At 48.9% G+C, this 56,663-nt stretch overlaps 1 protein-coding gene and 1 pseudogene across 1 annotated transcript; one reads left to right on the top strand and one right to left on the bottom strand.

The window, feature by feature from the left end:
• Window positions 1-137, bottom strand: part of LOC102122147 (cytochrome c oxidase assembly protein COX20, mitochondrial pseudogene) — a 1,196-nt pseudogene extending 1,059 nt beyond the window's left edge.
• Window positions 138-23,456: 23,319 nt separating this feature from the next.
• On the top strand, window positions 23,457-41,619 carry GPR55 (G protein-coupled receptor 55). The gene is made up of 2 exons (XM_015432939.4): window positions 23,457-23,552; window positions 37,851-41,619. Exon 2 carries the CDS (start codon window positions 37,985-37,987, stop codon window positions 38,942-38,944), a length of 960 nt encoding a protein of 319 aa, XP_015288425.1. The 5' UTR covers window positions 23,457-23,552; window positions 37,851-37,984; the 3' UTR covers window positions 38,945-41,619.
• The last annotated feature ends 15,044 nt before the right edge of the window (window positions 41,620-56,663 follow it).

Genomic DNA, 56,663 nt, shown 5'->3' with positions numbered 1-56,663 from the left:
TGAACAGAAACTTCTTGTGATTGGCGACAGTCAGGCTTGGTACTCTCTGCAGTTTCAGGCATCCACAGGGGATCTTAGAACCGAAAAAAAAAAAGAAAAAAGTTTTCATTTGAATTACATCATGAGGCAGTAATTAGGCAAATAGAGATTGCAGAATAGTCCATTAGGCTCTGCAAGAATGTCAATGACATGAAAGACAAAAAAAGGTGGGAAGACAGCTCTAGATGAAAAGGTATTAAACAGTCAAATACAATGTGTGAACCCTGATTAGATGCAAGACAAAGATTTTTTTAAAATACAGATTATTAGATAATATTGTATCCACGTTAAACGTTAAATTTCTTCATTGTGACCATGGTATTGGGTTATGTAAGAGAATGTTCTTCTTTTAGGAGCTGCAGGTGAAGTATTTAGGGGTGAAGTGAGCATATGTCTGCAACTTACTCCAAATGCTTCAGCAAAAAAAAAAAAAATATATATATATATTTATATATATATTATATATATATATATATAGTGAAGGGTAAATGGGTGTTTAACTGCTTCTCAACTTTTCTGCAAGTCTGATATTTAAAAAAATTAACAGATGGCCAGGAGTTCACGCCTATAATCCCAACACTTTGAGAGGCCGAGGCAGGTGGATTACTTGAGGTCAGGAGTTCAAGACCAGCCTGGCCAACATGGTGAAACTTCCATCTCTACTAAAAATACAAAAAATTAGCCGGGTGTGGTGGTGCGTGTCTATAGTCCCAGGTACTTGGGAGGCTGAGGCAGGAAAATCATTTGAACCCAAGAGGTGGAGGTTGCAGTGAGCTGAGATTTTACCACTGCACTGCAACAGAGCGAGGGTCTATCTCAATAAATCAATAAATAAAGTAAATAAAATAAATGTGGTAATAAAATCTTGCTTTCAGGTGAACGTTAGAACAGGACCTCCCACTGTCCTCGCTATTGGGATTCTCCGAAGGAGAAGTAGGAATCCTCTAGTTTAAAGACACCGGTGTAGTTGGGTGTGGCGACTCATGCCTATAATCTCAGCGTTTTGGAAGGCTGAGGAGGGAGGATCACTTGAGGCCAGGAGCCTGAGACCAAACTTGGCAACATAGTGAGACCCTGATTCTACAGAAAAATTTAAAATTAGCCAGATGTGGTGTCACACGCCTGTAGCCCCAGCTACTTAGAGGGCTGAGGTGGGAGGATTGCTTGAGCCCGGGAGGTCAAGGCTGCAGTGAGCCGTGATCACACCACTGCAGGCACACTCCAGCCTGGGCGATGCAACAAGACCCTGTCAAACAAAACAAAACAAAACAAAACAAGACAAAAAGACATTAGTATAATATTTTCTGGCTGCATTTTCCGATGTGAGTCTCCTTTACGGTCTACCATGTTAAGTGTAATCATTCTCTACACTTGAATTGCATTTGGTTTTGCTTTACAATTCTAAGAAGTTGCCATTGAGCGGATGTTTAATCGGCCCTTGAGTAGTGATACTGCTAATGTGGGACTAAATTCCATCACTGCAACTGTCTTAACAGGCTGAAGAAAATGTGAGGTGAGAAAAGCCTGTGTTTGGGTTGTGGGAATTATGTACAATTATATAAGTTGAGCAAGGAATCTGTGTGAAAGCCACTTTCTTTCCTAAGAGCATCTGATCCACTGTCACGTGTGCCCGTAACAAGGCCTCAGATATGCTGTCACATCAAGGAGACATGGAAAATAGGAAGTCAAGACCTTTCTACTGGATAAAAATGAGGAGAAATTTCCTTAAGGAAATAACACAAAATCATTAGACAGCTAACAACATTTGTTGTTTGCATTATCTGACAAAATTTCAACAGTGGATTGTGAATTATTCTTTTCTTTACCACTCAAAGTAGATGGAGATTATAATTTCACAGAAATGGTGTATTGAGTTGGGATGCTAGCTCTTGGTGACAGAATTACCGTCACATAGTAAAGGGATAAACATAGTGGGAGGAATTAAAAAGATGACTCTGTCCTTAACTGTAATTGCATCAAGGGATGACATGTTAGTTTCTTTTCACTTGCCATTTCCAATTGTTAGGTGAGGACTGCTTAGAAGACTATATTAAGGATTCCTGGGGCACTCCAGGCCCAGGGAGGAAGAGTACAGTAATTGATTAGTGATGTCTGTCATGATTTTTTTTGAAAGAGTGCAAGTGGCATGGAAGTCATTTGTGCTAACTTTGAATTCCAAACACAAACTAAATTGAATGCTTAAAAAACACTAACACCTTCAAGAAAGGATTTATTAAAGTAATGATTAGTGGCCATGGTTAGTGGGTACAAAAAAACAGAAAGAATAAACAAGACCTAGTATTTGATAGCACAACAGGGTGACTATAGTCAATAACATTTAATTGTACATTTAAAAATAACTAAAAGAGTATAACTGAATTATTTGTAATACAAAGGATGAATGCTTTAGTTGATGGATACCTCATTTACCCAGATGTGATTATTACACATTGTATGCCTATATTAAAATCTCATGTATCCCATAAATATATATATCTACTATTACCCACAAAAAATAAAAATAAAAAGTTTAAGGCCAGGAGGCTTCTGCCAGTGGCATGGAAAGGAGGGAACTAAGACTGAAGTCTGAAAGCCAAGCTTTAAATCCAACAGGAAATGAACTAGAAGAGAGTTAAGCCAAGTCCTCTTCAGGACACAGAATGACAGCCAGCCCAGAGCAGGGGCTTGGCTCTGTCACTGTGGAAACACAGAGAAAGCTCTGGCTTGGACGGGGTTTTGGCAGTGCCATCTACACTGTGTCAGGGGAGTGGGCAAGAAGACCAGGTGCAAGGATGCATGCGGCCCACCTGATGCCAGGGGCAGCTGTTGTGGGCACGATTACGGAGCTGCATAGCCAGGGCTGTGAAACCTTTGCATCTCGGAACTTGCTCAGAAGCCCTCTGTTATGATTTGGCTTCCTGGGTGTTTTGACTTGAGCAAGACAAGGTCCTGTTGATCAGAAGCCAGTGGGAAGCTGTGGTTTCCAGAATGAGCTCAGCTAACATAAGCTTGCTCCACAGGCCTGCTCATCAGACCTTGGAGCCTCCCAGGCTGAGGACTCTCCTTGGGAATCCCCCACTAGGAAGGTGGTTCCAGGAGACTGGGGTGGTGGAGGGTACTGCCAGCCTTCTTCTCCTGGCCATGTGCAGACTCACACCTACTCACATTCCTGGTTTTTAAGAAGATCCAGACTGGACAGACGTGTATCCTGGATGCTTCCAGCCTCTCCAGCTTCCTAGGAGATTCTGCTCTTCAGTGCCCTCATTATGGTCAACTGAGGGACACAGGATGTGCAGGTTTTTGCCAGGTTCTTGTCCCCTGATAGTGTCTGGGAAGATGTGTTTATTTCCCCTTCCTGCTGTAGCACATTGCCGTATATTAAGTGGCTTAAAATAACACAAATTTATTATCTTACAGTTCTGTAGATTAGAAGCCCAACACAAGTCTCACTGGGCTAAAATCAGGGTGCTGGCAGCACTGTGTTCTCCTGGAGGCTCTAGGGGAGAACCTGTTTCTCTGCCTTTCCAGCTTCCAGAGCCGGTTCTGCCTGCAGCCCTTGGCTCATCGCCCCTTCTTCCGTCTTCAAGTCCAGTAACAGTGGATTGAGTCCTTCTCACATCCTATCCCTCTGTCTCTTCTGCCCCACTCTCTACCTTCAAGAACTCTTGTGATTACATTGGGCCTACCAGGATAATCCAGGATAATTGGCAACCTTAATTCCATTGACAACCTTAATTTGCCATGTAACTGAACATACTCACCGGTTCTTGAGATTTGTACCTGGACATATTGGGATGGGGGAGATTATTTTGCCCACCTCAGAAACCCCGAACGATGCTCCAGGATGCACACAACCACTGCCCCTACCTGGTTGCTGGTCACTTTAGCCAGCCACCTCTCCTTCCTTCCTTCTGGCCACCAGGGAACTCACTTTTCTGGGATGCACATGCTTCCTGAGCCACTGCATCCAAGGATGGACCCAAGCATCACTCTAATTCCCCAAGGCCCAGCTGAAACAGAGGAAACCATTTTCATTGTGACAACTGGCAGCAAAGGTCCTCATAGCTGGGAAACACCTTGGCAACTATTAGGACAGATGGTGGAGCAGAGGCAGTGGACATCGGCAGGCACCTGGGCCACCACGCAGAGGCTTCAGCTGCTGTGAGGGAGGAAAGAGGAGGGGTAGAGAGAAGGGCCAGGAAGGCAGAAGGTGAAAGAAGCCTGCCTGCAAGAGGCTGGCTCCTGTGGGGGCCGGCCTTGGGATGTTCCGCGGGGACAGGGCAGCCGTGGGCCATTTCAGCTGTGCAGATGCCCGATGGAAGCTTGTGCTTCTGTGATGTGAAATCTCCCTGTCTCTCTGCAGTCCCTGAGCTTCTGAAATGCCCATGACACCTTGAGGGCAGGGGGGTCTCTATAGGACTCCCGGAAGAGGAGACAAGTGACTGACAAGCAGCACCATGGGAAAAGCAGAGGCCGTGGAGGTGTCAGCAGTCCTGCCCTGGGAATGTGTGGAAAACTTGGGAGGGCATTGGCCATCCCCAGACCACACAACGGGACATCCTACGGAGGGCTGTGGCCTTCCTTAGCCCTCTGGGCTCACAATGAGCCAACCTCATGTAGAGTTCAAGGCATGGCCAGGCTCCAGCTGACTTCTGGATCACACCTGCTAAGACCAGGCAGTACCTCTTAATCCAATATTATTACTGAAGGCTTGGGCATAAGAGGAGAGGATCTTAGTACGGAGGGAGTATTCCAAAGTACTCACCTGGATTGTGGTTCCTGGCACACAAGCTGCACCTGCCCTCAGGCTTTTTTCTCCCTATAGGCCTTGGCCTGCTACCTGCAGGAGAGTTTGCCCACGTGTCCTGATGAGAGTTCAGGTGACCATGTCATCTCTATCTTTGAAGTCCAGTAACCCCCCTCCCTTCCCAAATGTACCTTCTCTTGCCAGGTGTGGTGGCTCACATCTGTAATCCCAGTACTTGGGAGGTCGAGGCAGGAAGATAGTTTGAGTCAGGAGTTTGAGATCAGCCTGGGCAGCACAGCAAGATCCCCGTCTCTATAAAAATTTGTTTAAAAAAATTAGCTGGGCATGGTGGTATGTATCTGTAGTCCTGGCTGCTCAGGAGGCTGAGGTAAGAGGATCGCCTGAGCCCAGGAGGTTAAAGTTGCAGGGAGCCATGATTGTGCCATTGCCCTCCAGCTTGGGCAACAGAGCAAGACCCTGTCTCACAAAAAAACAAAACAAAAACAAACAAACAAACAAAAAACCAAAAAACCCAAACAACAATAACAACAAAAACCCACAGATGTACCTTCTCTGGGCCTAATGAAAGGGAAAAAAAATCCCTGCTTACACTCAGTTGTCAAGATCCCAGGCAACTTCAAGTTGTTAATAGCACAAAGTGGAGCTGTCAGCCTTTTGCACTCCTCTGGGTCAAAGGGTAGGCTATTTTTAAGGCCCCTGGTGCGCGTTGCCAAGTTGCCTTCTAGAAACCACATGAGGCTGCCCTCCTCCCTAGACATCTGCCAGCACTAAGCGTTGCCATCTAATAAATCTCTGCCAAGTTGGTATGAAAATATCTCATTTTCATTTTTAGTCCTTTGATTACGTGTGTATATTTTTAAAATATGCATATTGTTTCAGGGAAACACTCTCAAACCATGTTTTTCCTCTGTTCTCACACACCACAACAACAGTCAGCAACACAGAAGGAGACTTCGGGGACCAGATGTGTGGGCGGTTGTCCCACCAAGCCGCGGACAGCAGTGGGGTGTCCTCCAGTTCAATTCCAACACTGTCTACCTGGAGATAGTCTTACAGCCCACAGGTTGAGGGCTCAGTCCCAAGACTATCCCCGACCCGGACGCAAGTCTGGACTTCGGAACTTCTGACCGACCAGCTTCAAGTTGGGGTTCCCACAACCCCCTCTTTGGGTTTGATCAATTTGCTGGAGTGGCTCACAGAACTCACGGAAATACTTAACATTCGCCAGTTGATTCTAAAGGATATTACAAAGGATACAGGTGAAGAGATGCACAGGGCAAGGTATAGGGGAAGGGGCATGGAGCTTCCAGGAACCTCCGTGAGCTCAGCTCTCCGGAAGCTCTCTGAACCCTGTCCTCTTGGGGTTTTTACGGAAGCTTCATGGTGTCAGCGTTCCTTCGCTCAGGGCGTAGGACAGAACCCTCTGGGGAGAGTCTTAAGACCCACAATCAGAAAGGCGGGGAGAGACACGAGTCCTGCCCAGTGGCAGATGAAAGGAGAGCAGGAGAAGGCCAGAGAGCTTCTGTTTCCTGAGGCCCAACACAGCCACTGTCATAACACGAGACTGTAACAAGGGCTATGGGGGTTCCGAGCCAGGAACTGTGGGCAAAAGCCAACACGTGTGTACTTATCATAACACCACACATGTCACTTCTTGTGAATGATATTAGTAATAATGAAAAACCTGTTTCAAATGTCACTAATCTCTATTTAGATGTGAGAAAAAATGTTTGATTTAGGTGAAGCAGAGAAGGTTTCATTATCAGTGCAGCTCTTGTTATGAGGTCTGAGGCTGGAGTAGGGGAAAGAAGAGCAAAACAAGAGAAAAACAAAGAGGGGAAAGAGAAGAAGAGAAGAAAATAAAAGTGGCAAGAAGAGATAAAAAGACAAAAAAGCCAATTGCTCTGTGCCTTGTCCTGGGTGCCATGCCTGGGAGACAGGCAGGTAGGCGATGGGCTGAACAAGGCCTGCTCAGCACACCCTGCATTCTGCCACATCATGTACAGGCCAGTGGTTCCCAAACCATGTGGCTTCAGGACCCCTTTACACTCTTAAAAAGTGTTAAGGATCTCAAAAAGCTCTTGTCTGTGTAGATATCTATCAGGGTTTCCCATGTTAGAAATTAAAACAAAGAAACTGGCTGGGCATGGTGGCTCACGCCGGTAATCCCAGCACCTGGGGAGGCTGAGGCGGGTGGATCACGATGTTAGGCATTCGAGAACAGCCTGGCCAACATGGTGAAACCCTGTCTCTACTAAAAATACAAAAAAAATTAGCTGGGCGTGGTGGTGGGTGCCTGTAGTCCCAGCTACTCAGGAGGCTGAGGCAGGAGAATGGTGTGAACTTGGGACACGGAGGTTGCAGTGAGCTGAGATCGCGCCACTGCACTCCAGCCTGGGTGACAGAGCAAGACTCTGTCTCAAAAAAAAAAAAAAAAAAAAAAAGAAACTATATTATTTACATAAATAACATTTTTAATTAAAAGTTATATTTTTCAAAGCAAAATAAATTTAGTGAGAAGAGAAGCATTATTTCTACATTTCCACAAATCTCTGTGATGCTGGGCTTCGTGAAAGATGGTTGGCCTCTCCTATCTCTATTCAATCTACTGCGGCATCACACAGCATAGAGCCTCCGGAAAACTCCACTGTACACTCACTAAAGGGAGAGAGTGGAAAAGGAAGTACTAACAACATTTTATTATTATTATGAAAATAGTTTTGACCTTGTGGATCCCCAGAAAGCGTACCAAGACCACCCTTCCCCCAAGAGTGCCTGAGCCACACTTTGAGAAGCGCTGATCTAGGCCGGGGAATTGATGGAATCCACCCCATTCTTCCCAGGAAGGCAATCTTACAATAGCTATCAAGAGCCATAAAAGCAGGCTCACGCCTGTAATCCCAGCACATTGGGAGGCCAAGGCGGGTGGATCACAAGGTCAGGAATTTGAGACCAGCCTGGTCAACATGGTGAAAACCCCGTATCTACTAAAAATGCAAAAATTATCCATGCGTGGTGGTGGGTGCCTGTAATCCCAGCTACTTGAGAGGCTGAGGCAGGAAAATCGCTTGAACCCGGGTGGCAGAGGTTGCAGTGAGCCAAGATTGTGCCATTGCACTCCAGCCTGGGTGGAAGAGTGAAACTGCGTCTCAAAGAAAACAAACAAAACAAACAAACAAAGACAAGAGCCATAAAAGCATTAGGCCTGTTGATGTAGTGATTCCCCTTCGGGGACTATATTTTATATTTATTAATTTTATTTTTTGAGACAGGGTCTCAGTCTGTCACTCAGGCTGGAGTGCAGTGGCACCGTCCCAACTCACTGCAGCCTTGACCTCCCTGACTCAGATGATCCTCCCACCTCAGCCTCCCGAGGAGCTAGGACTACAGGCACATGCCACCAAACCTGACTATTTTTTGTAAAGATAGGGTCTCCCTATGTTTCCCGGGCTGGTCTCGAGCTCCTGAGCTCAAGCAACCCTCCTGCCTCTGCTTCCCAAAGTGCTGGGATTACAGGCGTGAGCCATCTCGCCCAACCCTCAGGGAATATATTTTAAAACAATAATTCCCAAAAGAAGGAAAAACTACCTAAATGACCTATAATTGGGGAATGATTAAATAAATGCTGGCATGTACATTTAATAGAATATTATGTGGCTTAAAAGGATAATGATGAAGACTCTGCACTGGCGTGGAAGGAATATCTACAGCTCTAAGTGAAAAAATCCGAATTATGTAACTGACTCTTCACCATGCCTGCCAGTCTCATGCTGGTTCTGCCTGTAAACAAAGCCTCAAAGGCGATGAGAGAGAGTAGGTTCCATATATAGGGTAGGGACTATGGGAGAATTTTTCCTTCTCTTTTTGGTTTATTTTGATTTATTTAGTATTTTTTTTTTTGCAATTAGTGAAAACAAAAATCAAGACTCTCGAATCTGTCTTGCTTCCCCAGGTCAATGTGGTTGGGAGGTGTGTGGAGAGCAGCCACCCAGACCCAGAGGTCGGGAGGCGGGGAGGGAGGAAGGAGTGGGGGAGGCTCTGAGTGGGGAAGTCAGGCCTGGAGGGGCTGATAGCTCACTTGGTTCTAAGTTCCCTTTCAGTGCTGACTGAGAAAGCTCTGCTAAGCAACTGTTGTGAGAGGCCTGCGGGAGACACAGACCAAGCATAGGGGCTGTGCTTTGCCTCACCAAGGGAGGAAGCTGGGGGTGGCGCACGGGTGGGCGGTGGTGGCAACTGTAGCACCCAAGACTTCTTGGAGAGAACTGAAGTCAGGGGCCACACTCATGTTACAGAGGAGCCGGGCGGCATTGCAGGCTTCATCCGCTGATGGGGAGCTTGACAGACACCAAAGCCTCCGGGGCCTGCTGAGGCGGGATGCAGTTTCTGCTTAGGTAGGACAGGGCCAGATTTGTATTTTAGGAAGCCTCGCTGTAGCTGGGTGCAGGCTATGTTAGGAGTTGGAGTGAGGGACCAGTTGAAGTTGAACACAAGGTACTTAAAAAAAATAGCACTAAAAATCTGGGTGTGGTGGTCGACACTTGTAATTCCAGCACTTTGGGAGGCTGAGGTGGGAAGATTGCTTGAGCGCAGGAGTTCAAGACCATCCTGGGCAATATAGTAAGACCTAGTCTCTACAAAAGTTAAAAATTAGCCTGGCATGGTGGTGTGCCCCTGTGGTCCCAGCTACTTGGGAGGTTGAGGCAGGAGGATTGCTTGAGCCTGGGAGGTAGAGGCTGCCGTAAGCTATGATTGGGCTACTGCACTCTAGCCTGAGAGACAGAGTGAGACCCTGTCTCAAAAAAAAAAAAAAAAAAAGAGGTCACATAGTTGACCAACAGACACTCCCTCCTGGGGTAGGGAGGATGGGATGAGCTTTATTCCCTTGAGCTAAAAATGTAACCAGGGTCCCAATTACACCTTGCAACTTAGATGCAGTCTTCTAGAATTGCAAATGTGCTCTTTCATCGTGCTCTTGCCCTTTGCATTGGAGCCCAGTTGGTTGGTGCAAGTCCAAGGTGCAGAAGGCAGGCTCCAGCTTCACTGCTGCAGCACACCTAACTAACCTCAGTAAGATCTCCCCATAACCAACAAAACTCCGGTGGTGCTGACCAAGGGGAGACTGCTACATAAACTGGGTTGTTGGCAGCCAGGCAGTTTCCCCCATCTATAGTGGAAAGCAGCGATTTGCCAGCTAGTGGCTCTTGCTGGCTTGGGCATGAGGAAGGGATGGAAGGCGTGGGTCTGTGGTGTGGCCAGTGTAATGGGGCTGTCAGAAAGTTGAATATGCTAAAGTCAAACATAGGAAATGAGCAATAGGGTTAGTTCATCATGAACCTATCTCAATTCTTATTTACTTTTCGGGGTTCACTAAAATATGATGTGATTAAGATGTTCTGCTCTCTAGTTTGGGGTGTGTCTCAAAGAACCCCAGTAGACTCCTAAAGGGCCACATGAGCACCCCCAGCCACAGCTGCCTTGCCCTGGCCCCTGCCCCCGATAGGCCCTGGAGGTCCCTAAAAGGTCTGATGGGCTAGGCCTGCTTTCTTCTAGCTCTGCCAGAGAGGAAGCTTGGCCCCAACTATGGCCTGGTTCAGGTGTGGGCTGCAATGGGAACTTGTCCCGTGCTACTGGGACATCCCGCTCAGCTTCCACAACCATCAGCTTCTGCCAGTCTCATTTCACTGATCTCTAGTTCATTGATCTCTACCCTCCACCACTTACACTGACCTCATGGCATCTTAGCTTAATACTACAGGGTGCATCTCTTCGGATGAGGACACTTTTTTCTCCACACTTTCTGGTCCCCAGTTTTGTTAAGGTACAAATGACAGAAATTGGATATGCGAATGATGCAGAGGGTGATGTTTTGATATATGTATACACTGGGAAATGATTAAATCAAGCTAATGAACACATCCATCAATCACATAATTATCCTTTTGCGTGCGTGGTAAGAACATTTCAAATCTACTCTTGTAGCAATTTCCAAGTTTACAATACAGAACTATTAACTACAGTCACCATGCTACTATATACAATAGATCTCCAGAACGTATTCCTGTTAACTGAAACACCTTTGACCAATATCTCCCGGTTCCACATCCTCCCCAGCCCTCCAGCCCCTGGCAGCCCCCATCCTATTCCCTGCTTCTGGGAGTTTGACTTCTTTAAATTCCACATATAAGTGAGGTCATGTAGTATGTGTCTTTCTTAGTCTGGCTTATTTCACTGAGCAGAATGTCCTCTGGGTTCATTTATGTTGTCACGAATGACAAGATTCCCTTTTTTAATGGCTAAATAATATTTCTTTGTGTATATGTTTTTAATCCATTAATCCACTGATGGACACTTAGGCTGATTCCCTATCTTGGTTATTGTGAATACAAAAGACACTTTTTAATGCAACTACCATGCCATCATCTTAGCTAACACAATTAAAAGTCAATCTGTAGACTGGGCACGGTGGCTCACCCCTGTAATCCCAGCACTTTGGGAGGCCAAGGTGGGCAGATCAAGAGGTTAGGAGATTGAGACCATCCTGGCTAACATGGTGAAACCCCGTCTCTACTAAAAATACAAAAAATTAACCAGGTGTGGTGGCGGGCGCCTGTAGTCCCAGCTACTCGGGAGGCTGAGACAGGAGAATGGCGTGAACCCGGGAGGCAGAGCTTGCAGTGAGCCGAGATCGCACCACTGCACTCCAGCCTGGGCAACAGAGCAAGATTCCATCTCCAAAAAAAAATAAATAAATAAAAAGTAAATCTGTAATATTGTCTACCACAAAATCCATATTCAGATTCCTCCACTGTGTCAAAACTGTCTTTTTATGACTGGTTTGTTCAAATGAGGGCTCAAATGAGGGCGTGGATTGCATTCTTTCAGAGTCACCCCTTTTCTTCTCCTTTCCTTTTCATGTCATTGATTTGTTGGAGAAACTGGATCATTGTCTGGGAGCGATTCTCAATGTCCAGCACTTGCCCTTGGAAAGTCCTCCACGCAGGAGGCAGCTGCCTCCTGGAACTCAGTCCTCTCTCAGCCTCTTTCCACCTCAAATCCCAGCCACACACTCGCCACCCACGTCCGCGCTTCATTCTGTGAATTTGACTTTCCTCTCCCCTGCCGCCATCTTTTTGCACAGATTGCCTTAGCCTGTCTGTCTTCTGTAGTCTTCTATCTGCTTTGTCCACGACCAGAATTTGTTACTACCAAGGAGGGCCAGCAGACACAAATCCTTCCCTTAGAGGCTGGTGGGAGGAAGGCAGGCAGCTCCCAGCCCCGCGGTGAGACTCCTGCTCCTGCTTCATGGAGGGCAATGCGCTGGAACCTTACCTGGTTCTTCCCTGGGCAGCGAGTGCCAGTGGCTGGGACAGCATCTATGTCCATTGTCGCATCTGCAGGGCCTAGCTCAGCGCCTGGCACTTGCAGGGCATCAAGAATGATTCTTGGACGGCTGAACTATGAGCAAGAAGGCAGGCAATGGGGCCTTCCTTGTTGTCTTTGATGCAGTAAGAATCAGGATGAACAAGCGGAATGTGAATTTGTTATCTTTATTTTTAATTTTCGCGGTACATAGTGAGTGTCTGTATTTATGGGGTACATGAGATCAAAGTAAATTTGTGACAAAGCATTCAGTTATATTCTTTCCACTCCTGAATGATTGTCTTCACCTGCAGTTAAAGCAAATCATGCTGTAGGACGCCACTGTTGAGTCATTCTCCCGGGGCTCCCACAGACACGGCATTCTCGTTTTCACTCTGAGAATTAAATCTTGTGCCGGGTGTCATAGTCATCTCTGCTGTGGACATTTCCCTCTGAACTAATCCGCGAAGGTTACTGGAATCCACGGCTCCTCCAACTCCCTCCGCAGGCTTTCTCCCCTTCCCTTCCACACTTCCAGGGTTTGCCTGGGCATCCGAGTCTCTACACTGGTGAAGCAGGCACAGCTGTCAGGTCACAGACTCACGTGTGCAGAACCATAGCTTCTGGCTCATCAAGCTCATGGAAGTCCCGGGGACAATCATGTGGGTACACGTGGGAGGGAGGTGGATTTGCCCCTTTCCACACCACAGCTTTGCCCCGTCCAATGTCCAGTGGTGGGTAATTTCCACTGCTGACCTGGGAAGTCTCCTCGAGGTCCTCTCTGGGACCCCGCGTCTGGGACCAAGATGCTGTTGTGTGTGTAATGAATAGCAGAAGGATCTTCATGGAGAGGCTTCTCACCTGACTGATCTCGCTGGTCCTCCTCCTGGGCTAGGGCCAGGGAGAAGAGGGACAGCCCGAGGGCCCCTTCCTAAGACAGACCCCGTGTTAGGCCATTCTTATGATGCTATAAAGAAATACCTGAGGCTGGATAATTTATAAAGAAAAGAGGTTTAATTGGTTCCCAGTTCTGTAGACTTTACACGAAGTGTGGTGCCGGCACCTGCCCTGTTTCGAATGAGACCTTGCTTGCAATTTTGGCAGAAGGCGAAGAGGGAGCCGGCATCTCACCTGACCAGAGTGGGAGCAAGAGGAGGGGCGGGGAAGTGCCGCACACTTTCAAACAGCCAGATCTCGCAAGAAGGAACTCGCTACTGAGAGGACAGCACCAAGGGGAGGGCGCAAGATCATTCATGAGAAATCCACCCCCATAATCTAACCCCCTCCACCACGCCCCGCCTCCAGCACTGGGGATGACAGTTCAACATGAGATCTAGAGGGGACAACACCCAAACTCCGTCAGAACCCTGAACAGGGATAGCTCTTAGCTCTCCAGGCTCTTGCTCTGTGACCTACTCTGGCATTGTTGCCTCTCTTACTTGGCCCCCCCCGGGGCTGGGGATGCCCGGAGACAAACATGGGTACTGCTGCTCCTGCCAGGAAATTCCTGAGCCCAGACATCTCTTAGCACCCATGCCCAGGGCTGGCTGGGCTTCTTGGCCCTCCATGGAGGGGCTAGGGGGAGAGGGGAGGAGGTGCACAGGAAGGAGGGGCTGCTCTGGAAGGCAATAGCCAACCAAGCTCTCGAGCAGTCTCTGGGCGGGGAGCCAGCCAGCCAGGATGCTGTCCTGCTGGCTCCGGGTATAAATGGGCCTTGACCTGGCTCTAGCCCAAGCACTGCCCGGGAAGGCCTCTGCTGGGGCCTCAGTTTCCACCTCTCTACAATGGGTACAGTTCTGCTACAGAGAGCGCTCTCTCTCTCCTCTCTCTCTTTTCTCTTGTTTTTTGGTGGAGTTAAGCCAAATGAGCACCTGGGATCTTTATTTACTCTCTGATCCCAGCATCCCCAGCCCCAGTCAAACTGCTCCAGTCTTTCCTTCAAGTGAAAAGCCATCAGGAAATACCAATATTTTTCTAAGCAATATAAAATATTTGTTAAAACTGTCTCACAGAAACACACGGTAAGAGACCAGGTTCTGTAGGGCTGGCTCAACCTTTTTTTTTTGTTTGTTTTTTGTCATCTGGTTACAGAAAGAGAACTTTGATTGTATTTCTTACAAAGTTTAGAAGGAGTAAAAGGTATTACATGGTCTTTCAAAAAAAATTGATTCCATATAAAGCCCACCCTGATGGCCTCACTTCCTCAAATGGCATTTAAGGGGGCCCTTGCCTGGCTGGCTTCTTTTTATGTGATGTTTCACACAAACCCCCAATTATTAGTATGAGAATGAGTCTAACCATTTTTTTTTTGAGACAGAATCTTGCTCTGTCTCCCAGGCTGGAGTACAGTGGTGTGATCATGCCTCACTGCACCCTCAATCTCCTGTGCTTAAGTGATCCACCCAAGTAGGTGGGACCACAAGTGCACACCACCATGTCCAGCTCGTTTTTTTTTTTTTTTTTTTTTGGTAGAGATGATGGTCCCAATATATTGTCTAGGCTGGTCTCAAACTCCTGAGCTCAAGTAATCCTCCTTCCTCTGCCTCCCAAATTGCAGGGATTATAGGCGTGAGCCACTGTGCCCCAAATTTTAAAATAGTTAAATATCTTGTTTTACTGAGCAGATTTTCTCTATTCTGTTTGGTGGTTGTGGCAGCATCTGTGTTTTGTAGTTGACAGAAATTAGCATGAACATTCTCCTAGATGAGGTCTCTACTGCTTGTCTTTTTGAATGAGCCAGGGCAAGACTTTTTTCAATGGTTTACATTTTTACCCCAAATCTACAAAACAAATAATCACAATTTATCATAGAAAACTTTTTTTGGTGACTGTTGGAAATAAATGCTCAGTGCCACAAAGAAGAATCAGCACTCCAGCAAAAAGCTCTCTCAGCAAGGCAATTTACTTCTGCAGAAGCGTGTAACTTGAGCCAATCTCGATCACAAGAGCACACCCATTAGCTGGGATTGGACCGCACAATCTAAGCTAACCCGATTGGCTAAGGTTTAAAATTGAATAGAGTCAATTAGGCAGGAAGGTAGAGGCTGCCCGTTACTGGGAGGGAAGGCATGTCTGGAGTGGTCTGGGTGCGGCAAAGGCAGGAGGGTTATTTATAGAACAGGTAGCTAGGAGACAAGGAAGTACAAGGAAGTTGGTCTTAAGAAACAAAGAATAGGGACCTGAAGCTTTTTGTAAAGGAATTTATCATCTCTGACAGTGACAATGCCTCACTCTCTTGTGCAGACTGGAGTGCACTGGCACAATCACGACTCACCATAGCCTCTAACTCCTGGATTCAAGTGATCCTTCCATCTCAGCCTCCCAAGTAGCTAGGACCAGAAGTGTGCACCACCACACCCGGCTAATTAAAAAAAATTTTGTAGAGACGGGGTCTTACTATGTTGTTGCCCAGGCTGGTCTCAAACTCCTGGCCTCAAGCAATCCTCCCACCTCAGCCTCCCAAAATGCTGGGATTACAGGTGTGAGCCACTGTGCCTGGCCTAGAATACATTTTTTTACTTGATGTTTCCAGTCGTACAGCCCAGCTGAAAATCAGAATCATTTTATTCAAGGAAACCTATTATGTTTTAAAGTGTATTAATAAACTTAGGAGACTAGGGAGGTAAGAGGAAGACTAGAGAAACAGTATTTGACGTAGGAAATCTGACTCAGGTTAGATCAAGAGTCCTGACTTCTATTCCTTTGTATACAAGCATAAAAAGAAGAATCATAAATATAAACTACTTTCCCCTTAGCCTCCAACCAAACAACTTAGTCAGCTTTTGACAACTTGAGTAATAACTCAAGAGAAATTCTAATAATTCATTTTTGTATTAAGACAACTGTCACCAGACTTATCTCTGGGGATCATCCCGGCCCCAAGGGTTTTTATAGACAACTACCTTTCATGAGCCTAAATCTACATATTGGACACTCTCCTTGGTCCCCTTTGAGCCACTCCTGCAGGAGGAACCTCTATAGACATTGCTGCTGTCCAACAGGATGTTTGTATCAGTCCATTCCCATGCTGCTAATAAACACATACCCAAGATTGGGTAATTTATAAAGAAAACAGGTTTAATTGACTCACAGTTCAGCATGGCTGGGGAGGCCTTAGGAAACTTATAATCAGGTGGAAGGGGAAGCAAACATGTCCTTCTTCACATGGCATCATAAGAAAAGTGCCGAGCAAAGTGGGGAAAGCCCCTTAAAAACCATCAAACCATCAGATCTCGTGAGAACTCACTATCATGAGAACAGGATGAGAGTAACAGCCCCCATGATTCAATTACCTCCCACCAGGTCCCTCCCACGACATGTTGTGATTATGAGAACTACAATTCAAGATGAGATTTGGGTGGGGACACAGCCAAACCATATCATTGTTCTTGGTTTCCTCTGCCAAGATTCAGTACTGGCCACTGGCTTACCTTCAAGGCTCCTTCACATACTGGCCAGCCTTTGTCTGGAATCTTCCTTTGGCTTTTGCAATTCTCCAACCTCTGACTAACTCTTTTCCACCTTTGTGGGTTCCAGTCTCTCTGCCAACCTCTTTAATATTCTCTTCCCCAGAGTTCACTCTTTATTTTCTCACACTGCATGTTATTTCACAAGCTTCCTCCATCATCCTGATACTGTTGACTCCCCAGTATATACAAGGTGGGCATCCAAAGTCCAAAAATCCAAAATCGAAAATGCTCCAAATCTAAAACTTTTTGTGCACCAACATGCACTCAAGGAAAATGCTCATTGGAGCACTTCAGATTTTGGTTTTAGGATGCTCAGCCAGTAAGTATCATGCAAATCCCAACTCTCAAAAAATCCAAAATCCAAAACACTTCTTTTTCCAAGCGTTTCTGACAAAGGATACTGAACCTGTATCTCCATTCCCCTGTGTTCGTATTCCATACCCTCCGGTCCAAAATGGAAACCCTGTCCTCCCAGCCCAATCCCAGAGCCCAGGGCTGCATCTCCTTTCGAATTGCCCCATGATCCATCTAGAGCATGCCTATGCGAGTCTCTGGGGGTGTGTGCGTGTTGATATCTGGATGAGTGCGCACAGTTCCAGCTGTGAGCCTGTGAAGGCCTGAGGGAAGACCACAACACACAGCACAATTGTGCAAAACCCTGGGACTCAAGCAGTTGGGCAAAACCCCTTTTACAGCCAAAGCAAGTCACTCACTCAAGGCCCCCTAGGAGCTTCAGAAGGAAAGACTTCCTGATGGAGAAAATAATAAACAGGTCCATGGAGCCCGTCAGCCTTCGCTCCCTCGACCCCTCATCCAGGGGTCTGCACTGGGGCTGGGAGTGGCTGCCGGGCTGGGACCACACACTCTAGTTCCTGAGACGCGCCTGCCTCTGTGTAAACTGGGGCCCCTTTTCTGATGTGTTCCAGGCAGCCTGAACTAACACACAGCCCCTTTGTCTGACTGCAGCGCCAGGAGCCTCTTCTTGGAAATGTGGTCACGATAGTGCTGAGGCCGGGGGTCCTGCCAGCCATCTCTGAGGGAGAGGAAAAGTGCCCCTCACCCCAGGCGTTTCCTCTGAGACCCGTGTGTCTCTGGCATGAAGGGGCTTGTGTGTCACTTGTCCGGGTGGTAGGAAGGGGTTAATTCTTGTGTCTCCTGGCAGTCAGAGAGGCTCTGGGCACCCTAGGCACAGTCAGCAGAATGCAGGGGTCCTGGGTGGGGTGAGGGAAGCTCAACCCAAAAGGACAATGCCCTTCCTCGGTGGCTGGAGCCAGGGCAGGAGCCCCTGACTGAAGAGAGGGCTCAATTCCCAAAGCTCCCTTGCCGACCTGCAGTGACCGGCTCTTCACTCTTAGGGACTATCCGGGTTTAACACTGAAGGTCCGGAGCCCCCCAGGAGCCCCGTTCGTCCTGGGCAAACCAGAACAGATGGTGATCCTCACCCCACCCCGTATAACAGACAGGGCCACCTCCAGGCGCCCGGATGCTAACCTTCCCGAGGGGAGACTGACTCCTGCCCAGAGGTTACCCCAGGCCCCAGCATGGAGTGGGCCCTCGGGGGCGAGGCGGCCGGGCTCTAAGCGTTTCGCTGAGCACCTGGGCTGGGCCAGGCTGGCTGTCCCTGGTTCTTCTGACCTGTGTCCTCCTTCCCCTGGGACCAAGAGCTCTGGGTTGGGGCTTTCAGTGGATATGCGTGCTGTTCACAGAGGTGGTCGTCTCACATTTGGTCCCTGGAACTAACCCCCATCCTTGTGGGGAAGAAAGAGCAGCTGTGCTGGGGTCGGAGAGAGGCCGGGAACCAGAAACCCGGAATCGGTACTTGGTACTCGTTCCACGGCTTTTGGTGAGAGGTGCAGCGAGGTGCTGGCCCTGATGCAGACCTAGGTTTTGTGATTCCTGAGCCAGGGCTGGGTTAGAAGTCGCCACACTCAGTCAGCCTTTTGTGTTGTAGGGGCAGGTGGAGAAACAGCCCGTGCAGGGAGGGGTCTCTCCAAATGGGTAGCCCATATGCTGAGGCCTGTGCCCCTGGGGGCAGTCCAGTCTGTTAGCACTGGAAAGGAGGGTTGAAGAGGTAGACAAAGAAAGCACCCTAACCCCAGGTGACAATAGAGGCAAGGAGAGGGAGGCAGGAAGTGACCATAGCCTGACCCAGCACCTCTGGGGTGGCCACTGGAAGCTTTGGGGTGACAGCAGATGTGACCTCAGAAACTGAAGTCAAGAACTTTGGGGACTGAGATCTTGGGGAAGACCTGGTAATGCCTCTCCTACCGGACACAGCCCCTGCATCCTGCATCCTCCACCCCCACAGCAGAGCCTCACCCTGCTGCCACTGCCCCCTGCCAAGGGAGCCCCAGCCCTGCCTCCTGGAGATGCTGGCTTCCGGGCGTGGGGAATGCTGCCCGTGCAGGGACCGCTGCTCCTGGATAAGGGGTAAGCCCTGTAAGGAGAGAGGCCCTGAGTCCCCTGAGTCCAGCCACCACCTCTATGGCCGTTCTGAAAGCCTGAGGGGACTAAGGGTGGACACAAAAGGAGGTTGTTCTAGTTTCTTTGGCCTCTGGACCAACCTGAGGAGGGACAGCTACCCACTGCTACAGGCTAGTCCCCAGGTGGCTGAGAGCTCCCTTGGAGATGGGGGCTTTCTGGAGGGCCTGCCAGGCTGCCCAGCAGCTGCACACCGTGGGCTGCCCCCTGTGTTCAGTAGGTTCCTGAATTCCCCCGGCAGTCATTGACCTCAGCCACCACTTTCAAAGAGGCCAGATATCTTCAATTGCTAAAGGGGATTATCAGGGCCCCGAGTTGGGGGGTTTGGGAACACGCACCTTCCTGTCTTTGTGGGCACCTAGGGGGCAGGGTGTCAGTCCTCAGGGACTTGGCAAAGGCTCCAGAAACGGGCTTTGTGTGGTGTGGCACCCAGCTGACTGTGCAGGGGAGTCATCCGGGCTCAATGTATAAGTGGGGCTTGGTGGTCGGATGTGGTGGTTCACACCTGTAATCCCAGCACTTTGGGAGGCCGGGGTCAGGGGTTGCTTGAGTCCAGGAGTCCGAGACCAGCCTGGGCAACATGGCGAAACCCCATCTCTATTTTTACAAAAAATAAAATAAAATAAGTGGGGCTTGGGAACAGAAGTGTTCCCGACAGAATGGGAGGGGAGAGAGCAGATGGGAGACATAGGGTGGGGCCTGGGGCAAGTCCCTGCCTAGCCCAGCTCTTGGAGCTCAACCCTTTGTGTCTGTCTCCAGGTCACACCTGGAGGATTGGAGCAGAGGGCGGGGGACAGGTGCTGCTCATCTTCCTCTCTTGGCCTCTCCTTCCTAAGTTCCCCTGCCTTCCTTTCTCTGTTGGGGCTTCCTCTGATTTTTCCTTGGGTCATGAGGGTCCCATTATCAATGTTACTCCTTTTTTTTTTTTCTCCTTCAAATAGATCCAGTAGGGGAGACAAAGGCAGGCATAAATCAATGAGGAATTCGGGCCTCAGTCACCGCTTGAGTACCAGGCACTTCCTGGGTGCGCTTACCCCTGTTACCGTGCCGACTCCTAAAACAACGTTTTCTGAGACAGGTACTGTCGTCTTCTTCAGCACCACTGCCTGGTCCCCAGGAGATGATCCACAAACATTTTTTGATTGAATGGATGTGTAACTCCAATTTGCGGCTGGGGAAATGGGCTCAGAGAGGTTAGGCAACCAGCCCAAGTTGACAGAGTTGCTTTGTGGGGAGTGGTGGCTGGAGACTTTCGGAGGCTATCTTCAGAGTCTGGCTGCCTCAGATGCCCTGGACCCTTCTTTCAGACAACCTGATGCCCCTACTCCTGCCCTCATTCCTTCTTATTGCTGCTGGTGCCCTCATCCCAACCCAACCCCTGCCGCCCCAGTGGGTCTGTCACATACTGCTCCTGTGCCAAGCGTGTGTTGCCTGGGACCTGGGGTGGCCCATGCCCCTGGTTCCTGCCTGGCCAGCTTCCAGCCTCGGCTCCTGCCATTCCCCTCTTACCCGGGGTGCAGAGGGTGCCCGGGCCCTCGCCAACACCATGTCCCTCCTGCCCATGCCTGCTCCTGAGCTGCCCTCCTCCAGCGTCCTCCTCCTTCCCCGTGTCTCTGAGGGTTCAGCTCTTGTTCCTGCCCCTGCTCCCTGACCAGCTCTCTGGGGCAGGCTCAGGGGGCACTTCTTGCACAGCCCTGGGCCAACTGGTTCCCCTGCAAAGCCCCTGGTGGGCAGGTTTCCTCCCTGGAGGGAAGGAATGTCCCACAAGGGCAGGGCCAGGCCTCTGGCTGCTGAAGGAGCGAATTTCACCAGCGTCAGGGGAGGATGTGGTGAGCGCCCGGCTATCCTGGACCCGCTCTTTGGTAAACACAGTCAGATTCACTTGTTCCTTGCCCTAGAAGAAGCTGGTTCCTGAAGCTCCGAAGCTCCCCCACTGGTGAAGTCAAAGGTGTGTGCCCCCAAACTCCCCAACTCGGGGTTCCCAGTCTGGAAGACAGGCAGGGACCCGTCCAGGCTCCCAAAACCTCCAAGTCATTCTGGATGGTGAGAGGGTGGGCAGGACTAGGGTGAGAAGTTTCAGGAGGCTTAAGGGAAATTTTCTGAGACAGTTCATCCTATTTATGACTCCTCAGGGCTATGACAAGGGGAGGGGAAAATCCGGATGGACAGACCTGAGCTGTAGGGTGGGGCCTTGGGCGAGTCCCTGCCTAGCCTGGCTCTTAGGAGCTCAAACTTTTTGAGTCTCTCTGGACACACGTACTTTGGCAAGGGATCCCCCATACACCTTGGACATCCCCCAAGGTATCCAAGGGATACCCACAGGAGAGGGAGGTACTGCAGAGCAGCTCATGTAGTACTCTAGCTTTTGTGCCAAAAGCGGGAGAAAATAAGAACTCATATGTACATGGGGCACAGAAACTCTGGAAGAAACTTAACAGTGGTGCCCTGGTGGGGGGAGAGGTGACAGCTGGATTTAGGAGCGGGACAGATATTTTCCTATATATTTTTACATATGTATTTGAATCATGTGCATGTTTTCAAAAATGTAAATAACAAGCAACAGCAATAAAATAGAAATACTCATTTATTAAAAGAAGGTAGCCAGGGCCGGGAGCAGTGGCTCACGCCTGTAATCCTAACACTTTGTGAGGCCGAGGTGGGTGGATCATGAGGTCAGGAGTTTGAGACCAGCCTGACCAACATGGTGGAACTCTGTCTCTACTAAAAATACAAAAAAAATTAGTCGGGCATGGTGGCACAAGCCTGTAATCACAGCTACTCAGGAGGCTGAGGCAGGAACATTGCTTAAACCCGGGAGGTGGAGGTTGCAGTGAGCTGAGATCGCGCCACTGCACTCCAGCTTGGACAACAGAGCAAAACTCCATCACAAAAAAAAAAAAAAAAAAAAAAAAAAGAAGGTAGCCAAAAGGTAGCCAGAATGGGAAGAAGACAAGGATCCCTTTGAGGAGGGGCTGAGCAGAGACACTGCTCCCTGCAGGCCGCTCAGTGTGGACGCCTTCCTGGGGCCTCACATGGCAGGCTCTGGGTATTGAGGTGGGTGCCAGACACCTGTGTGTCTCCTCCCTGCTGCTGTCCCGACAGGCTCCTGGCCCCCTCCTGCACCCAGAGTGTGGGCCTGGCTGCCCCACCTTGCCCAGTAGCCAGCCTTTGGCTTAGATTGGGCTGGGGGCCCTATAGGGGGGCCTCGCTTGGGGCAGGACTGCCCAGTGCCCTATCTTGGCACGCAGGCCAGCTTGGGGCTCCATGGCCTGGAGCAGGGAGTGGACTTGGCACAACCCATTGCACAAGCCCAGGTGAGAGCTTGAAAGCTGTCATGGTTCCGTCAACCTCTTTACCAGACAGTGGGAAGACCCGGCTCCAGAGGGCCAGGTGGTTCCCCTGCAGTGACTTGCAAGCTCGTATTTACAGAGGGGACCCATGTGTTGGATGAATCACCCAAAAAACCCAGGAGTAGTTTCTATTCCTGTAGACACCTGAAAGTCCCAGCATGCATGGCTTTTAAAAATTGCTTGTGCTTTGGTCGCCCGACAGGGCCTCCCAACACCTCCAGGGCACGGCAGCTGCATCTACCGGGGTAGACTTCAGTCCAGACTTTCCTGATGGGCTGGAATCTATGAGGGCTCTCAGCTAATAGCCACCCAAGCCCACGGGTGAGTCTCAGCCCTCCCAGCCCTGAAGGTGGGAGATGCCAGGGAAATCTCTGCTTGCAGGGCCCTAGGAGGCCACAGGCCCAAGGCTGCCCCAAATCTCTGTGCAGACCTGGGACAGAGAAGCCGAGGCTGGGGAACCTGTGGGACCCCACTGACCATTCTTGCAGACACACGTGGAAGCCGAGGTCTCCTCCGAGGCTGGGCACGCAAGTCCTAAACTGGAAGTCCTAAACAGCACCACCTTCCTTTCCTTTCTGTGGGCAGCAGTTTCAAATCCTAAACCCCCGAAGTGCTGGAAGTCACGACGGCCCTTGTCAGGTGCTGAGAACGGCTGCTGCTGTGTGGTGCCCCTGTTAGAGCATCTGCGGTGTGTGAGAGCCTTCCTCTTCCACAGGCTTCCCAGGTCTTGACACACGCAGTGTGATTTTGGGCTTTTTGGTTTTTTGTTTTGTTTTTTGGCAGCTGCGGGATGGGCGTGCAGATCTTCTAAGAGGGCAGGAGAGTGTAGACCCTCCTCCTGGAATCTGCTCCCCATGTCCACACTCTAGTTCCATGCAGCCCCTCTGTAGACCCCTGAGCAAGAGCCCCTAGGCCAGACAGGGTGTCACAGGAGCCACTCAGAGCATCTGGTCCCACCCCTTTATTTCACTCACAAGGAAGTTGAGACCCAGAGAGGGGAAGTGACTCTCCCCAGAGCAGGCCGGCAGCCAGGCCTGGAGGAGAAATGACATCTCAGCCCTCTCCGCCACACCGGACCACCAACAGGTAACAGCCTCTGGGCCATTTAGAGAAACTGAGGCATGCAGCCTCTAACCTGACCTTGCTCTTGTGGACTGCAGGTAACTCTCCTAAGATCAGGGGCTCGTGTGGGCCTGGGCTTTGTGCACACCTGCCCCGATGCAGCAAGCAGTCCCAGGTGTCAGGGCAGTGGTGGCCTCCAGGCAGCCTCCGTGACAGTAGCAGCGGCAGGCAGACCTGGTTTGTCCCCGATTACGCGTGACATTTTTCTACGAACCCTCAACTTCCTCCTGATCTGAGTCAGGGTTGCAGCATCATGTCGGGTGGGGAAACCTCCCCACAGGCAGCCTGGGAGCCTTCCCTGGGGTGTGTAGCTCACTTGCCACGGCCCTCCACCAAGCCTGCTGCCCATTCCCCGGAATCTTGTTGGGAAACCACCAAGCGCCAGAGATGACACTGTCTCAGGGATCATCCTGCAGCCCTGAACAAGTGCTTATTGGGGGCCAGAAAGAGCCTAGGAGCCCAGCCTCACCCACTCACTAGCTGCTTAATTTCTCTAGCCTCCATTTACCTCTCTGGGGAATGAGGCAATACACAGTTTCTTCCTCACGGGGAGTAAATGATGGGGAGGGGCGCGCTGGCTGCTATCCTATATTATAGCTGCATTGTTCTCGAACCCTAGCCAAGTGTCTCTTAGAAAGGCTGGGCAGGAAGACACAGCAGCACTTAGAACCCCGAAAATTCTAGATTCTTCCCTGCAAGCGAGAACACAAAGTCAGGACATGTCTGGCTGGCCTGGCCTCACCTGGGCTTTGTGCTGCCCGAGGCGATGGGGATGAGAGGACAGGGCAGAGCAAAGTGCCACGCACAGCTCTGTGGAAGGCAGGGTTTGCCTTTGGTTCTGAGCAGCTGTCCCAGCTCCAAAGGGAGCACCAGTGACTGTGGAGCTGCAGCAGACCCGGCCATTTGTTCCGTCATTTCTTCTTCCCCTCTTTCATGCAATAAGACCTTCCCAAGGGCAAACAGTATGTGAGGCTCAGCGATAAAGGTGAAGGGGACGTGGTCCTGGTCCTGGGGTTGCTGCAGGACAGCAGGGACATGCTCCCCCTGGGATACACTGAGGACTCTTCATGGTGCCCACTCAGGACGGCACTGGGAAAACCATATCGGATGACGTGAGTGAATCCGGAAAATGGGCATTTGAAGGAAGAGGTGGGATTTTCAGCAGTGGAGGAGAGAGTTCAAGGGGAAAGAGGAGCATGAGCATGCAAAGAAGTGAGGAGGGGGCTTGGCAGCTCCTGGATCCCAGATGCTCTTGCTGGTGATGCTGATGGGGGCCAAGGTGAGGGAGGAGGAGAGACTCAGAACATGAGTTCCAGCGGGTCCCTCATGGCCTGTTGGACCTTGGGTAGACTCTTTAGCATCTCTGAGCCTCACTGTCCTTATCTGTAAAATGGGCATAATTAGGGCAGCCTCCCAGGAGTGTCCTCAGTTCCTGTCGTAGAGCACTGAGCACACTGCTGACCACCTCTCATGTCCCCAAGCCGGCCCCTTCACTCTCCCAGCCCCACTCCAACACCCCCGCCCAAGCTTCAGCAACATTCAGGCATTCGGGAGATTGCGGTCATGTGCTCTGTCCCCTCTGTGTCCTGTTCCTTCTTGCATCATGGCCCCCAGACGCCTAGCTCAGGCACAGGTGGATGACTTTATTTACACTGTGGTGTTAGTGGTGGATACGCTGTGTATTCTAACTGCGGTATTTTTGGGGGAGCATTCCAGGGCTCCTCAAATCCATCCCTGTGGCTGTGCCAATGCTGATTTTTGAGGCTCTGGCCCTGCCATCTCTGAGGTGGTTCACGCTACAATGCTCTGTGCAGATGACAGCCTGGCACCTGCAGGAAGGGCCACCTTCTCAGCCGCAAACCTCCTTAGGGTGGTGATCTTCTTGTTGCTTGCGTTCTCTGGAAAGTCCAGGCCACCGAAAGAAGAAAGGTAGGTCTGGTGTTTCGGGGGTTTCGAGGCCTCAGCTGTGCAGGCACCTGAGGCTGCCGCAAGTGGGACGCTGGATCCTTGAAGGTGTGGGCAGATGAGGGTACCGTGGACCACTGGCAGTTGTGGGAATCCCAGCTGCAGAATGTAGAGAGTCAGCAGTTAAGAGCCAGCGCAGGCCGGGCGCTCGGGCTCACGCCTGTGATCCCAGCAGTTTGGGAGGCAGAGGTGAGAGGACTGCTTGAGCCCAGAAGTTTGAGACCAGCCTGGGCAACACAGTGAGACCTTGTCTCTACAAAAAATAAAATATTAGGCCAGGCGCAGTGGTTCACGCCTGTAATCCCAGCACTTTGGGAGGCAGGTGGATCACCTGAGGTTGGAAGTTCGAGACCAGTCTGACCAACATAGAGAAACCCCGTCTCTACTAAAAATACAAAATTAGCCAGGCCTGGCACATGCCTGTAACCCCAGCTACTCAGGAGCCTGAGGCAGGAGAATCACTTGAACCCAGGAGGCAGAGGCTGCAGTGAGCCAAGATTGCACCATTGCACTCCAGCTTGGGCAACAAGAAGGAAACTTCATCTCAAAAATAAATAAATAAATAAATAAAATAAAAGAAAGAAAGAAAGTAAAAATTAGTTGAGTGTGGTGATGCTGTAGTCCCAGCTACTTGGAGGGCTGAGGTGGGAGGGTTGCTCAAGCCTGGGAAGTTGAGGTTGCAGTGAGCCTTGATTGTGCCACTGCACTCCAGCCTGGGTGACAACGCAAGACCCTAACTCAAACAAACAAGCAAGCAAACAAACAAACGAGCTAGCACAGTGAGGCCAGGGCTCTGGGCTCGGGGGCTGAGCAGGACCTTAAGGATGGAAGAAATGAGGTGGAGCCCCCCAAGCAGAGGGAGCCAGGAGGAGAAGCAAGGCCTCTGCGCTCCACCCCAGTCCCTTTCCACACTCGACATACTTTCTCTCCTTTTCACCAAACATTGGAAAACAGCCTTATATTGAAAGAAGAGTCTACTTCAGGGTTAAATATCAACAAACAAAAACACCCTTCAGTAAGACACTGCTGTGTGTATGAATTCTCTCTACAGCACTCTGGATAAGCACCTCACCTTGCCTTTGCTTGCATACCTCTGGTAACAGAGAGTCCACCACATGATGAGGCCGCTTTGCTTTGTCTACTCTCGGACACTCTGGCTGTGAGATAGGTTTGCTTTCTGCAGCATTTGGAACCCATTCCTTTTCTGACCCGTGAAGTCTTGTGGTGGAACACGTCACGAGCACTGGAGGATGGATGCCCTTGTGTCTTTCCTTCTAGGGATTAGGAGTATCTCTAGGCCTTTCCGCGTCTTCTCCCATGCTGTGGTTCCCTACCCGCTCCGAGTTCAGCCCGTGCGGACAGACAGCCTTGGGTCCCAGGGTGATCAGAGCAGTGCAATGGCCATGGTCACTTCCACTCCACTTCCAGGACCTCTGAGTGTAGCATTGGCTCGCCTCGTTTCTCCCTTTCCTGTTCAAAAGAACACTTAGGAATTCCTACTTTCATTTAAGTGGTGACTGCATTTGTGTTTTGTGTATAAATATTGTTTCTTTCCAATATTTCAGCAACTTATGTCTGATTTTGTCTCTAACTCACACGTTAAGAGGCTGTGTAAGAGAATGCATAGAAATGCCTATTAAATATTAATATCATGGCGCTGCAGCTAAGTGTTCAGGACCAACAAACAGCTATTTCCTTTGTAGTCTAAGAATGAGTGTAAAATCGCCATTGCTGTGGAGGACTTGCCTGTGCTTGGGAACGGGATAAATTTTGTGAAAGACCCTGTCTATTCTTCTAAAGAGAGCATAGACCCTTGATTTACCACGTACTTCTCCCTGATCTGCCAGTCCACCTTATTAATTGGGTTGTTCAGAGCTCTAATTTCTCTGTCTATTTGATCGTGGATATTCTACAGGAGGGGCACTAAGGGCTCCAGCTACACTATATTTCCATTTTTTTAAAATTTCTTCTGCATTTCCTGCATGGTCCCATTATGTACTTTTTTGCTGTGCTAATTGGAACAGAAATTGAGTGTTTTATGTTTTCATTATTTATTGTAACTTTCACTCCTGTGGAGTCTCCATGTTGCTTTCTCAATTCTTTTTACTAAAAAAAATTACTTTGTCCTATTCCCTTCCTTTCTAGCACAAAATGTGCCTGATAAACCAAAGATTATGCTATCATTTTACTCTGTCTGTGTCTTTTCATTTTCTTGGTGCTTTTCCTTGACCAGAGATGATTGAATTTTGTTTTTTTTAATTGATGGTTGGTTTTTAATAGATTAATATAGGGAGTATTAATAATTGTTGATATTATTTGCATAAGCCTCTGTGAGGTTGCCCCTCTGTGTTCTATATTGTGATATTACAGTTTTTTCATTTTCGGTTTCTACTGTGAATCTTCTCTTCCTTTTGTCCTGTTAAGAGAAACAAGGTAATTTAACCTAAATATTCAATTTGGAAAATATTTATGTTTTTAACTTCTTGACTCTACTGATAGCTAGCCAAGCTTTGGGGGGATTCTATTTTAAACCTCTTTTCTCATCTTCATCTACTCTTCACTGTGAAGCTGGCATTTTGTCTCTTTTATGTCGTCTTTTAGTCTTTATGTAATACACATTTTTATGATGTGATGGCTGACCTGTGAAAAGAGGAAACTTGGTTTTCAATTTTTTTTTTTTTTTTTAATCATGAATCAGGTTCTTGTTGCTGTTCTCCCATCACTTGGGTGGGACTTGCTATCTCACTTGACACTTCCACATCTCTGTCTCACTTCATGCTTCGTTCCCAGCCCCATCTTGAAATGCTCATCTCTGAACCTGAAAGGTCATGCCTTATCAGCTGAGCTTTGGTGAATTCAATGCGTATCTTTTAATTTTGTGTAAACCTTGCACCCTGCCATGCCTCAAACACAAACCCAGACCGCAAGTTGTTTCTCTGATGTAGAAGGAAAAAATTGAAAGCTATCCTTACTGGTCTCCTTTTTCCCCACCAAACATTTTATATATATATATATATATATATATATATATATATATATATATATGATCTCAGGTTTTCATATTATCATTAATTAGAAAAACACACCAAAAAGACGAGAGAGATAAAGGCAAAAGATTTAAAAATCACCCACCATCCAACTGCTAGAATGCAACCACTGGATGGGATGTAGAAATCTTTTTTTAGGTTTTTTGTTTGCCCCTCTATGCGTGGGTTTTTGTAATTTTAATCACAGTTGAAATCATTCTCAATGTGTCTAATTCTACAGTTTGTGGGGTTTTTACTGAACATCATCAGCATAAACATAACAGTCAGACAGAACATTTTTCCATTGAGTAAATTTACCACAGTGAAATTAACCTCTTGTTGGCATTTAAATGTGTATGTATTTTTTACTATTAGAAAAAAATAATGTGGTAATACATTGAGGCGAAGAAGAAGAAGAAGAAAAAAAAAATGCTAAGGTGGACATATTTTTGTACACAATTTTTCTTCTTTCATATAATTTACTTAAGGTGAATTCTCAGAATCACTGGATTAAAGTCATATGATTTTCATGGCTTGTAATAGAAATTATCAGATCCCAAAAGTTGTGTGCTAATTTGTACGCTTACCAGCATATTGGTGACTAGCTTCACAGAACCCTTGCCAAATTCTTTGTTAAATTTGATAAGCAAAAATGTTATCTCTTCGCAAACCCTCTTCTGGGAACTGCCTGTGTCATTGGCTTATTCATCTGTTGTTGGTCTTGATATTATTCATTTTAATATTCTCTTCACAGAGAAAGAACGTCATTTATCTAACATTGGTTGTGTTTTGTTTCTTCGAGTATATTATTTGATGTTAAGACTTTTTAGCAAAAAGACATTTTTTTTGCGCCGTCAAACCTGTCCTGTTTATTTTCTTTTACTTTGATTTTCAGTTATACTAAGTTGACAAAGAGCTTTTTCCCTTAGTGATTTTATAAGTTGTTTATTAAATTTTCATCTAGTTTTTCTACGGTTTGATTGTTTTGAAATGTAATTCCTTAATGAATTTGGAATTTCTTTTGAGATGCCGTTTAAGATGAGACTCTAAGTTGGTTTTACTGCCAAATTGTTAACTGACAGTCTTAACATAATTTCTTAACTAAGCCTTCTCTTTGTATTATTGATATTTTGGGGGAATGCCTCATTTATTCTTGTTTCTGTTAAATGTGTTAGTGTATAGTCTTGAGATTTCTGGGTGTTAGCAAATGTCTGATTTCAACAAGAATGTCCTTATTATTTTACCATTAAATACAAAGTTGCCATTGGTGTGAGCAATGTACTCTTTGTAAGAAGTACTTCCCTATTCCGTTAGTTAAATAACTCTGACAAACTGTACAATTGGATGACTTTTTATTTTTGCTTTAAAGATGTGATACAAGACATTAATTGATTTCCTAACACTGAAACTATCTTATATTTCTATAGTAAATCTGATTTGTCATGATGATTTATAATTTTAATGTACTGAATTCCATCTAGTAATATTTTAATTAGAATGTTTGCATATATATTCATAATTGTATTTTGAGCAACTTTGTCTCTTGTGCTGAGTTTTGATATTTGGATAAGTTAGTTTAATAGAAATTCGTTAATACTAAGTTCTGAAATACTTTATGGGGTACAGGGATTATCTGTTGCTTGAAAATTTGAAATAAGCTAAAGCCTATTTTAAGAGTAATTCTTTGATAATATTTTCAGTTTCTTTTATGGATATTGGTCTAGTCAACACTTCTATTTGCTCTTGGGCCAAACCTTGTATAGATGGTGGTAAATTATTTTTTTTGCCCCCAAATCAACAACTACATCAAGGTTTTTAAACAGATCAACACACAAGTAATAATGCGTTTTCTTGCTGTTTTTGCTCTCCTCTCTAACTAAGCTTAATGTCTTCTTTCTTATTTCTAGTTATGACCGTTTGAGTCCTTTCTTCTTGATCATAGTTGTTAGAGATATAGGTATTGCTTCGTTTATTAGAGATATAGGTATTGCTTCGTTTATTAGAGATATAGGTATTGCTTCGTTTATTGCTTCTGCTCCAAAGGAACCACCTATTAAATGTGTCGGTTCTGATATTTTCTCTTTTCTAATTCATTCATTTCTGCTTTTATCTTTATACTTTTTCCTGATTTCCCTAAGACGTTTTTTCCCTAAATGCTCAAGTTAAGTGCTTAATTCATTTATTTAGTTTCCTTAAAGAAAATTAAAGCAGTTAGGGCAATGTATTTATCTCTGAGAATAGTTTTTGGCTGTATCCTGTGAATTTTTTTTTTTTAAACAACCAATCCAAAAAGGTCTTGCTATTCTTCCCATGTATTTGGTTTTGTAGTTCTCACTTTATTTTTAAATAGCCATTGTTATTATTATTATTATAATTTGAGACAGAGTTTATATAAACAGAGTCTTACTTTGTTGCCCAGGCTAGAGTGCAGTGGCATGATCACAGGTCACTGCAGCCTCGACCTCCTGGGCTCAAGCCATCCCCTTGCCTTAACCTCTGCCTCTGAGTAGCTGGGACTATATAGGCACAAGCCACCATACCCAGCTAATTTTTTTTTTTTTTGAGACGGAGTCTCGCTCTGTCGCCTGCCTCCCGGGTTCATGCCATTCTCCTGCCTCAGCCTCCCGAGTAGTTGGGACTACAGGCGTCTGCCACCACGCCCGGCTAATTTTTTTTTTTTTTTTTTTTTTTTGTATTTTTAGTAGAGACAGGGTTTCACCATGTTAGCTGGGATGGTCTCGATCTCCTGGCCTTGTGATCCGCCCAGCTAATTTTTTAAAAAAAATTTTGTAGAGACAGAGGTTTCACTGTGTTGTGAGGTTGATCTCAAACTCCTGGGTTCAAGCAGTCCTCCCTCCTTTGCCTCCCAAAGTGCTGGGATTACAGGCGTGAGCCACCGCACCCGGGCGGGCTGTATTTTTATTTTCTAGGTCTTTGTATGCAGTCAGAGAGTACAGCCAAAATAATTTCTGTATTTTTTTAACAGATGGTTTTGCTCTTGTAAGGTAGATAATTCATTTTTAGCAAATGTTTTTTAGCTGTTTGAGAAAAAAAATGGATTATCTATTTGTTTAAAACCAAACCCAAGAGTCATTAATTAAACTGTATTAATCATATTATTTATATAATTCTATGTCCTAATTTATATTTGTTCTAATCTACAGTATATGAAAATCTGACACTGCAATTTGTTTTTACCAATGGCTCCTTGAATTCTAAGAATTGTACCTGATGTACTTTTGTATACCACCATTTGGTGTATAAGATTACTACATTTGCCCTCACAATTGAGTTTTTATTTTATTCTATAAAAATAAGCTTCTTAATCCTGATGAGCAATTTTGTCCTGCAATTCTACAAGTCTAGTTATGAATATTACCTCCCTGTCTTTCTTTTTGTTTGTATTTGTCTGTTCCATCGTCACAGGACTTTTATGTGGAACATTTCTGTGTCATTTAAGTGTACTCTTCATAAGAGCAAACAGTTATATTTTATTTTTTAATTGAGAATGTTAGTAAAATTTGATTTTTTTGCACTTATTATTGTAATTTCTATGCTGTTTCTTTTCCTGTTATATTCACTCCTTTGCTATGTAGTCGATTTTGTTTCTTTTCATCTTCTTTAGTAATTTTGAAGGTAGGCATCATATTTTTAATAGTGGTTACTTTAAGGTTCTCAAGAATCTGACACATATTCCTGTAATTATTGAAGTAAAAAAATAAACAGAACAGAAATATTAGCAATAGAGCCTTTTGCTTCACCCCAGGCACTTACTATTACCCTCCATTGTCCCCACCCCTACAACACAAGAACATTCTTCCTGCTTTGTTAATTTATCCACAATATTAAGACTTGTCTCTTTCTAGGGACACAGATCATCTCTTTTTTTTTTCTTAGAGAGAAGGTCTGACTCTGTCACCCAGGCTGCAGTGCAGTGGCATGATCATGGCTCACTGCAGCCTCAAATTCCTGGGCTCAAGCAATCCTCCCACACAGCCACCCAAATGGTTGGGGACCACAGGCACGAGCCACCACGCCCTACTAATTAAGTTTTTTTTTTTTGTAGAGATGGGATTTCACTATTTTGCCCAGGTGGGTCTCAAACTCCTGGGCTCAAGCGATCCTCCCACACAGCCTCACAAATAGTTGGGGACCACAGGGACGAGCCACCACACCCTACTAATTTAAAAAAAAAATTTTTTTTTTTTTGGAGAGATGAGGTTTCACTATGCTGCCCAGGCTGGTCTCAAACTCCTGGGCTCGAGTGATCCTTCAACCTTGGCCTCCCAAATTGCTGGGATTACAGGTGTGAGTCACTAGGCCAGCCAGATAATCTCTTCTGGTTTTTTTTCTTTTAATTTTAAATCTGTAACTATATTCATCATACCTTATGTCTCTTTCCACAGTTTCCTGCTTTCAGTTCAATGCTCAGTTCCAAGCTTTTCTATCTTGATGTTTTCATCCTTACACTCTTCTCAGTAATGATCTCTTGGAGGCCTAAAGTTTTGGGGTGATTATTTTTCTAGAGGCCGCATCCACCTGAGACTTGCTTTTTGCATTCTTTATGCAGGAACACCTGTTGGATACGAAATTCTTGCACCCAGATCTTCTCCCTCAAGCCTCTTCTGGTGTTAATTACTTGGTTTGTTTATTCATGGATGTTTGGGAGGTTCTGTCTTGGTGACATTTAAACATGTCAGCGGGACATTCAGAGGTGTCAGCAGGGCCCCTGGGAGTGGCTCTCTCCATAGCTTTTGCATGAAACATGGAGCTTCATCTCCTGTGTTGTCTCATTTACTCCACGGTTCGATTCAGCTCCACCTCTCAGCCACCGTGCTGCTGCTGACTCACAATGGTTTGGGGTCCTTTCACTCCATTCACAGATGCTATTTGCTTGACCCATGATCTTTGCTCACTCAATGCTATTTCCTTCTGGAGGAGGCTGGGACTGCCCCATTCCAGTCCTCTAGGAGGTGAAGGTGCCCACCCATCCCTGCTGTGGATGGTAGAAAGGCAGCACTCCACAGATGGTGCTGCTGGGATGGAAACTGAGAGTGTCTCCACTGCTGCCTGTGGCACAGATCCCAACATCAATGACAGCATCGGGATGGCCCCTTGGCAGCTATGCAGGGGTGCTGCTGAGACCTCCCTGGAATTCCAGAGAGCCCACTCCCAGGGTCCCTGACCACAGTCAGTGCAGCTCTGCTGCTTCCGGCCCATGGTGACATTGATGCTGATGCCACTCTCCTTGGGCTGCTCCCAGACAGTGTCTGAGCCCGGCAGAGGCACTAGCCTAGGACGATTTCTGCAGATGTGGGGCTCCTCCAAGAGGCAGCCTTTGCTCAGAGATGCCCCATGGCTTGGCCAAGAAGGGCTGAAATCTACACTGCTGTCTGAAGTCCTTCCCACCTTGTCCTTCCTTCCCTCTCTCCTTCTACAGAGTCAGACCTGTAGGTGGTCTGAAGGCTCACCCCACCTCCTCCTGCTCCCTCTCCCCGCTATCCTTCACGGACACTTCCCCTGTGCAATCTCTGAGGTGTCTAACACTGTCTTAGCATCTGCTTCTCAGGGGACCTGAAGGGACTCAGCCTCCCACCCAGCCAACTATAGTACCATTGCTTGATTGGGGTGGACCCCTGGGTTGGCCAGAACAGGAGCTGCTAATGGAATGGCCCCATACCACAGGTCAAATGGTGCTAGTTGCTGTTCCCCTGCCCCGTTCCCCTCCCCAACCCACAAGTAGACTGGTTTTTATTAGCAAACTTCTTTGAGAAGGATGACTGTTTCATCTCTTGCTGCAGTTTGGAGTGCGTTGAAGCCTTTTTATCTTACTTCAGTGAAGCTCCTGATTTTTTTGAAAAAGATTCAAAAAGATGGCTTCCTTGGACTTTCAGAAGGAATTCAGATTAATTTTTCAGATTCTCTTCTCACTCTGCCATTAGCTAGCAGTATTTTTTCAACCTAATTTCTTCTTGCCAGCCCATAGAGTGCCTTGTCTGGCTTCAAAGACTACCCTCTGAGAAGCTTCCATTTGAAGTCTGTCAGTAATTCAAATGTGACCTTTAGAATAATCCTACTGGGGAATACTGATGGCCAAATTGTATCTATGAATATACCTGCTACTGTCAATGGAGACTCATCCCAGCATCCAAGGTTGTGTGCTTTCTGTCAGACCACTTTCCTCCTGTTGTTATTCATTTGTTCCCCCAATTCAACCACACATTGCGTCTGGGTTTGGGTTGAACTTTGAGCATCACTGATTTTTTTTCTTGGCCACTTTGAACCACCAGCAATATGCTGGACTCACCCATGGAGTCGGCTGGTAACAGTTGACAGTAAGGGCCTCTGAGTGTTGAGCTTTTGTCATTGGTGGCTGCTTTTTCTTAATTGGTTAGTGTGACCCAGACAAAGACAGATGTCCTCAGTTCCTTTTTCAAAATCTTATTGGGTATCTTTAAACATCAACTTATATTCACTCTTATTTTTGCGGTTCTTGGTTTTCTGCTGTTTCTGGTCTTGAAGGCAACTTCTCCAAGCCAATTCCATCTTCCTCTTTGGTGTTGCAACATTTCATATTTAGACCCGAACTGGGCTTTGACCTGCTTTTCTCATCATTTTTGAAATCTACCTTGTGAGTTCCAAGCTATTCTAGTAATTTTGTGAGCTAGGCCTGTGGCCATTTCAGCATGTTTAGTGAAGAGGTGGCCACCACAGCTTGCAGATTCTGAGCATCCAGAGTAGGACCAGTGACTACTGCACACCCCCAGGGGGCACCATCCCCACAGACCACAGGACACCAAGGCTTTGAATAAGAGGAAGTACATTTTCCTAGATGTCTCTTTACATAAATCTGTGAGAAAAGTTAACATATTGGAAACCACAGAATCTTTAGAGCTACCAAATCAAGTAATGCATGTTAAATGTTTTGTGCATAGTGCTCAGTGGATAATATATATGTACCTATAAATATCTATCTATATATATCAGTTTTCTTTTTCATTAGGGATCAGAGAGGGCTTGGGAATGGTATTACAGATAAGATCTTAAAAAATACCCCAATTTTTTCCTCCCACAGGCCCCCAGTAGTGATGAAAACCAATAGTAGAATGAAAATTCGGTTAGCAATAGCAGCACAGCAAAGAAATAAGTCACAGGAATGCTTATTGTGGAATTCGTTGTTTCCTGGTAAAACACTAGAAACCTAAATGTTTATGAATAGGCTACTGACTAAATGAGTTTTTGTATACCTACACAATGGAAGGCAAACAAGCCATTCATATATGCTGATATAGACCAACATCCAAGAAACATTGCTGACTGAAAAAGCAAGGGACAGAAGCTGTATATATATTATTTCCAAATTTTAAAGAAGTCATACACGTATATGTATGCATGCATGTATTTGCATATATGCATCTACTTAGAAAATGTCTGGGAGAAGTATGCAAGAAGCTGTAAGCCATGCTGCCTTCAGAAAGGACAGTTGAGGCCTTAGGGTACAATGGAGGCCAACTTCCCTATGCATGTTCTTTTGTTCTGTTTGAATATCTTATTGAGTGCATGGAATACTTTAAAAATTAGTAACAAGCTATGAAAAATAATAACAGAAGCTTTAATTAATAACAGAAGTTTTAGGAACAGGTGCGGGGCCTCCCGCCTGTAATCCCAGCACTTTGGGAGGCCGAGGTGGGAGGATCACCTGAGGTCAGGAGTTCGAGACCAGCCTAGTCAACATGGTGAAACCTCATCTCTACTGAAAATACAAAAAATTAGCCTGGCATGGTGGAGCGTGGTGGCGCAGGCCTGTAATCCCAGCTATGAAGGAGACTGAGGCAGGAGAATCACTTGAACTTAGGAGGCAGAGGTTGCAGTGAGCCGAGATCGTGCCACTGCACTCCAGCCTGGGCGACAGAGGGAGACTCCATCTCAAAAAAAAAAAAAATAATAATAATGGCTGCAGTGGTCACTAGTACAGGATTCTCTGGTGGGAGTCCATGCTGATGTCCTCCTGCCTGGTACATCAGTATCTCGGGATCTTAGCCCCTGCTGGTCAGGAAGTCATGGAAGGTGAGAGAAGCACAGGAAGGCAGGTCTCACGGCCCGACCCGGCTACACTTGCTCACCAGCTGCTTGCTGCCGAAGCGGTTAAGGAAGACGCCAGGCATGAATGTCCTTTCCATGCCATGCCCCAGTGCTCTAGTGAATGTGGCACGTTCCATATCTAAGGCCAGTCCAAGTCGAGTACACCAGCAGCGTGGCCTCACTTGTGGGGAGAGGGAAGAGTGGGTGAGAAAGGAGGGTGTGGGGAGGTGGGCACAGGTGGGCTAGTGGGGAGAGGGTAGAAGTTGGGTCATATTTGAGTCATCTTTCTACCAGCCTGGTTCTGGACGCCTGGGTTGAACACTTGGTTTTGTCCTGCTCTAGAGCTACATACCTTAATAAAGAACCCCATAATGGCACTCACCCCCTCACCCCAAATTGGCCAGGTTTGGACCACACCCCTGTGCAACCACACCTATAGCCTTGGTCCTCTTGTCCCTGAGGCCACTTCTAATTTTCTGCCTGACTAAAGGCCTTTCCTCACCCTGTGGAGACCTCAGGGCCCCACTCCATTCCCTCTGGGAATGCCCTTTCTCCCACATCTTTCCATTTTCTGTCTGGTTTTCCCTTTGGGGAACAAGAGGCTACAGCAGCTGCAGACCTTATATCTTGGCAAATATGAATCCCTGACAAGGGACTCCAACCCTCTGCCTGGAAACCCAAGCAAAAGTTGTGTTGCTTATCATGTTCTTGGAGAGTCAAATGTCTGTCCCTGAGCCAATGAACTAACCAACTACTGTGTCCAGAGGAATGCAATGCTCTGGTGCCAATCATCCCTGGTTGCAGGTTAACTGTGTCCAACCATCAGGAAAGTGGGTCTGGGGAGGACAAAGGGGATAAGAGGAGCTGAATCCTGGAAACAGCATTTGAATCCCTGGTCCAGTTGCTCCTGAAGTCAGCCCTACCCTAGTTTCCATATTTTCCATTATGTGAAACTCTCTCTTTGCTTCAGCCTGTTTGGGTCTGGGTATGTGCTGTTACTTCTTTCAACAAAAGGAGTTCTGATTTAAAAGATAGATGTCCATGCACAGCAGAGTTCTATATTTGCCAAAGAAAAATGTGTGTATGGTAGAAAGAGAGTGAGAAAGCGAGTCTGGAATGATATACACAAAAAGTAACATGTGCATCTGGGCAGCAGGATTAAAGGTAATTTTTCTTTTCTGTGTTCTAGTTGTGATTCAGTGGGCACGAATTGCTGTATGATGCTGGGGAGGTGTTTGTGATTCTTGACAAAGTCATTTGAATCTATCACTTCAAGAGAGTGAAAGGAGCCCCGTCTGATCTGTTGGTGTTGTAGGAAGAAACATGAGTCAGCCAAACACCAGTGGTGACTGCCTGTTTGATGGCGTCAATGAGCTGATGAAAGCCCTGCAGTTCGCAGTCCACATCCCCACCTTCGTCCTGGGCCTGATCCTCAACCTGCTGGCCATCCATGGCTTCAGCACCTTCCTGAAGAACAGGTGGCCCGATTACGCTGCCACCTCCATCTACATGATCAACCTGGCGGTCTTTGACCTGCTGCTGGTGCTCTCCCTCCCATTCAAGATGTCCTTGTCCCAGGTACAGTCCCCCTACCCATCCCTGTGCACCCTGGTGGAGTGCCTTTACTTCGTCAGCATGTACGGAAGCGTCTTCACCATCTGCTTCATCAGCATGGACCGGTTCTTGGCCATCCGGTACCCACTCCTGGTCAACCACCTCCGGTCCCCCAGGAAGATCTTTGGGATCTGCTGCACCATCTGGGTCCTGGTGTGGACTGGGAGCATCCCTATCTATAGTTTCCATGGGAAAGTGGAAAAATACATGTGCTTCCACAACATGTCTGACGATACCTGGAGTGCCAAGGTCTTCTTCCCGCTGGAGGTGTTTGGCTTCCTCCTTCCCATGGGCATCATGGGCTTCTGCTCCTCCAGGAGCATCCACATCCTGCTGGGCCGCCGAGACCACACCCAGGACTGGGTGCAGCAGAGAGCCTGCATCTACAGCATCGCAGTCAGCCTGGCTGTCTTCGTGGTCTCCTTCCTCCCAGTCCACCTGGGGTTCTTCCTGCAGTTCCTGGTGAGAAATGGCTTTATCGTAGAGTGCAGAGCCAAGCAGAGCATCAGCTTCTTCTTGCAATTGTCCATGTGTTTCTCCAACGTCAACTGCTGCCTGGATGTTTTCTGCTACTACTTTGTCATCAAAGAATTCCGCATGAACATCAGGGCCCACCGGCCTTCCAGGGTCCAGCTGGTCCTGCAGGACACCACGATCTCTCGGGGCTAACAGGACATCCTGTTCAGGGGAAGGAAGCCCTGGCCCTGAATTCTAGTAACGGATATTGCGTTCCAGGGTTTCGATGTGGAGGGATGATCCACGCCATCTTTACTGATGTGCTTCCCTTTGATGCCCATTGAGTGCCAGCTTTGCTCATTGTACCCCAAAGACCTTTTTTCCAGTGCCCAGACAGCTCCACATATACCACCCAGTGTTCAGGGATCTCTGAAGAACCCACAAACCAGGTCAATTACTGATTTCTAAGTCCAAAAACTATACAGCACAAGAATTGAGAAAGAGAATGAGACCATGTGAACAAGGCTGTTTCCAACTCTCCCCATTTTCCTGTTCGACTGGGAGGTTCTGGAAAGAAAGAGAGAGAAAGGGAGAGGACGTAGAGGAGGGAGCCAAGAGAGTCAGTTATCGGGGAGAGTGTCTTGGGCAGAGGTGGGGTGGTAGGGATGAATGAAGCTCCTTTTTAGTTTGGGTGTCCCAGGACGGAGCAGACTTGCATTTTCCAGTCCCTTCTGGAGCTGTGTTGCCAAAAGCCTCACTGAGATGACAGCAAGTGAGAGTGGTGTTGGGGCTGGGCAAGTATGCATGGATCACCCCATGTTTCCAGTGGGCCTCAGAAAGGTGAAGGAAGCCAGTCACCCCTTTCTGTGCCCATGAGAAGACTGCAGAATGACTGAGTGGGGGTGTTGATGACATCCAAGAGCCATGAGGGGAGGGGAGAGAACACTCCTGGGGAAGGAAGAAGACAGGCCCAGGGCTGGAAGCACACAGCCCCTCCCCCACTACCATCAGGGTGTCCACAGCGGGGAGTGTTGGTACTGGCCCCGGGCGAGGAGAGGCAGTGGGAGATGGCCTGGGAGAGGGGAGACTCCTGACCTGCTTTCTATCTTGAACAGACTGGGAAGCTGCTCATTCCATCTAGCTTGCTTGAAAACAACGGCAAAGAATCAGGCCTGCCTTGGTTCCACCATAGGAGGGTGGAGGAGGTGCTGTCTTACTCACCTGCATCCTGGCTGGGCAGTTGGCACTGCCCATGGAACCGTTCCTCCCTGGCAGTTGGGAGGGAGAAGATGAGGCAGCCAGGCACAAGGGTGTGGCCTTGAGAAAGAAGGCAAGGCGGGGGGTCCCTGCAGGTCCCAGGAAACTGTAAACAATTGAGTCATTCCTGGATGGCTTCTCGAAGAATCTGGAGGAGTGCAAGTGACAGCGGAAGCCTCCCAGTGACTCAGCTGCTCCGGAGAGTGAAATGATGAGAAGGATCCACTGTGGGGTGGTTTTGCATGACAGAGCAAGTGGGGTGAGGAGTAACTGATGAGACTCCATGTGAGCAAGGTCTTTAGGAGGAAAAGCAACTGCGGTCTACTTGTAGGATCTGGGCTCAGTGGGGGCGGAAGGGCTTGGGAGGGGTGGCGGCCTGAGGGGAAGAAGAGAGGCATTTGGATAAACCAGGACCTGTGGGGAGGAGGAGGAAGAGGAGGAGGAAAAGGAGGGGAAGCTGAGCATTGGCCCTAGGCTTGAAGCCTGCAGGGAGTGCTGGATAGGTGGGGAACCTGGCCGAGCTGCTTCCTGCCTGAGAGCCTTTCCTGGCTGGCCTAAGAGCCGTGGACAGGCAGGAGTTGCCTTCTCAGGAGCAGCCCCCACTGTTGCTGTGCTCAGGTGGCACTCTGTACACCTCCTCCTAGGTGGATGGAGGGAAGGGTGAGGAAGACAGCGTCAATGAAGGGGTGGAAGTGGATGTGGAGGAGTGACCAGACCAGACCAGACGAGAGGAATCAGAGGCTCAGGCCCCCTGGGCTGGGCCTCTAGGAACCACAGCCACAGAGTCAGGCTCTGCAGACCCAGAGGTAAGGCTGCCTGACTGCCCCAAGTCCCAGACACACTCCTCTCCTTGCCTGCAGGCTGCCCTGTCCCATGGCTACCGTAGACAGAGACGCCACCCATGATACTCTAAGGAAGCCAGACTTTTGCATGCAACAGGGCATTTGGGACTCGTTGGGGTCAGAGTCCACGGGTGGTGGAATTAGGGACAACCCTCCTCCCACTTCTTTCTCTGCATGAGGAGTTGGGAGCCTGCCTGGTGGAGCTGAGTGATGCCCTTCGTGTGCACTTGGGTCTACCAATGTGCTTAGGGCCAGATGGGCTTCCTAAGAGACAGGGGTGGGTGGACCTGACCTCCTATCATCCCCAGCGATGTTCAAACATAAAATCTTATCTACGTGCAGCATGACTCTGTCCAGGTGACAGAAAGGGCTCCAGACTGCTGAGAGGAACTGACCACGTAGGGAGGGACGGGGAGGGGGCCAGGACCCATGAGGTGCATGACTGTAAGAGGTAGGTCCTCGGAGGGTATCAGCAGTCTCAGTGTGATGTGACAACTGGGACCCGTGGGTGGGCCCTGAGGACCCCTGACCCGTCCCAAAACACTGTGGGAAGAAGGGCCGCTTCTCCATGGGGACCCGTGTCTGTGGGAGCGGGCACAGGTCCATGCTGCAGGCCACTATGGCTGCTCAGCAGGAGGGCCGAGAGTTTGGACCCACACGGCTGCAACCCAAGTTGGCCCATAATCAGCAGTGGGGCCCAGCGGCACAGGAGGGGCGGAGGGTTAGCACTGGAAAAAAAGACTTGATTAATCTGATTCGCTAAATAAATAGATTCCTGTGATGCCATGTGACCTTGTGTTGGACTAAGCTTACTGGGCCCGGAGAAGAGCAGGCCCCAGATGGCCCCTGCCAGGTCACCCAACAATCTTGGTCTCTTCAGCAGCCACCTGGCCACCAAGTGTGGGGCTGCAGGGAGTGGCCCTCCCTGCTCAGGAGCGCAGCTGGGCCTGCCCAGGTGACCAGGGGCCAGATCCTTTGGGGTCTAGTTGCCACTCCCCCACATCCACATGGGTGCTTGGTTCTCTGTGGTAGCAGCCAGGCTGCACAGACCCCACATACCCGGCTGCAGTCGACCCCACCCTGTCCCTGCCACCTTGTCCCACCACCACCTTGTCACACTGCCACTGTGACACTCCAGCTGCTTCCACAGGCCCTGGCTCCTCTGCATACACGGGGTGGGGGGCCCAGTACAAGAGACCTGCTGACCAACTGAGGGGCTGAAGATACAGGGCCAGTGTCTACAGGTCTTCCACGGTGGCCCTTCCCTCCCTTCTCTGACCTTCTATGGTGGGAATCCGACTTTCCCACAGTGGATTCTCCTAGGTTCTTCTCTGCACTTCGCAATGAATTTTGCTAGCCTGTGGAGAGCTCCCGGAAGCTGTGAACTGCTAGGCTCTGGCCTGGGCCACTCTGTCCTCAGGTCCCCACAATCCTGAGCACAGCTGATCACGAGCTGGGTGCTAAGGGCCAAGGGGGACATCTTTGCTCCATCTAACCATCTCCTACTAATCTAGGAGCCACCCCCCATGTAGGCCATGTCCCCTTGGGGGTAGTGACCACCTCCTCTTGGCCCCCAGGGAGGATTTGACTCAGAGAATGTCAGCTCACAAGGTGCATTTGTCAACTATATTCCTCTTGAGTTACCTCTCCGGGGACCCTCAGAAGCTGAAAGTCATGATACTGATACTATGTAACTGCCATAGGATACTAAAGACGCCTGGAAGCGTAAGATAACACCCTTGGGGGAAGCGTAAGATAACACCCTTGTAGCAAGTGATCACAAAGGGATGGAGATTGCAAAGGTGCTTGAAATGACTGAGACCTGGTAACAGTTGCAGAGATTCCTAGAGCTTAAAAAGGATTCGGTTAATAGACCAGTGCGGAAAGAAATTGGGCCCAGCCACTGTGTGGGTGTGAGGAGAGGCTGGCGTGCAGAACAGTCAAGAGGTAAGGGTGGGGACATCCCCTAAGGAGGAGGAGCTGTGTGGGGACACCCACACCAGACCACCCTTCGTCTGTCCTCAAGGGTCAGTTGTACTGAGGACAGCAACTTTCCAGGGCCAAATAAAGGCTGGCGGGGACCACTTGACAATCTCCACCACTGAGGAGGACAGAGGACTCAAAGACACACCGAAGGTGCCTTTTCTGGGGTGAGCACTCCCCTGAAACTACCATCATAGGCCTCGCTGGCTTTCTTTCGCCCAGAGCTGGCTTCTCTGGTGAGCCCAGGGCACAAAGCCATGAGCGGCCATTTGAGGGAGTGTGGATAGCAGGTCAAGAGGGACTCCCGGAGCTTGAAGTGGAAGGACAAAAAGACATTCTTCTGCCACACTTCAGGCCTGAGCACTCCCTCCCAGGCCAGGAGCCTGCAAGATAACACCCTCCTTGCAAAGCTGTTGCAGAAAAGGTCACATGGTGCCTCAATCATGAGTCACGACAGAAATGTGGCCCTTTGCGCTTTGAAGTCTCGTGAGGTAGGATCAGAAGCACTGTCACTTCAAAGCCAGACGTGGCTCTGGCTCACCTTTGAGGCTTCAGGTGGCAGCTTTATTCCGGAGGCCCAGGCCTGAGCGAGTGTAACCAAGACGCTGCCTGCAAAGGAGACCTGAATCTCCACCGGGGCGGCACAGTTACGCAAAGGCTGCTTGGGGTGCAGATAGAAGCCTCTCTTCTCGGCAGGTGGTTTTGGGCTGTGCGTCGTGCAGACGGGAGTGCATACACACGTGTGTGTTTCTCATTCAAGTGGTGTCTCAGAGCAGCTTGCCAGTGCAGGTCACACGGAATTAAGGAATGTTGTGCCAGAGTTGACTAGATCTGGCTAAACCCAGATTCTCCAAATAGCTGATTCCCCAAGTCAGTGTCTAGTGCATTTCAGACGGAATGACCCTGACTTGGGGAAAACTGATGTCCGATGACCCAGTGAACGCTGTGTGAGCCCCCAGCCAAAGCACAGTTCTGAGAGTGGGTGGAGGGGTTTCCCTGAGGGCAGTGGAGAAGCCTTGAGGCCAGTGGGCCTGGAGTGGTTAAGGAGCACTCTAGAGGACCGGCTCAGGGTAGGACATGTTTGTGGGGGATCTCCAGGCAGCATTAGGTAGGTGGAGAGACGTCTCCCTCCCCAAGATGGGCCAAGTGTTGCTGAGCACTGGGCTCTGGGCGTGGCCCCCTTTGGCAGTAGATACCAGCCTCTTCGCTGTGGATTTCCTTCAGCTTCCTAAATCTTCAGTACCTACTTCAAGTTGCAGCCGGGGCACAGCTTTCACCAAGGGGAGTAAGTGTGAGCTTTACAGCAGAGCATGAGACCCAGAGATGCCTGGAGGGGGGAACCCACAGAAAACGGGACTTCCCACATTAATGGAGGGTGGGGAGCAAAGTCATTATTCTCCGAGTATTAAAGGGTATATGACTCCAAAGACAGGACTATTTCAATGACATGAATAAAGTGGGATGAAATTGATGGTTAAGAGATCTGTGAGCTATTGATATTTCTTCCCTGGGACTTTACACTGAAAAAACACACATATATGGCAAATATATTGTCAGTCTACCTGAGCTGCTATAATAAAACACTGCAGACTGCGTGCCTTAAACAACGTGAATTTATGTCTCACAGTTCTGGAGGCTGGAAGTCTCAGATCAAGGTCTGGCAGGGTCAGTGTCTGGTGAGGCCACTCTTCCTGGGCTGCTGACAACCACCTCCTCACTGTGTCCTAAGAGGCAGAGAGAGAGAGAGAGGAAACAAGCCCTCCGACGTCTCTTCTGTTAAGGACATTCATCCTATGGGATCAGGCCCCACCCTTACTTCCTTTTACCTTAGTTGCCTTCTAAAAGCCCTGTCTCCAAATACAGTTACATTGGGGGTTAGGGCTCCAGCATGTGAATTTTGGGAGGGACACTTCAGTTCACAGGAATGGCTTCTACTCTGACCTGGAATAGAAGTCACATTTCTTTAATTTATTCAAATGGAACATAACTTGCCCTAATTCACCGAGGTTTACTGGAGGATGCTCCAGCTCCATTGTCACTGGATACCTTCTGTTCCCAAGATCCTGCACGGGTCCTAGCCCGGGCATCCCTCGATGGCTGCACTATTTCCAGAGAACCCTGGGTTTCAGTCCACACTGGTCACAGCCATGGTGCCCATCGAGGACTGGGCCCTTCAATAGAGGCATCCGAATGACACTCGGGCATGCAGCTCACTCTTGCAGGCCCCGAGCTCTCCGTGTTAAATGCTCTTGCACCTTCACGTCTGAGGCTCCTTCGGCAGAGTGCTTGTCTGGGCTCTTCTTGGGAACCACAATAGCCCTGCACCTTCCCAGGCTGACCTTTGGACTCACAAACCTAGCATCCTTTTCAGGTAGGGCTTCAGGCAGCCTCCCTGAGAATGGTGAAAGCTCTGGCACTAGGTCTTTTGTTTTGTTTTTTTTGTTTTGTTTTGTTTTGTTTTGTTTTAAGACAAGGTCTCACTCCTGTTTCCCAGGCTGGAGTACAGTGGCATGATCACAGCTCACTGCAGCCTCAACCTCCTGGGCTCAAGGGATCCCCCTGCTTCAGCCCCCTGAGTAGCTGGGACTGTAGATGCACACCATCATGCCTGGCTAATTTTTGTATTTTTTGTAAAGATGGGATCTCGCCATGTTGCCTGGGCTGGTCTTGAACTCCTGGGCTCAAGCAATCTACCTGCCTTGGCCTTCCAAAGTGTTGGGATTAGAGGTGTGAGCCACCGCGCCTAGCAGGCCATGGGAGTCTTAATACATCTCGAGCCGTAGATCCTCCTGCAGTCAGGAGAAAGCCTGTGGACCTTCCCCAGAAGGATAGTTTCACATGCATCAAGTAAAATGCACCGAATTAGAGAGGAAAACAGACATATGGAAATGTAGTCACCAATGTAGCAATACATACGTTTCTTTAGGTACTGGATAACAAGATCCAGTGACAGGTTTAATGATTATCATAATTTTGAATTCATGATGAGCTGAGAAGTTATTTTGAATTATCTGCAGCAGCTGTAGTGGGATATGAGAGTATCTGTGATGTCTATTGGTGACAAGTCCCAGGAACCACACCATCTATCGTACTGTGGTGTGATGTCTACGTGCATAATGGAAGGAAATGCTACGTTCAGTTAGTGATTAGTGAAAATAGCATGTAATGTTTTCCCCCAACAAGTTCATGACACCCCTGAATTCTCCTCCCGATCCCCAGGTTGAGAACTTCTGGGTTAGGCAGAGATATAAGGAACCTGGGCACAGGTGTTCTTCCTCTGGTGAAGGATCATTTGTGTGCCCTCTTTATTATGCGAATGTGAGCCCCCAGGGTCCCATCCTCTTCCTCTTGGGTTTTGGACTGACCCAGGACCTTTGCTTGTCGGGGGATTAGAGAAGCTGGCCGGCCCTCTTTGTATGCCGCACTATAGGAAGCGGAGTCCCATGGCTCTCAGAAGGCAAAGACACCCATATCCCAGTCCCCAATCTCAGAGATGCAAAGTCAGGGATACCTGTCCAGGAGTTGTAGGGCAATCCAAGAAGCAGTGGCAGGGGCAAGCAATGGAGGCCCCCAAAATAAATCACCTTGAGTTAAGGGGGATCTCAGCTGATAACACTGTTCTGGCCAGTGTGGAATGTGGCTGATACTGGACACCCCTTCAAACCCAGCCACCCTGACCCAGGAGCCATGCTTTGGGAAAGGATGGCCGAGTGTGAAATGAGAACTAAAAAGAGCCTTAAGCCTGAACCTCAACCACCAAGGGCATCCCAGCCTCTAGGGCAGCAGCGTCCCTCCTTGAGGCACCAAGCTGCAACAGTGACACCTTGTGACTGCTTGGAGAAACAGCAGCAGAGGCTGATGGAACCCTGGCTCTCCTCCCTCAGGTGTGAGGAAGAAAAGGTGACCTCCCCTTTGGACCAAGGGGGTCCCTGGGGTCTTTGAATAATTTGGGGGCAATTCTTCTGCCTAAAAGACACATAGGGAAAAATAAATGAAGCAATGAGATAAATGGGACCATTTTTGTAATCTAAGTTGGTGAAGTAGGTCACACCAGTTTCACCATCATCATCATCTTATATGATATTTTATTACTACTACTGCCTCCTGGCATGTATCGATGTAGTAAGTTCCACTATCAGAGGATGGCCTTACCTACCTTTATGGTTTTGATTTTGTTTTCGTTTTGTTTCTGAGACAGAGTTTTGCTCTGTTGCCCAGGCTGGAGAGCAGTGGTGTGATCTCGGCTCACTGCAACCTCCGCCTCTCGGGTTCAAGTGATTCCCCTGCCTCAGCCTCCCAAGTAGCTGTGACTACAGGCATCTGCCACCACGCCCGGCTAAGTTTTTCTATTTTTAGTAGAGAAGGAGTTTCACCATGTTGGCCAGGCTGGGCTCGAACTCCTGGGCTCGAGTGATCCTCCTACCTCGGCCTCCTGAAGTGCTGGGATTACAGACGTGAACCACTGCACCCAGGCCCCTAACTTTATGTCATAAAAGTTCTTATGAAAGTACTTGGGGTCACCTAATTGTCACCCCATCAAGCATCTCCAAGGCCCAACCACTCCCAGCAGATTCTGCCTTTGACACAATTGTGAATTCCTTTTCCCAACTCCTAATCCCCTCCTGTGGCATCCTCTCTCCCCAGTACTGCAGACTACCACCTTTCCTCCAGCCCGCAGCCATCTCTCTCCTCCTGCTCTTCATCACCTGCTCTTAGGGGCCAGTTGCCTCTGGTACAACTTCTTGGCCAGAGTTATTCTTCCAAGGACTGTATACATTGAAACAGGGAGCAAAGCTGTAGTTCAAACCAAGAGAGAAATGCTTCTATAAATACGTATCTCCAGTGACTCTGAAATTGCACCAAACAGGCTGCACAGGTGGGGCCCAACACTGACTTCCCGAAGCTGCACTGCATCTGAAAGCAACCAAACCGGGTGAGGGGGCCACACAAGGGAAGGAGCACTCCTTTGGCAGGATGGGGATGGGGGGCGTTTCCAGTTGCTGTGCATTACCATCCATCTCCATTACCCTTGGCCTTCAGGGAAGCCTCCCACCAGTTCTCCCCAGAGTCAGTTGTTCTTTATTGGAGAAAGGAAGGAGGAAGGCACTCCATGTGGGCTCAGATACACATAGAGGGCAGTTGCTGTAGGACTCAGGGCTCAGAGGAGAATTTATCAGTTTCCAGGACTATGATGGGAGATGCCAGGGTTCCCACTGAATGTGGGATAAAATCACAAGCCCTTCTGCTTGGAGATTTAAAAAGGGGGTGACCCCATAAAGCTGGAGGAGTTGGGGCTAGAAACAGGTTGATAACAAGACCTTGGCTTGATGGGAACTGTTGTACAGACATGGAAGCTGAGGCCCGTGAGGGTGTGAGTAGCACCAGCTCTCTGATGCCCTTGTAAGTGATTTTTGCATGGATCCCATGCTAACCCGTATTCTGGGTCTCTGTGTCCTGGCCCACTATCCCCACTCCAAAATCCAATCAGGGCTCTTCAAAGACCCTGAGCCATCAAGGGGTGACCCATCTGCTCCCCAATAGAGGCTGGCACAAGCCCACCACTGGCTTCCACTACTCAATCGCACCTGATCGAGAACACGCTTATCCTCTCCTTGTCTGTTACACCTCATTTGATCCTCCCTTGCACTGGTGTCCTAAGTAGAAATGCTCCTTCTTATTCACCTCTCACAGCAAGGGCTCATGGCTCCCGTCCACCCTGTGTGCCTGGCATAGGCTGGGTGTAGAGCAGAGCTGATAAATACCTGGTGATTGACAGCTGTAGTCATCACCACTGCCCCAGCCCTCGCTTCAGACCAGGAAGCAACTGGAGGCTCAAAGACCCTGAGTCCTGGCTCCATAGCACCAGCTAATGATAACAGATGGCTAGGGGCTTGCTCCAAGCCCCTTATACCTGGCTGTGTGCAGGAGCCCTCTGGTAGGATTGATGATAATGCCGGGGTGCCTAGTGTGCCCCAATCACCAGTTAAGAAGATTCTCATATTTCTCTTAAGGTTCAAATAACAATTCTAAGCCCCTCAACATTATGAGAAGGAGCACTTATGGCTTAGGATAAAATTTCCAATGATGGCATCATGCGGGGATTTTAAAGGTGCTGAATCTTTGTAACAGAGGAGAGGGAGGTGATGTGCCCTGAAAGTCACTGGTGACTCAAACCGTGGCTCAGGGGTGATGAGGAGACAGACACTCAAGATGCTGGTGACAGGTTGAGATGAAAAAATGTTCCATGAAATGTGAAAGTGGAAAGGAGTTACCCTCTGTGGAATTAAAAGATGTGTTTAAAACCAAATGCATTAACTCCTACAGGAGACATTTAAACAATTACATGCACACCCGTAATAGTTTGTATATTCAAGCTGGATCTTCTCACTTGGAAAAACGATCTCTTTTGTATGCACATCTTCTTAATGGCCCAGTGGGAGATGCCCTGTACTCAGGGTTGCCCTGGGTTTGGGCATAGATGAGGTGCACCCCTAGTTCCTGGTGAAACCCAGGTCTGGGTGAATGGAGCAAATCCAGATCCTTCTAATGGGATAGGGAAGCAGATTGGCTCCTGTTCCCTGTCACTGAGTGATCCAAAGGACCAAGGCCAGGGACCCTTGCACCAAATTGTGCTGTCAGATTCTCTCTCCCAGGAGGGGAGCCCAGGGAAGCCCAGGGCCGCTGGAGTCACCTTCAGGCAGTGCACGTTGCTCAGCAACCTCTTTGCAACTGTGAGCTGCTCCACATCCCTGCGAAGAGCCTTCTATTTGCTTGAATTAGCTGGAGCTGATTTCTCTTGCAGGCAACAAAGAACCTTCCTGTTAGCAAAATGAAGTTTCCTGCTTCAGCATGAGAAAGGCTCCTTATGGAGAGAGGGGAGAGGGGAGCGGGAAGACAGAGGCCCTGGGTATGGGTGCTTGGAGATTCTCTCTTTCTTGGGGGTGGAGGGGGAAAGGGAGAGGGAGGTTGTATGGCCAGATCTCTTCCACAGCCTTAGAACAGAAGTGTAAGCCCTTTTGACAATCTCACCTGAATGCCTTGGGAAATACCAGGTTAGGGTGTTTTCTCGGATGAAAACTCAGGTGGTGCAGGCAGCAAAGCCCATCATCGACTGCCCCAGGGAGTCAGGTGCAGATTCTTCCCTTCCCTGCAGTGTGCCCTGGCCTGCAAGGCCCTGTCTACGGACACCAGGGTGGACTGAGGCTGCCACAGGAGGGCATGGAGGGGTGTGGAGGAAACAGGAAAGCTGCTCGTTTCACCGGCGCGTGACAATGTGTTCTGTCTACACCATGCCTGCCGCAGGAGGCACTTGGTCAGATGTTGGCCCTTGCTGCACCCTGAAGGTCAAAGAGGTGATGGGGATCCTCCTTCCCCACATCACCCCAGGAATTCTCACGGGTCCTTGGGTCTCTCTGGGAAGGCTTCCCTGAGTCCCCAGCCCCAGTTGGGAGTCCCTGCTCTGTGATCCCATGGCACCCTAACTTTCCACAAGGAACTGGGGTGAGTGAGGGTCTCTTGGGTGCAGGGAACTCATTCAGGTTTATTATGGAGGCTGGGTCACAATGACGGTTGCACAACTTTATAAATTTTCTAAAAATTACTAAATTGTTAAACAAGAAAGAAGGAAACAAAAGCTGTTTTGTTGAAGGATGTACATGTAAATAAAGAAGACAGGACTCTCAGCTCCATGCAAGGCTGCCCGGGTCCCCAGGACAGGCTCATAGCAAGACCTCCCTGGAGGTCCCCATGGGGCCTGGAACACGGCTCAGCTTTGGAAGGGCTGGAGGGTCCAGGGAAGTCTATTAGCTCTGCTCCATCCTTCCCACCTTTCAGTCTCTGTCTCCTACCACCATTGTCCCAGCTGGCAGCCACTATCTCTGCTGACCTGTCCACCCGTGTCCATCACTGGCAGCCTGAATCACGTGATCTGTGAATCACGTGCTCCTTCCTGGTCCAATCAACCATGGCGGAGGAGATGGGGCCATGTGAGATGCCATGTGAGATGCCTCCTGTGGGGCCGCCTGGAGCTGCTGCCTTCAGCAGGGGCTTGGCAGGTGCTCTGAGGCTTTGTGTCTTTGTCTCCACCTCTGTGCCAGGAGGCTGCTGCCCTTCAAGTCTCGTGGGGACACAGTCATGTCCACTCACACTGTCTGCGGTGGCTGCTTTGGAGCTACAGCAGAGCAGGATAGTTATGACAGAAACTGTACGGTTTGTAAAACTGAAAACACTTGTGATCTAGCCCTTTGCAAAAAATTTCCCTAATCCTTGCTCTGAATTATAAGCTCTTCAGGGAAGGGACTAGGTCTTGTTCATCTCTGGATCTTCAAAACTTAGCAGAGTGTCAGACACATAGGAGAAGCTCAGTCAATTGTAGGAGCTCAATTAAATAAATAAATAGTGGAGTCTGGGCTGAATCTGTGTAGTCTATGTCCCTTACTTTAAAAGGAGGCTTCCAGGCCGGGCGCGGTGGCTCAAGCCTGTAATCCCAGCACTTTGGGAGGCCGAGACGGGCGGATCACGAGGTCAGGAGATCGAGACCATCCTGGTTAACCTGGTGAAACCCCGTCTCTACTAAAAAAATACAAAAAACTAGCCGGGCGAGATGGCGGGCGCCTGTAGTCCCAGCTACTCGGGAGGCTGAGGCAGGAGAATGGCATAAACCCGGGAGGCGGAGCTTGCAGTGAGTTGAGATCCGGCCACTGCACTCCAGCCTGGGCCACAGAGCCAGACTCCGTCTCAAAAAAAAAAAAAAAAAAAGGAGGCTTCCCAGCCAGGTGCAGTGACTCACACCTGAAATCCCAGCACTTTCCGAAGCCAAGGTGGGTAGGATTGCATGAGCTCAGGAGTTTGAGACCAGCCTGGGCAACATAGTGACACCTTGTCTCTATTAAAAAATAGTAATCATAACCAGGTGTGAGGGCATACTTGCATCCCAGCTACTTGTGGGGCTGAGGTGGGAGGATCACTTGAGCCCAGGAGGTCGAGGCTGCAGTGGGCTGTGATTGTGCCACTGAACCCCAACCTGGGTGACAGAGTGAGACCCTGTCTCAGAAGGTAAATAAATAAAAGGAGGCTTCCCCTAGACAACACTCTCCTCCTACTCTTGCCCATTGAACAGGGTGACCAAATGTCCCAGTCTGTCCAGGATTGAGGGGGTCCAAGGCCATTAAGTGTTAAAGCTTGGAAAGTTCCAGGCAAACTGGGACCGTGTGGTTCCTTATATTGGATATCTGGCCTCTCTATATGTTGAAGCATCTGCCTGCCTCACTTGGGCCATGAGTCCACTGTAGTTAGCCAGGTAGAACCATGTGTGTCTAGTAGAAATAGGAATACACATAACCAGTTGCATAACAGATTCAAACACTGTAACAACAGTGTGAAGGAGCAAGGCAGTACCTGGTGGTAACAGTTATGCTGAGGATTCTGGGTGTTACCAGTGAAGCGGCTGAGATCCCGTGGGGCTGGGATGATGGAGAAAGTCTTTTTGGTAAGTGGAGTCCATTCAGGTCTTGATTGGATGAGACAGAATCATCTCTCGCAGAGAAGGAAGGCAGCGACCTTACTGGGGCATGAGGTCCCTGGTATCCACGTATCAGTCCCCAGGGAAAATTTGGATTGGTCACATGTCAGTTCCTGAGCCAAGTTCTGTGGCCAGAGGAATAAGGCGCTGACCGGCCAGCCGGGATCACACGCCCATCTCAGAGGCCTGTTGGGTGCTGACTGTGGTACTAAGAGGATCCCGTGGAGTGGAAATGGAACTCTAGAAGGAACTCAAGGTGGCTTGGTTTGGGTTTCTTGGAAAGCAGAGTGGGAAACAAAGGTTCCTGTGCTCCTCCTTTGGTAGGGAGGTGACCTCAGGGAGCAGTCGCGAGAGAAAGGGGAGCGTAGCTGGGAAGGAAGTGGCGCCAACTCCAGGGTGTGTTATGGAGCTGGCCACGGCTGGTAACAAATATAACTGCTTGCTCAATCCCAAGGACCACCCTCCGGGAAGCTGCACAAATGTCTCTCGGCACAATCTTTTTGGGAGAAAGGGAGAATAATTTGTGCACAGGCTCCCAGCTTGTGTTGGGTCACCTGAAGTGTGTAAATTGTCTCTATTTGCTGGTTGTGGATGGGTGGATGCAGTGTCTCCCATCCTAGTATCCAGGCAAGCCTAAGGGGTGCACAGCCAGGACCTGAGGCAGGGGCTGCTGGGTGTGCCTGGGTGAAGCCTGAGTCCATGCAGAGTTGGTGGTCTGAGCTGTGGCTGTGGGCCAAGGCCCACAGATAAGTGAGAGGGTCCAAAGTAGCACAGAAGAAGCGTCTGACAGGAAAGGAACTTGAGAGCATGGGATCAGATAACACTGAGTCACCACCGTCCTCCTCAAGAATACCTGGTGTCCATGCCTCTAACTAGGGCTTCCTGGTGTTTGCACAAAGAGATCATCAGGTGGCCAGGAACGATCAGACTGGAGCAGTCATTGGGTGGAGGGAAGGTCAGCTGTCCTAGTGAGATCCAAGGACAGTCCTTAGCCCCTGCTAAAAGGAAAAGGTGGAATTAGTTAATCACCTCTGTAGAATCTAGAAAGCTCCTCTAAAAGTTGCTCAGCAAATATTTAATGAAGCTGAACAGAAGTCATAAACCCCAGTTCCCTTGTTTTCTTGCCTGTAGTGGAGAGTTTCTGACACAGCCGAGGGTGTGGATGTGGGTGGAGCTCCAAGGTCAAACCGCTTGGTTTGAAATTTTGCCAGAGGACCTGGAGAGGGTGGCAAGCTGCTGGGTGGCAGAATATCACGGAAGAACCACGTCCACCCAGCCCCAGCGCCCAGCCAGAGAGGGATGAGGAATGTGGCCTCAAGCCTGCACCGTGCAGGAGTCTGTCCAGCTCACCATGTCCTGGTCAAGCCCCAGCCCTCCTCTCTCTGCAGGAGCCAGAAGGTCATAAATCCAAGGAGCTCAGTCCCATTTTTTGGCCTTCAGGGCTGAGGAGGGAGAGGGTGACCCTCAGTGGCTGTTTATGGGGCCGGTCATCATCTACCCAGACAGGAATAGTCAAGTCTTCTGCAGTTTGACGGGAACGTTGCCAAGGTAAAAAAAAAACTATGAAGACACTGGCCTTGGTGACACAGTAGGACATTTATTTATTTATTTATTTTGAGATGGAGGCTCATTCTGTCTCCCGGGCTGGAGTGCAGTGGCTAGATCTCGGCTCACTGCAACCTCTACCTCCCAGGTTCAAGCAATTCACTGCCTCAGCCTCCTGAGTAGCTGGGATTACAGGCGCCCAGCACCACACCCAGCTGATTTTTTGTACTTTTAGTAGAGAGGCGGTTTCACCATCTTGGCTAGGCTGGTCTTGAACTCTTGACCTCGTGATCCACCCATCTCGGACTCCCAAGGTGCTGGGATTACAGGAGTGAGCCACCGCGCCCAGCCTAGTATGACATTTAATATGATTCAAACACATACGTGCCTTGTTTGCTTTGTTGGTCTGGGCATACCTGTCCCCACAGTGCCCTGGAACTCCCCCATCCCAACACGTAGCACACTGTCCAATAACTTCCAGTTTCTTCTTCTACCCCACTAGACCGTCGGCCCTGCCAGGGTAGGGTTCGTTTCTTGTTCACCTTTCCATGCCCAGCACACAGCCCAGGGCCCACCGCCCTGCAGGCTCCACAGCGATGCTCCGAAATCCCATTTAATGTCTTGTTCTAGACGTCAGGTCTACCCAGAAAAAGAGGTAGGAGAGTCTGGCCCATCTTGGGGATACCAGGACTGTGAGCTCCTAGAGGACAGGGCCAGCATGCTGCTCCTGTCTGTCCCTGGTCCCCAGCAGGGCCCAGAACATAACAGGGCTCAAGAATATGTGTTAAATGTATGACTGACTCACTTCTTACTCACTTCTGTTTTGGTTCCATCCCAGTCTGCAGCCTGGGTGAGCTGAACAATGTCATGCACAAAAGAAATTCTCTGAACAGTTTGGAAAACGGTGACAACACCTTCTCTGTGCAGAAACGGAAGTGGAAACCTGCCGTGCACCTGGGACCCCAAGGAGGGGTGACCTTGTGCGAAACTGGTAGAATGCAGCCCTCCTGAGGCAGGGCATCTAATTTCCCAGGCTCTTGGCTGCCCAAGTGGGGCCACTAAAACCCTGGGACTTGGCACCAGTCACCGAAATGCTGTTCTTTCCACTCTGTTTGCCCCAATTCTGGTAAATGTGAGTTTTATTACCAGCAGCAACAACAAGAAGACAAAGTCAGAAGCGATCCAACTGGAAACCTTCCTGGGTTTGGAGGCACAGCCTCTGCTCAGCACAGCCTGGCCTGGGGAGGCCTGGGGATAGCAGTCTCCCTGGTAACAGTCTCCCTGGACCAGAATCAGGAGCTCAGGGACAGCTCTGCTTGGGAGGGGTCACCTAAGGGAGAAACAACCTGGGTGGGCCTGGGTCTCAACCTGGGATTGCAGGCCTTGGAGGTGGCTGCCCCCTGGGTGGTCAGGGGCTAGGATGCCCTCCGTGACGCCTGGAGAAAGGGGCACTTCTGAGACAGGATGCATTTCATCCCCTCCCTCCCTGCTGCTGTAAGGCTCCCCATCACCACAGCTCTCTGGGCAGCCCAGGCCTGACCCGGCCCCCATTAACCAGGCATTTCTGAGCGCTTAGAAAAATCAAGTTTTCTATTTTAAAATAGAAAGAAAGGGTTTTACTTCCCAGACCAGCTAAAGCTGCCCCATTCCCCAAATTACATAGTGCTCCATCTGATTGCCGCAGCTACTGCTTCTATCTGCCTGAATCCAGAGAGGCCTGGAGACTCCCCAGGATGGGTAAGCCCTACCCCCCACTTCCCACCGAAACTGCATGGTCAGGGCCTGGGCTGGGAGCCTGCAGATGGGCGCCCAGGCTCGCAGTGGCTGCTGTGCGCTGAAACCACAGCGGATGGGGCTGCCCAGGCTGGGACTGGGGCTGGGAGTGGCCTCCTCTTAGAAGCCTTCTCCTTTTCCCTACCTCTACCACAAAGCGGAGCCCTCCTGAAGCATCCAAGAAAATGAAGCTGGGGGAGTTCACCTGCATTGGGGTGCAGCTAGTGGTGAGGACGGGGACCAGAGACTCTCAGGGAGCACATGGAAGCTGTAGGTTTACAGCACTGGCTTCCAGTTAGTGGGAGCTGGTGTCGGGGACTTCCGGTCAGGAGCAGAGGGCAATGCGAGCATTGTTCTCTAGGAGGGGACAATGGGTCCCAACCTGGGAGACCCACCGCCCAAACACCCTACCCAGAGCCAAGACCAGATTCCTCTGTACTTGCTGCATCTCCAGTGTGACTCACAGGAAGAAGAGGAGAAAGGCTGAGGGGATTGGGGGGGTGAGGATACTAGACGAAGAGAGGGAGCAGAGACAGAGGAGGTGGCAGCGGCAGGTGCTTAAAGGACTTGTGGTGGGAGAAGTTTTCCACCATCGTCTGGATGCTGTGTGTGCTCAGGATTGTCTAAGTGAGAGTGAATTCTTTTGAGCCGTGGGCTGTACAGAGACATGCTTCCAACTGTTGTGGGCTCCACTGAGAACTTCTTTAATGCTATCAACAACCATGTGAGATAGATATTATTATTTCCAGTTTATAGAGTTGGAAACTGAGACTTGGAGAGATTGAATAACTTGCTCATGCTTGCTGTGGCGGCTAGTATCCAAAGATGGCTGCAGACAACCTTGCCCTCCCTATACACACATGCCACTTCTCCCTTCAAGAGGTAGTGCTTATGTCCCCTCATCTTGAATCTAGGATGGGCTCACAACTTCTTTGGCCAATAGAATGTAGGGAAAGTGATGTTCTGGGACCTCACAGCCCAGGCATTAAGTAGGCTTGACAGCTTCTGCCTC

This window comes from Macaca fascicularis, chromosome 12 (genome assembly GCF_037993035.2).
Source record: "Macaca fascicularis isolate 582-1 chromosome 12, T2T-MFA8v1.1".
NCBI lineage: Eukaryota > Metazoa > Chordata > Mammalia > Primates > Cercopithecidae > Macaca > Macaca fascicularis.
Note: the sequence above shows the minus strand (reverse complement) of the source record. Positions and strands in the feature narration are given on the sequence as shown.

Coding starts and splice junctions, on each gene's coding strand:
- GPR55 (XM_015432939.4), top strand. CDS start 37,985: ATGAGTCAGCCAAACACCAGTGGTGACTGCCTGTTTGATGGCGTCAAT.